The sequence below is a fragment of the Nipponia nippon genome, unplaced genomic scaffold, assembly GCF_047370975.1.
Source record: "Nipponia nippon isolate SJK-2023a ecotype South Korea unplaced genomic scaffold, ASM4737097v1 scaffold_14, whole genome shotgun sequence".
Lineage (NCBI taxonomy): Eukaryota > Metazoa > Chordata > Aves > Pelecaniformes > Threskiornithidae > Nipponia > Nipponia nippon.
In genome coordinates this window covers 12,268,616-12,338,278 of record NW_028262330.1, presented here as the reverse complement: position 1 = coordinate 12,338,278, position 69,663 = coordinate 12,268,616, and the positions used below count along the sequence as shown (strand labels likewise).

The following is a 69,663-nucleotide window of genomic DNA, read 5'->3' as shown; positions in this document are numbered from 1 at the left end:
GGCAAATGCGCTGTTAGCAGGACTTGTGCTAATGGATGGTCTATTGTGTTGTCCTTCAGGAGATCCCGTCTCATGGCCTGGGAGCATCCCCCACCATGGAAGTGCCCCCAGAGCTGCCGCATGCGGGAAGCCCCTGCATCTTCACCCCCCGGGTCCATCGTCCTGTCCCAGCAGCCCACCCCAGGGACACGGTGCTGGTGATGTGCTTGCGGGGGAAGGCGTACCATGAACCCGGGGGTGTGCAGACGAGTCCGGTGCTGGGCTGTGCTCCAGCCTTCTCCCTTCATGCCATCAAGCCCCAGGCACTCGCCCTACTTCACTGCCTGCTCCGCAGCTCTCTCCCAGACCCGCAGCCTTAGCTTTCCTCCCCCAGCAGCCCGGGCCGGATCATCCCGCAGGCGTCTTTCCTGTGGCTGCCCCATCCCCTGCACCCCCGAGAAAAGAATGCAGCTTTGCAAAAGCAAGGCAGGAACAAAGCAGAAAGGAGCAGTTTTTGTATTATTTTCTTTTCTGGGCCATTTTGAATTAATTAAGGAATGTGATCTAAACTATAAATATCCTCCTTCACGTATGATTTATGGCCTGTTTGTTCTGGATTGGTATGTGCTTAATCTCTAATTGTAAGCCCACCATCTGTTTTTATTGATCTGCTTGCCAGGAGAGTTATTGCTCTCCTTGGCCTTATATGGGAAAATTAGGTATGTGGTGAGCAAGCCAGCTCCAGGGCTGCTCTTACGTCAGCGTTGGAGCTGCTCGGGAGCGCACTTCCCAGCTCTGCTCCGGCCTCGCGCTTCTGCTACTCTCTATTTACCGTGTGAAACTTGAACTTCTGGGTCCCACAAAGCCCTGTTATTTGCAGGAGCATCTGCCCATTTCAGCCTCCCCCTGTGCCAATCCCCCTTCAGCCCCCAGTTTTGCTCTTAAAAAAAAAATAAATAAGGGGAGAAGAAGAGGCTGGCGTGGCCTTGGTGTTTTTGGCTATAAATCAGGCTGCCGCCAACTCAGCCCGGGTGCTTTCAATGGTGGGAGTGTCTCCATGAGAAAACAGGCTGGATTTATTCATTAAACCTAGGGGGATTCGGTTGCATTATTAACCAGCTAGATAATAGCACCCGAGCCCAGCCCGCGCGCTCTGCACGGCCGGAGCAGAGAGGGAAGGATAAAAGCTCCCAGGAACGTTTTGAGGCTTAAAGGAAGCCTGTGGATTTGAAGAAAGAAGTGCAATTTACTTGCAGAGCTGGGAAGCACAGAAAGGCAGCGACGGTGCTGTGGGAGAGCTGCCCCCAAAGGGAAGGGGGTCTCCGTCCCCCTCCACCAGCTGATCCCAGTGGGACCAGATAATCCCTCCGGCTCCCAGACCCAGCTGGACTGGAGGTGGGAGCCCTCAGTGAAGAGTGGGATGAGTCACCCTCACTTTGGAGGGCATTTTGGGCTTCAGGATGGGTAAAAAGGGAAGAGCAGGATGGAGAGTGACCGAGGCACCTGGGATTGCATGGTTGCTGAGGAAGGGAAGTCTTGAGCTTGGAGGTGGCTTGTTGAATAAAAAAATGGGGCTTAGTTTGGGGAAAGCAGGCCTGGCTTGGTGGCAGGGACTTTGCTGGGGAAGCTGTGGCACGGGGACATGTATCTGGGGAGATGTTGGCTACTGCGCTTTCTCATTTTTGTCGCAACGTTGGTGCTGGCTGCATGAGTTGAGGGCCAGGCAGGGTCCAGCCACTGGATCGCTACCTGGGCCACTGGGGGCACAAATAACCTTGACCCTGACCCTCTGCTGTGGGTGCTGCCTGGGGAAGCAATGCTCTCCGGACTGTCCCGGGGAGCTCTGCTGCCCAGTGGACTTTGGAGGCTGTGTCCCAAAAAAAGAAAACCAACCTCGCTGAGGTGTCAGCTGGTTGTGACGAGGAGTCTCAGTGGGCTGTAACCCTGCCAGCACCTGGTGGCACCCCCGTCTTTTCCAGTCCGGAGATGTGCCAGCACACCTTTGATTTTGCAGCTCCCCACCACAGTCCCTTCCCTGGCTGTTCCTGGGCACCTCACATAGCCGCGATGCTGCTGTGTCCCATCACCATCCAGCCCTGCCCATCACCCCGCCGGACCACTGCCTCCTCCTGCTGAGCTCCCGTCTTCTGCTGAGCTCCCAGCCTTGCCCATCATGGCAAAGTGGGTGCAATCCCCCTGGCACAGGGGCACAGCACTGCTGGGACCTGGCCCACCACTGCGCAGGCACTTTCTGAGTTGCAACCCGAGCCCTATCTGCCCCCGGCTGAGGCAGCTCCTCATGCCTGGGATGCTCCGTGTTGTCCTTCACTGCTGGCTCAGTGCCACAGCAAACAGCAGCCCTGTGATGGGGCTCCCTTCCCAGCCCTGCTCAGGGAACCCACTGCTGGGACCCAAGCCCATGTCATGTCTTCCCTTCCCTTCCCTTCCCTTCCCTTCCCTTCCCTTCCCTTCCCTTCCCTTCCCTTCCCTTCCCTTCCCTTCCCTTCCCTTCCCTTCCCTTCCCTTCCCTTCCCTTCCCTTCCCTTCCCTTCCCTTCCCTTCCCTTCCCTTCCCTTCCCTTCCCTTCCCTTCCCTTCCCTTCCCTTCCCTCTCAAAGGAAAAAACAGCAAGAATCCCCTTAAAATGTCCTGTTCATCCCCTGGGCTATTCCAGGCCCCCCGTGCCCCACTGCTCCCTCCACACAAACATACCCATCTGGGCAGCAAATGCCTCCACGTGACTTGGCAGCCGTTGCAGTCTGTCCAGGCTGCCAAAGTCCAACGAGGTGGCTCCGTGGCCATGGCTCAGCACCCCCCGGCTTGGACAGACTCCCTGGACGCGTGCGTCACCCCGTGGGGACCTGCTGGGAGCAGGGAGCAGGGCTGGAGAGCGGCAGATGCGTGCCCGCCAAGCTGGCATAGCCTCCCCGGCTCAGAGGGACACGGTCCCAGCAGCCTGTGGACCACTTTCCAGCCCCCAGCCTGGGGCGGGCGTGATGCTGGAGGTCCGAGGTGGTGCTGATGGGCTGGGGGATGCTCTCGCCCAGTGCTGCATGATATCTGCAGGGGGAGGGAAGTTTTAGGGCCAGCGTCATCCCAGCCCCAGCGAATGGCTGCCAGGCAGGGCGCCCACCAGAGCACCCCGCGGAGGTGAGGGCTTGGCTCCGCTTCTGCCTTGCACCCTTGGGACCACCAAGCACCCAGGGATGCACAGCTGGGCATCTCCCCGGGGCACTCCCTGGCACCCAGAGCTGCCGTGCCACAAGTGATGAAGATGCAGCGATGTCCAGGATCCAGACCACAGTCCCCTGCCCAGTTTCTGCCGCTGGGATGGGGGCAGCGTGGGGGCCGCCTTGGCTAGAGCGGTCCCTCCCCACCCCCCAGCGTGCGTGGGCTGAGCCCCTTCCTCCTCATGGGGGAGCCCACTGAGACAGGAGTTGTGCTGAGCCTCTGGCTCCGTATTTATATATCAACCATGAAATGCTCCCTAAATACATTTACAGTTGGGAAGGAGCTCTCATGATTTGCTCAGTCTCCCGCATCCTCCTGTGGTTATTATTTTAAGCCGTTCCCCTGATTTCAGGGCCCTGGTCTGGAGATCCCCATTCCCAGACTGACTGATGCGTGCAATGACAGAATTTCTGCTGTTGGGCAAATTAATTTCCCACGGGATTGCGGCCTAATATATAAATATAAAACTGACACATTTTTACTCAGCTGAAGATAAAATAGCTCCAGCTCTAGTTTGCATGAGATAACATTTCCAGGAGATAAGGCGGCAGCTGGAGCGCGAATTGCCATGTGATCCCATTTTTCCCACAGATCCCCAGCAATGTTTGTTGGCTGGGCTGTACAACATCAGCTTTTGATTAGCACCAGCCGGCATTAACGCAGTGTTTGTGCTCTGTTTCGTCTCAACCCACACCTGCCTTTTCCCGGGCAGAGCAAATGGCCAGGCGAGTGGGAGCAGGGAGTCTCACTGCCCGGCGTATTCAGGATTCGTGGAGCCGTGGTGGTGCTGGGAGAGGCTGGTTCAGACCCCAGCTCTGACGCCTTCAAGCTGGGATTGCAGCAGCTTGGCCTGGAGGAAGGCAGTGAGAGTCCTTCATGCAGGGGAGGTGATGGATAGCTGCTCCTTGCTGAATGGCCAAGACCCAACTGGGTCGAAGGCATGGCGGATCTCCTTTCCCCTCCTCTGGGAAGGGAACCATCAAGAAAATAATTTGGGGAATGGGATTTCCATCCCTGCAGGCAGAATCATGCCGGTGCTGAGAACAGGGCAGCTGGGGCCGAGGTCCTGGCTCCCGTCCCACTGCCCTGTGAGCTGGTCTAATCCAGCGCTGTCTCTAAGGCCCCTTTGTGTACGAGTCCTGGCGAGCAGGAGGTTGTGAGCCCGGGCTGGCGGGGTGGCTCTGTGCCTCTGGGGACCAGGATGTATTTGGAAGTTGATCTCAGGGCCCTGGAGCCCTGGATCCATTAGCGCATGCAGCAGAAATGAGTGTGTTCGATCCAGAGATCCTGACCTCAGACCTTATAAATAACCCAGCCAGGGCCATGCAGAGTACCTAAAACCGTTTGGCTCCTCTCCTCCCAGAGCAGTCATCTTCTTTTCTTTTCCCTTCCCCCTTCTCCTCTCCTCTCCTCCCGCTGCCCCGCTCCCTCCCTGCCCTGGGAACCTGCCCCCCCCCCCCCCCCCCCATCAGGGTGATTAAATCCCAAAGAATGTGCTTGGGGCTCTGCAGACACCAAGGCGGAGAGGGCTGATGGGGCACACATGGTGTGAGGGTTCGGCAGAGCCAGCATACCAGAGAGGGCTTATCTCCAGGCTGTGTAACCCAGGCACAACCAGAGCCCCTTGGCTTGTTCCTGTGTCCGGGCAGAGCCCATCCCATCCCCCTGTACTCGGCACTGGTGAGGCTGTACCTCGAATCCTAAAACCTCATGTTCAGTGTTGGGCCCCTCACCCCAAGGCGGCCATGGAGGGGCTGGAGCGTGGCCAGAGCAGGGCAGCGAGGCTGGGGCAGGGGCTGGAGCCCAAGGCTGGGGAGGAGCGGCTGGGGGAGCTGGGGGGGCTCAGCCTGGAGAAGAGGAGGCTGAGGGGAGCCCTCATCGCTCTCTGCAACTGCCTGAAAGGAGGCTGGAGCCAGGGGGGGTTGGTCTCTTCTCCCCAGGAACAAGCGATGGGAGGAGAGGGAACGGCCTCAAGCTGCGCCAGGGCAGGGTTAGGTTGGATATTAGGGAAAATTTCTTCACCAAAAGGGCTGTCAGGCCCTGGCCCAGGCTGCCCAGGGCAGGGGCTGAGTCCCCATCCCTGGGGGTATTTAAAAGCCGGGTAGATGTGGTGCTTAGGGACATGGTTTAGTGGTGGGCTGGGCAGTGTTAGGTTAATGGTTGGACTTGATGATCTTAAAGGTCTTTTCCAACCTAGATGATTCTATGATTTTACCCATCCCATCCTACCCCATCCTCTTTGCCTGGGACCTCTGTGGTGTCAGACATTACAGCAGCTCATTGTGAGCTTTCCCTTCTTCCAGATATGCCACTTGAAGCTCCCCCAGGGGTGCATTAATGGGTCACTGCAGCCCTGCAGCCCGGCACTGGTTTTCCAGAGTGACTTTCCCCGTGCTGCTCGGCTGCGGCTGTTAGAGCCATCACACCGCCAGGGCCCACGCTCACCATGGCCAGGAGGGCAGGCTGCATCCCATACCTGGTGGCAATGGAGACAGACAGGGACACTGGCCCTGGAGCTGGCTGTGGGCTGTTAGGGGTTACCCCCTTCCAGGCTTTCCTCTGTGTCTGGAGAGAAATCTGCTTCGGCAGAGCCTGGTGATGCTCACAGCCTCCCGAGCCCTGTGGGGAATTAAATGGCATATAATCCTTGTGCTGCCCCAGGACCAAAAGCTTTTCCTGGTTGCTGACCCTGTTTCCAGCCCCTCTGCTCTCCTCCTGGCCAGGTCTAAGGTATCCTTATCTGCAAGGAGCCAAGGACCTTCACAGCCCTGGTCCCTCCAGTGATATGGTCAGAGCAGGAGCCCACACTGGAAGGCAGGGACCTGGACCAGACAGACACACAACGCAGATCAGATCCTGATGGATCAGGCATGGGTGACCTTCAGAAGGGCAGAATGGGACCTGCAGTGAAGAGGGAGAAGCACATCCTGGAGCTGCCTGCCCCTGGGAGACCCCAGGGAGCACTGGGGGGACAAGGCGTCTCATGGACATCCAGGCTGCCTGGAGGCTTGGGGTCTATGTCTTTGGATATCAGGGCAAACTGACTTGTACTTATAGCTGGAGCTGTCTAGACTAGAGCAGGGTGTCTCAGGCACCTGAGTGAGGGGCCACCCCAACCAGAAATGCAGGTGGGAGAGCCTGGGGCAAAGTAAGAGAAAGAGCCTGTTCAGGAGTGATTCACACTAGATGGACGGAGCCGGCGGGTCTCTGGCACGGTGCAAATCTGCTGCGGTAGGAATTCACCCGAGATTCACCTCTAGGTCTCTCCGTTGTATCAGTCGAGGTGGTGCAAGCTCCTGAGTCACGAGGTGCTGCCAGGCAGGCAAGCACCCATCCCGGCTGGATGCTCCTCATAACTCCAGCTGGGCTGGACCCATGGCGGCCGAGGAGGGTGAAGGGGTGGGAGCAGTACCCAGAGGCAGCACTGTTGATGAGAAGCTCCGTGTCATTAAGGCTTGGGGCAGGTCTTGTCCCCGGGTCACGGGGCAGCAGGAGCCCTGGAGAAGGGCACCCCTGGGAGAAACAGGCCAAAGTGAAGCCCCGGTAGAAAGGGGACAGGGTTTGGGTGGCTAGAGCGAGGCACAGCCAGCTGGAGGAAGGACAGATGCTCCATCTCATGGTGTCCCCACCTGTGAATAACTTGCTGAGGGTGTGATTTAGCCATTAGAGAAGCTGCAAGGTCAATACAGGACCAAAATGATTATAGATAGGAGGTGAAACAAAGGGATTTATTGGCTTTTCCTGGTCCTAAACTCCCTGAATAGGAAACACGTTCTGCCTCAAGGAGCTTAGAGTCTAAATCATTAATAAATCCATGTTTATTGTCATAAAGGGCCCAAATAATAATAATAATAATAATAATAATAATAATAATAATAATAATAATAATAATAATAATAATAATAATAATAAATTAATAATAATAGATAATAGATAATAACAACAACAACTATTATTATCATTATCATTATTATTTTAATGGCATAAAGATACAAGATCCAGAAAAAAACTTGAGTAAGGGAGAATTGCTTTATAAACGTTTGCAAAAGACACTTTTATCACAGAGGCTTAAACTCTTCTGCTGTTTCTCTGCCTGCCTGTTTGCTGCCTCTAGTCAGCTAGAATATGCTGACCACTTCCTTCCTCTCAACAGAGACATTAAAATGTCAAAAATGTTTTATTCTTGCAAGAAAATCTGGGAAAGGAGAGAGAGATCCACACTTGGGCTGCCATCAAGAGAAAGTCTTGAGTGTGAGCTCAGCCCCATTGCCAGACATGGAAGAGCTGTAAAAAAAAAGAAAAAAATCACACAGCACAGGTTATCTGAGGTACAAGCACAGTCCTGAAATGCAGCACAGGAGGGCTCTTTGCAGGCATGGGGCCCTTGAGATCAGCAGGGCTGCGAGCGGTGCAGGAAAGGATCGGTTTTGAGGAGCCGTTCCTCATGCGTGTGCATGCATGAGCCGCTCAGCTGCCTCCCCAGCAGGTCTCCACCAGTCTAGGATCCTCCCTGGATTTAAGGCAAGTCAAAACTGCCGGGAAGATGTGCTGGACCAAGTCTCGATCAAGACTTGACTTGCTCATTTCCAGTCCAGGAGCACTTCAGGGCAGAAGGAGGAGACCTGTAGGTCTGGGGTTATCAAAGCACAGGGGCTGAGATGTCTCCAGGGCTTCGTGAGGGATAACAGTAATTTTCAGACCTGGGTGCTCCAGCCTTTGTGGCTTCCCCGTTGCATAGACAAATCCCTTTTGGGTTCAGCCATTGTGAGCGCCTGAGGTAGCACCAACCAAACAGGTATGTGCTGGGGAAGTGGTGTGATGGGCAAGCAACTCTTGAAAAGTAGATCTGAGCAAATAATGCCAAACCTAGAAGGATTTGTCCTTTTTCGGAGCACTCTGCTTGCAAAGCACGTGCATACTTAGAAAGAGCTCCAGGAAGCATTGCAAAATCTACCACATTTGGAGTAGGTTTCAAACACTTCAGTCCCTCTTTAATGATACTGTCCAGGAAATGAGAGAGCTTTTGAAAAACAAACGGGCTGGATTCTGGCTTGGTCCGTTTCAAATCGTTGCACAGATTTTTTTCATGCGGCTTGCTGAATCACAGCAAAAGCATACAACATCCTGCCACAGCTTTGCTTGTTTCTCTGACACTTCTGGCACGAAAATTGGACACTCCGGCAGATTCCAAGGCTCAATTACATCCAGGTTTGCCCCGCACTAGAGGAATCTGGTTTTGATGGCACTACTTCCAAGTTTATAGATGAGAGCTGCATGGTGATTTTAGACAAGCTCCCCCTGACACGTGGTACTTTCTCTCTGGGGCCATGTCCTCTGCTTCATCTGCAGTGACCTCCTGATACCTGTGGATGGACAGCACCAGGGAGGTTGCAGGATGAGGCCGTTTTCACTGTGAAAAGCTTTGTCTAAATACCTTAACCACATGCAGTACGCACTGTTTCTGGAGTGCCCGGTAGAAATAGATGGGGTTTGAGCATTCTGTATGCACCATTTTGGGTGTAAGTGCTGAGCAGGGACTTCTCAGAGCTAAGCAAACGGCACTAGGGAAAAGAAAATAAAACATTGGTGCTCTTCCAGTGGTTTGTGAGTAAATATTAATCTGTTTTGCGTTTTTGGTACAGGAGACTTTTTATGGGGTTATAACTTTTAAAACAGAAAATTGGGAGCCTTTGCGCTAAATCGGGGGCATACAAGAGAGGTTACACTTGAAAGAAATCCACATTAGATTTACTAGTATTTACTTTAAGCCACAGTGAGAAGGGAGACCCAGGGAAAGAATCAGAACCATCTCTTGAAATCACTTTTTTCTAACTTGGACCTGCAAACAACAAAATGCAAGGTTTGGGATTTTGCAGGGTTTTTGTGAAAGCAAATCTTGCAGCTCGGAGACACACATGGAGCCACGCTGGCACCTGACCAACATTGCTGCTGCACATTTGAGCCCAAAGCAAAACGCCGGGACTAGGGTCAGGGACAGGAGCCCTCCAGAGATGAGGCACGTTTGGATGTAGGATTTGATTCAGAGAAGCTCTGCCTCCAAGGGACGCAGTGGGAAATAGTGACTACCTTCAGGAGGGCGGCATGGGGCCCCTGATGGGCTGCAGAGATAGAGCAGGCAGGGAAGTGCAGCGTGGGAGCAATGAACTGCAGACCCGGGCAGGGGAAGATGAGCCAAACATCTGGTCCAGCATCCATTTAAGCTGCTCTGCAGCCTGCAAATGGATTTAGACTAACCACACAGCAATGCCAGGGGCTGCACGGTCTTGTGAATTCCTCGAAGCAAGGCGATGTTGCGGCAGCAGCTGCTCGCAGCCTGCTGATGTGATGTCCCATCTGGGAGGGTGGCAGGACAGCCTGGCATCCCCTAGCAATCCCAAACCATTGCAAGTCCCTAATGTACGCATGTGCTTTGCATTCCTCTTGCTGGGGCACAGCGGAGGCACAGGGATGGGAACAAGGGCAGCGAGTTAGGCGCATGTCTTCTGCAGGGCTCTCCATACAGAGCCAGCAATGCCTGGTATCTCTCCATACCTCCAGGATCAAGGCTGCTGCTCTGTTTCAGCAGCACAGGCTTGGCTGGATGGTGGAGAGGGATCTCCCAGCAGGGCAGAGACCCCAGGACAGCGTGGTATGGGATGCCCCAGGGAAGCTGATCCACCTGAGCAGGAGATAAGGGCCAAGAGCAGCTGGAGTGCACAGCAGCGCGGGGAGTCTGCTCCGAGCCAGCCCACACTGGGGCCCAGCAGGGCTACACTGCCCTTCCCCGGCAAAGTCCCTTGGAGGGTCGCAGCACCGGGTCCTGCAGGGCTGGGTCCTGGCTGGAGTGCCCGACCCTCCTCAGATGTGATCAGCGCAGCAGCAGAGCCGAGGGAGCTGTTGCACATTCCTGCATCAGACTGCAGCTCCAACTCTATTTCTTTGCTCTTTTCCTGCAGATTTGACACAAAAATGCTGTTATGCTTTGTTATTCACCAACATCTGGTAAAAAATTACTGTCTTTCCTGTTCTCCTGAAAATCAGTGGCACATCAGCAAAGCATTGGACTCGGGAGCCTTCATCTAAGCACTTGGGCTTATAAACCTGTGTGCAGAAAACTGGAGCCGCAAATGTGGGAATTCCTTACTGGGAAGCAGCTGGGAGCCAGCTGCCAGGTCCTATCAGCCAACGGTTGTCAGGGGCATGTGCGGTAGATACTGATTTCCTCCAGGACCTTCACACATCAGCCTGGGTGAAGCAGCTCATTAAAAGCAACTAATTGCTGCAGTCAGTTGTGACATGAATTTTTCAAGGTTAATTTAGTTTAGCACTGAGAGTCCTCCATTTATCTCCAAAGAGGGTGAACCGCACATGCAGCACAGCCACTCCTTTGCTGCATCTCTCCTCTGTGGGCAGACTGTCCGGGATCGGGAATTTAAATCTGGAGCATCCTCAGGGACAGCTAAGAGGGAGCGCACTGAGCTGTGATGGGGAAACCCAGCCCAGAGGATGCAAAGCGTTGGTACCACTCTGTCAGGGTGACCAACAGGCCAGCTCAGTTTGTGCTTGATGCAGGTATCAGCTTTGCTCTGTCTTGAGATGAGCAATTCCTTCAAAAGTCCCTTTAACCATTTACTTGAGCTTACAGAAATACTGAGGTAAGCAGAATCTGAAACATGACGTGTTCAGTAAAACATGCATGAGCAACCATGTTCCCCATGAAAGCCATCTGCTGCAGAGACCAACTTTGCTCAATTTTGGGTGTGCCATGGCTGAGAGTTGGGGCACGGGGAGCACCCTGAGCCCCAGCATCCCCACACTCTGCAGCAGCACAGTGGGGTGCTGGTCCCACCATGGGGCTGCCCCCCTGCCAGACCCCCTTGGCCGAGGTGTGCATGGCCCCAGGGTGCAACATCGGAGGGGAGCCTGCAGAGCTTTGCCCGTCCCACCTGAGCAAAGGCTGACTTGGCACCTACCGGCAGGCGGGGAAGGGAAATAGGCTGCTTAATGAATGTATCCTGTGTTTATGGAGGACCCGCCAGCTCTGACAATGCAGATGTTTCCTGTCTCCCTACATCTGCAAACAGCCATTTGCTGGCTGAAAGCAGTTCCTACCGTGAATCTGTGCATTCGGGCTTCGCTTCTGCAATCGCAGACAGTGGCTGACCTCCAGCGAGCGGGGACGTGTCCAGACAGTGACCATCTCACCCTCTTCAGGGGTAGTGCCTGTCTGCGGCCGGTCTGGTGCTGCACCTCCAGGGAGTAAAGCCGAGCTCAAAGGCCGGTGCAGGCTTGGCTGCCCTGTGGCATGCCGCAAGCCCTCCTGGGGAGGGACGGGGCCGTGCAGAGTGCGGCTGGCCCTGTGCAGGATGTGGTGCTCTGCAGGTGGGCAGGAAGATCCCATGTGTGAGCAGGTTGGGAGGATGTGACCGTATTTACCGCCCACCCTTGTTGAGTCTCTGTCCTTTCCTTGTCTGCCTGACAGCCCTCTGTCCCCCATGACCTGGACCGCTGGAGGCGAGTGTTACCATCTCTTCTGGCTAAAGGCTGCGATTAGGAAGCAGATAAAAGCCAGGTTCAACCCCTTTGCTGTCTTGAGGACAACCTCCTGGCAAGGCTGGGTGGAAGCCGTCTCCCATTCTTTGCCTGAACAAGCCAGTGTGCAGCAAAGACACCAAAGAGCAGCTGTAAACGCGCAAGGCAAAGCTGTTGGGAAACTGAGGCAGGGCTTGGCTGTAGCCCAGCATCAAGGACACTTTGCTAAATGGGACTCCTGGGCGCTGGTCCCTTTTCTCTCGGATGAGTCATGTGAAATGTTTTGCTAGTCTCAAGACCAGGATCTGGTCTGGGACTGTGGCTCTGACTAGCCAGATACACAACCAAGGAGTCACAGCGCAAATCTCAGGCAAGGTGGCATCAGTCTGGACTCTTCCACCCAAAGGGTCTTGGTGGGAAGCTCCCCAAGAGGACTCCCTGCCATGCGGCCTCTGGGAGGTTCACAGACCATGGAAGTCAGTAGGAAAGGCAAGTCCTTTTCGTGCTCCCCTGGACATGGCTGTTGTTCTCAAAACACAAGATCTGAGGTTCAGAGGCACCTCTGGAGGTCTCTGCTCCAACCCCTGCTCCGAGTGGGGCCAGCATAGATTGGTTAGCTGAGGACTGTCGTCAGGGTATCTCCAAGGATGGAGACCCCTCAGCCTCACTGGGTCCCGGTTCCAGGGTCCAGCCACCCTCATGCTGAAGGGGGTTTTTTGTTAAATCTCATCAGAATTTCCCTGATTGTGACTTGTGTCTGTTGCCGCTTGTCCTTTCGCTGTGCACCTCTGAAAACAGACCATCGCTGTTGTCTCTGTACCCCCCCGTTAGGGACAGCTGGCTACCAGACCCCCTCTTCACCTGCTCCAGGTTGGAGAAACCCAGCTTTCTCAACTTATCCTCATATTTCCTGTGCTCCAGGTCCCTAAACATCTCAGAGCCTCACCACTGGGCTCTCTCCAGTTTGGCAGTGTTTTTCTTGTACTGGGGGCCCCAAAATTGGACACAGTTAATTCAGAAGTGGCCCCAAAAGTGCCATGTAGAGGGGAACAATTGCTTCCCTCTCTTGATGCTCTCCAGTCTTCCTCAATTACATGTGTGGACTCTCTTGTGGAACCACGAGAGTGCAGAGCACCATGAAGTCCTATTTTCATCCCAGTTTGTGATGAAAAGCCAGGCCAAATGAGCAGGACACCAAGTGGAATGGAAACACTGACTGTTTTGCTTTGCTTTGCTATTTAATAGCAAAAAAATCCAGTACTCCTTATTCGCCTGCATCTCCTTTTCCTTTCCCATCTTGCCAGCTTTCCAAGAATCTGAAGCTGTTTAGGAGCCCGCGGTGGGTTTTCCCCTCTCTACTGAAGGGTCTCACCACCATGTCCACTAACTCATTGCACAGGTCCCCTCGTGTTGTGTCTCCTTCAAGGTGTCTGAGTTTCTTGGGCAGTTACCACACGGGCTTCATTCAAATTGCAGAGCTGCAGCAAGGGAGAGGCCCTGGGCAGGGTGAGGGGGGTCCTTTTTATGTCAGATACCTCAGAAATGCTGGCACCCTGCAGCCCCAGGGGAAGGGAAGGGGGTACCAGATCCACTCATGGGCGATGTCAACTGGTGTGGTGTGATCTGGGTCAGGCTGCCCAGGCTGAGTTGAACCACTGCGAGAGGAGAAGGCATGCAAGCCCAGGGCACATGCGAGCCACCTCCCCAGATGAGACATTAACGATTCATGGGATGGGAGAGCCAAATCCTCCCCTCTACTGAGCATGGTGCCTATTTGCTGGCGTGGAGCTGGGGCAGAGCGAGCAATGAGCCCGCTCCCACCCACCTGAGCAGGACACAGGACTGCTCTGGTTTCTATCACGCTGTGTCAGAGCCCTTCCCAAGGGACGAAAATGAAATGCAGTGCCAAGAGATGTCTCTCTCCCGTCCCTCACGTGGGAGGAACCTTGGACAGCAGATTGTTTTGCTTCTGTCGTGATTTCTTTGTCTCCTCTCATCACAAACCCAGGCAGATATTGGGAACGGCTCCTGGTCGGAGCAGAGCACAGCTGGCGGAGCCCTCACGGCCAGCCTTTGCTTTGCCAAGCTGCTATCCTCCAGAGAAACTGCTGGAGCCGACCATCTTTTCTTATCTGCATTGCTTCGCTGCTAACAAAGCTCGGCTTTTGAAGGGGCATGGTAAGCTCTGAGCTGATGGGGGACTTTCAGTTCCAACTTTTCCTCTTGTTCCCCCTAAGCCACAATGATCCCCTTCCTGACTCTTTGGTTTCTCCTCCGGAGCGGGGAGTGTCTGGGCATGACCAAGTCCTCACCCGGGCTGACCCTAATGCACTTTCCCTAATGCAATGTGCCAGGGGCAAATATTTCCTCTGACGTCTCGCACTGCAGTGCTGGAGCAGGTTCTGGGTAAGGATGCCACCCTCAGTGAGGATTTCTACCTGCACTATTTCAGATGAACTCTTCCTACCAGCATGGAAGCATGGAGGTAAATTCCCTCCCCGCAGACGGAACAAGTGAATCGGTCTGCATGGAGCAGAAGTGCTCTCTCAGCCCTGTCCAGCCCCAGTCAGGAGCAGCTAACCAGCAGGCCAGGCTGGTCTGGGGGCCACAGGGAAGGCTGGCTTGTCACCAGTGGACCCAGGTGCCGCCTGGGACAGCCCCTCCACTTCCCGATGCCTTCTCTAGACCCCAGGAGGACACAGGATTCAGAGCAGGCTGAATCCCCTCCAGCAGTCCCAGAGGAGGCATGTTGGGTACTTGGTGGACAGTTTCAAGCTGTGGTTGAACCCAGAGAAGCCTGTCCTTGTGTCCCTCTGTCTCTGCAGGGCATCCAGGACCCTGGCCGGGGATGCAGGACAGGCTGCAGCACGGACTGCTCTGTCCCTTAGTGTCCTGGGGTGACACTGGGGTCCTTCCCAACGTGGAGGGGACCTCTGGCTCCGGAGAGCTGTGGACCTGCGCTGTGCATCTGGAGCTGTAAACTGCTTGGATGCTGCATGGGTGAAGATGGAGGGGGGCAGAGATTTTACCCCAAATCGTTCATTTGCCTACCAAGCTGGGGGACAGCCTCAACGACCTCCAGCCCTCCCTGCCTGCCAGCCATCCTGCCTGGAGGAGCACTGCCTGGCAGAGCCCCGGCACCCTGCCCTCACAAAGCCTCAAAACCAGAGGAGGTGAAAAACTCATGGGGATTGAAGCCAAAACTGGACAATTTAGCCAGTGTTCCTGGAAATGCTTACTCGGAGCCAGGCCTCCATGCCGGTGGGCACAGCTTTGTCCCCCACCTGCATTTCCCACCCTCAGCCGTGCAAACCCACACGCAGTAATGGGAGATGTGGGGGCCAGGGCTCTGAGAGAGCACTGCGGACGCATCCCCGAGAAAGAGGGGGGTTAACTCCAGAGTAAATGCCACAGTGAAGCAAACAGGAGGGAAGTAATTGGGAATGAGAGACAAAAGTGCAAGCAAGAGCGCTGTGGTCTGGCAGCGGGAATGCTGTGCTGGGAAAATCCTCTGATTTATTGCAAAAGGTCTGGCAGCTCGAGGAAAGAGGGGAACAGGGCCCTGAACAGAGTTTCTAAGAAGCAGCCGGTCCCCGAGTCTTCTCCCCAGGAAGTTTTCTGAGTGGTGGGGCAGAGGGGGTGTGGGGACCCGTGGCACGGGAGCCTCGGGGTTGCCCTGCTCCCTGTCCTGAAGCCTGAGCAGGGAATCCAGCACCCTGCAGTGGGTGTCCCTCTGGAAAAGCCGGCTGCAAAAGCAAACCAGCCATTTGTGGTGGGGAGTTTCAGAGGCGGGCAGGTGGGACAGCAGCCACGCTGTTCCTCAGCTTGTTGGGGCTGTGGCAGCCAGCACGGCCTGACCATGCCTGGCTTTCCCAACCTGGGGAGCACGGTGGGTATGAATAGCCACCCATCTCCAAAACAGACAGGGAATTGTAGGCAGCTGAGTATCCCAGCAGAGGTAGGTGTCCTAGCCAGGTGGGTGTCTGTATCCAGGGTGGCTTGGCTAAAGCAGCTCCTGTGCAATAGGGAGTGACCCTGGAGACACCTTTGGAGAAATCCGTGATTCCCATTCCTGGGGAAGCCCCTGCCCTCTCCAGCTTTCAGAGCTCCTTGCAGCCATCCTTGGACTCACGGCTGCTGTGCAGGGAGGACCACAGGAGCCGCAGCCTGCACCTGGGTCATCTCCTTCCCGCTCCATCATGTCACACAGCCCCGCTGAGGCTGAGATGTGCTGTGATGAAGCCACGCCTGTATGGGAACTCCTCTGTGCCACACAGAGGTGCCTCTCAGCAGCAAAGGGAGGGTGGTTCGCTTCGGCTGTCCCACCAGGACACCAGCAATGGGACGGTGGTGCCACGTGCCCCTGACTGTGGGGCAGGGCGGCGGGACAAGGCTGGGCAGGGCTGTCCTCCTCCCCAGAGCCCTGTGGCACATGGCTGGGACCAGCCCAGCAGCCTGGCCTCCTTCCCACACAGGCCTTGCACTGGCTCCCATCCTCCCGGCTGCTTGGGCCGCTTCCAAAAAACATGCAGTGAAAATGTCACTACTGGGGTCCCCGGGGAAATGAGAGCGTTGATTCAGGCTTATAAGTGACATCCCCACTTAAAAACATATTAGCCTTCTGGCTCCGCCTGCTCCCGCTTGCCTGGGAGCAGTGGGGCTCTCGGTGCAGGATCCCAGCCCCAGCAGGGCTGGTTTTGCAGGTGTTTTGGCTCAGCACCCTCTGAAAATTGGGGAGGGAGTTCCCGTGCCTCCAGATGGGCTCCTAAAATCAGTGGGAGTTTGCTGGAAGTGTGATCTCAGGTGCTCAGGCTCCAGCGTGCTTCACCTCATCCCAGGGGCGATGTTGGGGAGATGTCTTGGGTAGGAATGGGCTCTGCTCCTGCTGTGGGTCTGTTCCCCAGCCTGCAAGGGGACCTGCTGCGACTGCATGCCCTGGGGCTCCTGGGTCCACCCCCAGCCCCACTACACATCCCTGGAGCAATTCCCTTCTGAGCTGGGGGAGCCAGTGCTGCAAGAGGCACAGAGCTGCCTGCCCAGGAGACACAGGAACGTGCTGTGGGTTTTCCCCTGCCTGCCCCCGCACGCAGGTTGCTCCCAGCTCTCACAACAGGCTCAGCACTTTGCAAACAGGATTTAGCCACAACCCAGAACGTATTACTGAAAAATCAAACAACAAACACATTCTTCTGAATTCCTGGGCTCCCAGATGCTTCTGACCTCCCAGATGGACCCTGGCAGCCCACGTGCTCAGGGAAGGGTTGGCTTGCTTTTCTGCAGCCCCTGTGCGTGCGAGGTCCCACCCTGGTATGTGCACAGCCTCCTCGGGTGGCCGAAGGTTGCTCTGCAGAGCTGCACGCCGGGTGACCTGCGAGCCCGGCCGTGCTGCCTGCAGGCAGGCAGGCAGCCCAGCACATGAATTGGCTGCCAGGAAACCACGGGCAGCAGCACCAGGCGGGTCTCGCTTCTCCATTGAAGGGCAGGGTGAGGCATGAACCGCATTCATCTGCCCTTCGTTCCTAGGCAAGTCCTTTCTTGGCCGGCTTTGCAGGCTTGCTTGAAGGATTCAGCGGGCTTGGGGGATCTCGTGCTGTGTTGCTAAGCCCTGGTGCCTATCCCTGCTCCTCAGCTTGGGAATAGGGGTCTGCCAAGCTCTTTCCACTGCCTCTTGCTCCTCATGAGAACCTTCATCCCGCAGAGGGGACACAGCCACAAACAGGAGGGCGGAGGGGACCCAATGGGCACAGCTGAGCCATGGATGTGCAGAGCTGTGCCTCCTGCTCCACCATGGGCCATCGTGATGTTCAGGCCGAGCTCTGGCTTCAAATGTGCCCCAGACCCTGGTGCCTGTGGCCAGGCGGGAGCCCTGGGAAGAGCTTTGCTCCACAGGGAGCAGTCAGCACCCATCCAGCCCAGGGCTCCCACAGCCAAGGCAGAGTCCTCTCCTGCTACAGGTGATCCAGGTGGCAAACAAGGGAGTGAATGAGCCTCGGAGAAACAGGCATTTGCCTCGCGGGCAGCCCATCGTGGCAGGTTTTCACATGCTTTTCCACTCCAAAAAGCTGCTGGAGGTTTCCATCTCGGGAAGCCCATTTGGAAGCAGCAGCTGTACATAAATAAGAAGGGGAATTGGTGGGTGGCAGGGAGTTCCCACGAGGATCAGGATCGCAGGCCCTGGGGAAGGGTCTGACACAGCATCGGGGCTCTGCCAGTGCCGCTCCACCCTGCTGCTGCGGGTTGCACACAACTGCACAGTTTTAGGGGAAGGTAGATTCCCCAAGCCCAGGGCAACCCCGAGCAGCTAGAAGGGATCTCAACAGCAAGAAAGGCAGAGGGGCAGGGAGAGGCAGGGCGGGCAGCAAACCACTCAGCAGGTGGCAGGACGGCGAGGAGCGTGGGGGTACCTCGTGCTGCCCATTCTCTGCACCGATGCTGGCTCCAGCCAGCCCCCGTGCTTGTGCTCTCCTAGACGCTTTCCCTGGGCAACGTCTGTCCCTGTATCCTGGGAATATATCCCCTGTAGCCCCTCCAACAACCCTGTGGATTGAAAGCCAAAGGGATATATGGGCAGCATCAGCTCAGGGCTCTTCATGTGTCCTGGTCTTGGTAAAGACTAGAGGGGAAAATGCTGGCTGTGTCTCAGTGTCTGGCTCTTCCAGAGATCAGCAGATCAGGCTCAGGCCCCAGCCCTTCCCTTGGCTCTATCCTAGCCTTGACCAGCTGGTGCTGTGGGGTGCAGGGGCATCTCAGCTGCCTGCACCACCCCAGAAGCTGAAGTTCCCATGCAGGACCCTATAGAGATCCATCATGCCCCCAAACTGCAGCTCGTCAGGGAAGCAGAAGTGAGCTGACACCATCTCCAAGAGTTGCTGTGCTCCTTGGGATCCATTGCTCGCCTGAATGTTTATTTTTTTGCGTTGCCTCATCTTGGCCAGACTTTTATGGCCAGCTGGGGACTTGGGCTTGTTCTGAACTCTAGTGCCCTGTGCATAGTTTGAATTTCCTTGTTGTGATTCAGGGGACATGCTGAACTCTGTGGAAGCTGGGGGCTGGCACCTCCTTGCACTCCTTGCTTCCCTGAGCAGCACAGACACCTCCATGGGTGCCTGAAAGGCTTCCCCAGGGCCCCTTGCAGTGGGAGGGTGGCACCATGGGCACCTGGCCCCACAGAAAAGCACCTGCATAAAGTGACCCAGGGCCATATATGGCCCCACACACCATGCAGCCTTCAGATGCCACCCCAGAGAGACCATAGCAAGACTCTGGGATGTTGCAGGCATATCTCTGCCTGCAGGGGGTGGCAGGGGGACAGCACCCCATTGCTACCCTCACCTACGCCTGGTGCAACCTGACCTATTTGCCCTTCCCTAGCACAGGCAGCAGTCAGGATACCACCTCACTCCTTGCTTTTCATGGGATGGGAGTCACAGACACCCTGAACCTGTGCCTGGGGAAGATGGGACACTGGACATGGACCAAGCACTGATTCCCCCTCCCAGCTTCTCCCTCCACCTGCAGCCACGTGGCCTCTGGCACGCCATCCAGGCTGGGTTTCTCCCCCAACCTTTCCTTTTCTGTTCGTCTCAGGACTAGCACTCAGAGCTGGCTGATCCCAGGACAGCACTGGCCATTTCACCTCTTTTGGCTCCCTCACATGGGAAGCATTTTGGTTTTGGGCAGGATTTCAAGTGTTCACATCTTACAGACACGTCCATCCTCCCAGCGGAGAGCTGCTGAGGAGGGAAGGAGACGAGGAGACATGGGGAGCCCCTGACCAGGGGCTTTGAGCATGGGCCCTGGTTTATTTATGTGTGTAGGGATCAGAAATGCAGAGGCAGCTGCCAGCAAAGGCCCTGCATCTTTGCAGCTCTAGCCCCATGGGACCCCAATCCCTAATCAAGCTGAGAAGAGTGTGAAACACAGAACAGAGCCCAGACAAGCTATACAAAGTCCTCCAGTGTCCCGAGATGATGGGCAGGGTGTTTCCCAGTCACCAGGGCAGTTGCCAAAGACTTGCTGCAGTTTCTTTCTCTGCCCAAGGGATGCTGAGCAGGGACAGGCACCCTTCCGGAGCATCCCTCCTTCCCTGCCCTCCTGTCCCCAGGATTCAGGCTTGGGCACCTTCGCCCCCTCCCTGGGAGCCTGGGGACTGCTCATTTCAGAAGCCCCAGGGCTTGGGGACTATGGGGAGGGAGAGTAAGGGGGGCTATGCACCAGCCAGCATCAGACATGCCACACTGCTTCTGGGGCTTTCTTAGCTTTTCTGTCATCTTTCCTTTCCAGAGGCAGCAGCACAAAACAGTTGCCCAAATGAAACTTGTCTTTTTTCCAGATATCTTTATGATGAGAAGGTGGCCCTTGGGGAGAAGTGGTGCTCTGATAACCAGAGGGCAACTGTGAATTCAGAGGCAAGAAAGGAGCAGCCTGCAAACCTCAGACCAGCGATGCTATTAAACCTAAAAGTCAGCCAGGTTTTTACCCCAGGAGCTGATGGTGTCCTTGGTCCCAGCCACGGAGACCTGGGCTGGAAATGGGGAGCAAATGAGATATGTGAAGTGCTTGGTGGCTGCCAGCTGTTTGGTGACACTGTCCCCAGCACCCGACCTTTAGGAAGAGCCACTGCTCTCTGTGGCCCGCAGGCTTGCCAGAGTGACATCCCTGTGTCACGAGCCCACAGTCCAGCACAGGCATAAGCAAACCAAGGGACAACAGCCACTCCCACAGCCCACAGCCAAGTCCTAGACCAGTTTGGACCATCCTGGAAATCCCTGATCTTGCTGGTGGCACCACAGGGCCAGCGAGCTAGGAAGGTCCTCCCAGACTATTTGAGGACTGGAGCTGCTTGCTGCAGGATCTCAGGGGATGGGTGGGATGAAGGAGAGACAAATAGGAGAGTCCTGACAGAGCCTGGGAGGGCCAGATACATCTGCAGCTCTCCAGGTGGAGGGAGCAGCTCTGTCTGTGCAAGGGGAGGCAGCCTGTCTGGAGAGGGACCGTGCCCTGCCGTCAGACCCGATTCTCTGAAGCCCTTGGAGCTGTGCATTTCCTAGTACAACTTATTGCAGCAGAGATCATTAGCAGTATTGCCAGCTAATTAATCTGAGCGCTCAGTGTGAGCTCCCATAAAACTGTCTTAATAGACTACCAGCTGTACACTTGCTCTCAGAAAAAGACTGGTCCACGTGTTTTTAAATAGGAGGAAAGCCCCACACCACCCTGGAGGTCCTTCCCCGTTTAATTGCTCCAGTGGGGTCTTTAACAGCTGATGAAGGGATATTGTAGTGGGAGTTATTGGCTGTACCTGCCAATAATTGGAGAAATCACCTGCCAATATGGGTACAGAACCTCAAGATAAAGGGGACTGAGATAAAGGATGCCTAAACCCCAGGAGAGGGATGAGACCCCCAGTACCTGTGGAGCACAGTCCTGTTCCCAGGCAACTTCCCAAATCCCAGGGGCAGCCTGGCCACCTCACTGCCAAGGTCCTTGGGTGGGCGCCGTAAAGCCTGGGGACTTCAGAAGTGGAGGAAGGGAAGGAAGGGGACAGGAGGGTAGGGGGGGGGGCTGCAGCCCTACATCAAACCAGCGTCCTCTGCCCATGGTTTCCTCAGCTCCATCAAAGGCAGGTGGAGACACTCGTGCTCAGTAACCCCCTCAGCTGAGCTCCAGCCATCAGGCTCAGAGCGCTGTTCACACCAGTTAAAAATGTCCAAATTGTCTAATCTGGGACACATTCTTCCCTGATGGGCTCTGAGACCCCAGATCTGTGTGCAAAACCCATCCTCTGGCTCAGCCTGGGCAGCCATGTTTCTCCTGGTCTCCATGGACCACACTGCATCAGCCCACCTTCCCTCTCCATCTTCAGGGCAGGACAAAGCCCTCCAGGTCACGCCTCAGCCTGCATCCTGGCAGCTTGAACTCAAGACCTGTCCTCAGAGGTTCCGCACAGTCTCACAGACCTATGGAGGGTTTTGGGGACTTCCAGTGACACATCAATGTCTGCTGGGAGGGTGTCATGATTTAACCCACGCACAAGCCTGGAGCAGCCAGTGGAAGAGGAGCTGCGTGTCCCTGCAGACCAGCCAGCCTTCCTGAAGGGCACTTGGCAGCTCTGCAGAGAGTATGTGAGATGCTGGGGGATGCTGAGACCCAGGGCTGTACGATGGAGAAGACAGCCTTGGAAACCAGTGCTGGTTCCTCACCCCCAGGTGCCCACCATCCCTGGGTGTGCGCATCTCTTTCTCACTGTTCAAACCCTCTGCTATTTTTCCCAGAGCCTGGGGATGGCATCACCTCCTCATTTTTCTGGATGTGTGGCGAGGAGCTGGAGGCACACAGCTTTCCCACATCCTCTGTACCAGACGTGCTTGTGCCCTGCAGAGAGCGAGAGCGTGTGGATGAGGCTGGTTTTGGTGGAAGACAAAGAGATGCCACATTTAAATCAGAGCTCTTCACTCATTTTCAGCTTCAAGTAAGGGCTGACCAGGGAAAAGGTACAAATGCAAATTTCAGGGGTAGTGCAGCTGGAACATGAGGATTCAAAACACAAGGACAAAAGCCATGGGATATGGACCTCAATGAAAAAAGCAGGCATTGGCTCACAGGGACCTTCCTGGCAGGGGATCTTTGAGGGCAAGGAGGGCAGGAAAGCCGGTAGCTCCCGAGCAGGACTCTATCTCAGCTCCACGGGAAATGTTTGCAGCACAAAGAAACACAGGACCTGCCAGGAGAGGGGCGGGAGGGCTGCACAAGTACTTGAACACCGGAGCGTCGAAGAGAAGAAGAGCACATGAGCAAGGCTGAACCTGGAGGGATAACACGAGTGAGCGGGATGTTGATGGGAAAGCGGAGGCTGCTGCATGCAGGGGCACCACAGGCAGAATGAAGAGCATCTTCAGGGAGGAAGATGAAGAAAAGCTTCAGCTCGCTGCTCAGTGGGAAAGAAGAACAAACAAAGGAGGATGCGGGGAATGAAAAGGAGTTTAGTAGTTTCTTTTTTTATCTTTAATCTTCATAAAAATCCAGACATGACCAGATAGTTAGTGAAAGGGGAGATAAGAAAACAGGCCAGAACAGGAGAGGTGGGATAAAGGAGCATGTAGATTCATGGGATGTGTTCAGGGTGGGGGATCTGGGAGAGCCCGTGGGGATGCTGGAGAGAACAGGAAGATGGGGCAGAGAGGATGAAACCCGACCAGAAAAAGGGGAGGGATTATCAACCCATCATCAGAGTGATATCGGACCAAATCGGGGTGAATTATTAAATGGTTTATAAATACTAATATGTTCAATTCACACCAAATAAGCCTCATGTCCTCTTTTCACAGGAGTGATGGTCCGATGGAAAGGAAGGAGTGATGCCATGAGGTGTATCAATGCTTTGGGCTGCCCTGCGTCTCCAAAGGGAACCGCAGCCCCAGCATCAGCCCTGCTCAGGGGAGATCTTGTTCAGGCTGGGGGGATCAGTGTAAAGCATTGCCACCAGGAGACAAGCCATGTCCTCCCCTTCCCCATGCACTGCCCCACTTCTCAAACACCCTCCCTTTCCTGGGCACAAGTTTTCACCCACACAAGTGCTCCCTGGGCTCTTGAATGGGTCTTTGATGTTGGCCATGTTTTCCAGGCAGTTGGTTTTCTGAACTGAGCCAGGGCAGGGCCACCCAAACACTTGTGCCAGCACGGGGGGTGTGAAGAGCTGGGAATGAGCAGCTGGGGACAAGGGACCAGGCTGCATCTCCAGGAGGCACGGATGGATTATGGCAGCTTAACACATTCATCAAAATCCAGCCCCCTCCGGCAACTGTCAGGCTGCAGGAGTGCTTCAGGGGAGGTTGTTGGGGCTCTCTCCTGGATTTTTGGACTGTATTTTCCCCCCTGATTAAGGTGGTGTGGCTCTAATGCACGAGTAACATCAGTGGATTTGGGCTTTATAGGGTTGCAAGCACTCAGGGTGAGAAATGTGGTCTGGAGGGGACATTGGCTGCATGAATACAGCGTGGGGACAGCGGCACAGCCAGAGCTATGTGCTCTGGGGTCCAGGCTGTGCATGTGTGTAGAGCCGTGCTGTGGGGGTCACAGGCTAAAGAGGAGTCTGCAGTGCCCAAAAGCAAAACTGGGCAAATCTAGACCTGAGCAGGTCTGATCCTGAAATCTTTCTGTTGTTCACTCATTTCAGCAGGATTTGTTAGTGTCTAGGAGTGAGGAAGGATCTGATGCACCACTATGGAGCAGTAGGAAAGGACTTGAGAGGGCTTCTGCACTGTTGCAGGGCTTCGTGGTGAAAAGCCTGGTCTCCCAGAGGGCAGCAAACACCGGAGCATCCCCTTCACAGAGGTGATCCCAGCCTGCAAGCAGTTCCCATCTCATTTCATCAGCCTTCCCCTGAGGTCATATCCTGCATGGTGGGATGGAGTCAGACCTATGCTGGGCTGCAAGTAAGGATGAGGCAATACCATGGAAATGGCATTGCTGGCTGATCATGGTGCCTGCTGTGTCAGCACTCAGAAAAACCCCAGCTGCATGCAAAAATGTTCCCTCCTCAGCAACTGGGAGCAGCAATGGAGCCTCTCAGCCTGTGGAAATATGCTGCCCAGCACATCTGTGATTAGGCGATGTGATTCAAGCCAAAGGCCAGAGCTGATCTCACTTCTGAGCCTTGTCCTTGCTGCAGCACTGACGGTTGGGAGGCTCTGCCCCATCTGCAGGCTGGGATGGCCACTGCCTGGTGCGAGGAACATGAGTGAGCAGTCTTGGACTTCATCCATGCTCTTTGGCCTCGTTGATTTGAGCCTCCTCACAGGGACCTCACATTTCTCAGGTCTGGTCCTTTTCAGGAGCCATAGTCACAGCTGAGTCATCCAGACATCCCTCTGTTATGGTCCCTGGGCTCTGACCACAGCAGGGTCCTGTTTCTCCTCCTACCCAGCAGCTCTGCCATCTGCCTGGTGTTCACCACCATGGTGCCACCTCTGCCCAGGTCTCCTCTGACGGGCTCAGTGAAGTCACATGTGGGGTCTGGTGCCACCAGGCCTGGCAGGAGGGTTTTCAAAGCCCTAGAGCAAGAACTAACCCAGGACTGAGTGCTTGGAAAAGGGCTTTGAGCTTCCCTTGGTTACCAGAGAGCTGAATCCAGCCCAAGAAATCTGAAGACCTCCAGCTTTGCAATTATCCTGCTGTGCATTTGAGCTCCTGTGGAGCTGAAATCAAACCTTTGATGGGGAATAAAAGGAGGGCAAGACCTTTCCAGCAGCTGTGGCAGATGAGGCAGCTTCAGCTGATGTCAGTGCAGGAAGCTCATTATCTCCAAAAAACTCTGGTGCTCTGGAAACCAGCTGAGTGCTGGAGCTGGGGTGCTGGATTTATTTAAGGCAGGTCTCTCTGGAGCTGCGACTCTGCCCAGACACACCTTGGGGATCAGGTCACCATCTCTGTGCCCAGGCTGGGCAGTATGAGAACAGCTTCAGACTGGTGCCACATCCCAGGGCTTGCCTCACCCCAGAAAAAAAAAATCTAAAGACGAGAAAGGAGGCACTTTCTTTTCACTGTGATGCCTTCAGTGCCCTCCTGACGTTGCCACAAGGCCAGCTGTGCTTGTCAGAGCTTCCCTGGGAAACAACCGTTCATTTGATGCTTCTGGGTTTGAGATCATTTGCACCACAAAAGATGAACTCAGGTGGTTTTGGGCTTATGGCACCCCTGGGTGTCCCTGTCAGATGAAAATCCAGAGCCTTGACAGAGCTATTGCTAAAATCCATCCAGGAGATTGGTCCTAGAGGTATGTGTACAGCAAACGTTGCATGACTGCCTGGGCTAGTGCCCCATCCCGAGCCCCATAGCCTGAATGCTCCCACCAATGACCAAGTCTCCATCGGCTTCTGAAGAGGACACTAAGCTGAAGGCAGGACAGCTTTAGGGCAGCTTGCAGGAATTCGCTGAGGGCTGTTCAGAGCTAGTGGGCTGGGTTAAACCACAGTGCCTGAACTGAGGGGCCGGTCGCCTCCAGCAGCCTGCTTCATGCACACAAGGTTTCAGATGGCTTCTTGGAAGGGGTCATTTTCTTAAGGCTGAGGAAATCCAACTGGAGCATGAAAATCTACTCTCACATCCTTAGCAGAGCTCATAGCCAAAATATGAGTCTCAGCATCTACTTCTGGCAAGGACTGATGTCTGGGCACGTGTAGTGAGTGACCTGCCTCCAGCAAGGCTGGCCATGAAGTCTACCCAGACCATTAGGGTATCCTTCCTCCCTGCAGCCCACAGCTCCAGCCAGGCAGACTTCCCCTCCTCATCCTTAGACCTCTCGTTTACAGGTCACACCCAGGGAGAGCTTGGGGGACCGGGCTCAAACCAGCAATTAGGCAGGTCCCAGGCCAAGTGAGGGGCTGCAGGGCCTGGCAAGGATGCTCAAGGTGGCCAAATTGGATGTGTCTATGTGAGCTGGTCATGGCAGATGCCCTGGATAGTCCATGGAGAGAAGCAGGAGCTTCCAGAAGTCCATTCAGCCTTAAGGGATCAGATGTGTTATGCCCTGGGAGTGCTTATCCCTCTCACCAGCTACAATGGGAGCTTGGGATGCCCTGACCCATGGAGATGCCTCTATTCAAGACATCTACCATGGAGATGCCTCCATTCAAGACATCTACCATGGAGTTGGATAATGATCCTTAAATGTGCTCTTTGCAGACACAATCCAGATCCCAACTTGAACTGAAACAGGGTAAGGGCAGTTTGGTGCCCTGAAATCCTTAGAAAGGGGTAGTTGCACCTGCCTTGGGGCAGACCTGTGCGCCTTCACTATCGTATGGTGAGAATGCATTTTTAAGCAGTTTAGGCCGTAAAAAAGGAGCAGCAAACTATTCCTGAGCAAAATAAATGTCTGCTGCTGCTTTGCTTTTGTGTCCAGATGTGTGGGCCTGGGGACCAGCTCTCAAAGCTGGAGAATAGGCAACATCTGAAGGCTGGAAGCAGACCCACTCTTCCTCCTCCGGCTACTGCATCCTCCCCATTGCACAGCAAATGAATGAGCCCGTTTTAACATGGTCCAATGATTGCTGCTGCCACGGGGAGGTCTGGACACTGAGTCACAGTTTACTTCTTATTCCTGCTGCGTCATCCTTATTTTTTGATTCATGGACCACTCTGTGCATGAAAGAGCAAACTGTCCTTTTTGATCGCTTTTACTTGCTATAAAGATTTGCTCAACAAATGAGGTCTTAAAATGGAAACATCCCTGGACACCTGTGTTGAACAGATCTTCTCCAATCAGAAAGCGTGTTCTCTTTTTCTTTTATTCACCCGAATAGCCAGGCTGCTGTTCTCTTGCACTGAGGGCTGGCAGCAAATACTCGCCATCTCCTTGCTTCACTGCCACGCACAGGCGCCCTTTTTCTAAACAGGCTGAACCACGCCAGCATAGGACCAAGCAGCTGAAGCACCAGGGATGGCAGGGAGGTGTGCAATAACCCTTTCCAATGAAGCCTACACACCTATTTCATTAGTGGGCTCCCCAGTCTATTTCCTTTTTGCAATCCAGCAAAGTGAGAACAGAGATAACTTATTGCAAGAAAGAAACCGGACAAGTTACTGCCCTGATAGTGGAGGCTGATGCACACAGAAACCCACCGTAGCAGCCAGGGAAGCCAAAACCAACCCCTCCCGTTGACACAGGTGGGAAGAGCAGGCAGCTCTGCTCAAAGCCACATGGTAAAGTGGGATTTCAGGAGGCATCGCAAAACTGATGGCGTAACCATAGCATTTGGGGATGGCTAACCCCTAAGCTTGTGTGATTTGGGTCTTACAGGATGAAAAAACTAGGCAAAAAGTCAAACACAAAATACTGCATCCTGACTACCTATGCACTTGCCTTTGGGGTTATGAGTTTTCAGGGGGTTGGTCTTTAACTGGAAACTTCTGTGTTGTGGAGATTGAAGAGGTCGCATAATCCCATGACTCCAGGAGGTCAGGCTTTAGAACACACAGGCACTGACAGTGAAACCTTCACATACCAGGGAAATTTCCTGAAATGACCCCACCATGCTGGTAAGGTTGGTGCTCCCAACTCACTCTCATCTTCAGCGTGTCACCTGCCCTTGGAGAAAGCAATAGTCAGTGCCTGCCCTGCAGGAGCCCCAAGGGCAGGTCTGGGGCCAGGGCTAATGCTGGAAACTGAGGCCACATGGCAAAAAGGTTCACCCTGACCCGAATGGCAGAGCAGAGCTGCCCTGTGCTTTCCCATTAGCCCATGCTGTCTCTCGGGTGCCTGGAAATGACTAAGTGAATTTAAGGGTGTGCTAGTTTGCAAATAGGTGCAGAGTCTGGTGTTTGGAAACCACTTCTTAGCTCCTTCTCCTGCTGCTTCTTGCTTCAGCCCCCAAGCCTGAGCCTCCTCCTCCCCCAAGCCATAATGTGGGAGGTGCACCCTTAGATAAGGATGCAGGTACGGATGTTGGGACAAATCCATGTCAGGGAATGCCAGGAGAGGGAAAACATCTGCTCCACAGAGCAAAGTCCAGCCTGCCCAAGAGGCCCTGAGGTTCTCAGAGGAGATGGGCATCTCCGACAGCCTTGGCTTTCTGGGAGTTAAGCTGAAATCCTGTTGTGGTGGGTGACTCAGAGAGAAGGTACCAGGGGAGCGCAGTGGCGTGGGGGGAGAGGAACCGAGCAGTGACTCAGGGTCCCCCAGCCCTTCCCCCTTACACATCAGCACATTTGTCCTGCACTGCCATCAGCATCAACTGCATTCACATCGAAGGGGCAGGTTGGGATGGGAACAGGGCAGAGGAAGCGTATGCTGTAAGGAAGGGCCAGACCCTTGCCCACCACCAGAAAGGCTGCCTGGAGTTATCTCAGGGCAAGGAAACAGGGCAGGACTGGGACTGCCTCTGGGACTGCACACTTGTTTAGTAAGTGCTCCCTCTCCTGGGCCGTGGCCACACTGTCCCAGAGAAAACTTGAGTGCTTTGGTAAATTGGGAGGTATCTCAGGCTGGACAGACTCCTGGAGCAGTGCAGGGACCTTCCCTCAGCTCCAGACAGCCCCAGTTCCACACGAGAACTGCTCCCCAACTCCAAAAAGCCCTGGGCACTCAGTAAGATGCCATGTTCGAACGTCCCCATGCAGTCTGTGCCCACCAAGATACAGCGTCATGCTCTCCCTGGGTGGAAGCTCATCTTCTTCCTTAAGCCTCTCCCTTGGGGACCTAAAAACTGGGGAAAGATGCTGGGAAGAGATTTGGTCATTCAAAATCATGCCAATACAGAGTCCAATGTGATTTAGAGGAATCGGCTCTCACCAAGGGTGTTTCGTACTGCACTGGGAGCTTCTGAAGGCCAGAAGGGAAAGCCTGTGTCAGCTTTCCATCAGCTTCAACTCCAGGGGCTTCAAGAGCAAAGGAGATTTAAAAGAAAAAAAAGTGCAGTTTCCTTCGAAGAGTACAAAGGTGGGGGATGTACCTAAGGGATGAACAGAAAAGGTTTCTCCTGGGTAGCTATGACTCAGAAATGGCATTTTCTATATTCTAATAAGGGATGTCAAGTCAGAGGTAATTTATTCATGGCAAGCTGATGCAGTTGCTATGGAGAGCATAATAGGAAGAAACTCTTTTTTAATGCATAGTGCATTGAGGAGGTAAGTGTTTGTCGAAGAGAAAACCTTGGTGTGAGGATAAAAGCGGCAAATAGTGATTAGGAACATTAAAAAAAAAAAAAAAAAAAAGCTGTCTGCAGGCACTTCCATCACAGCTGTGAAATGCAGGGTCTGATCTCATCCTGCTCAGCTTCCCTCCAGGTGGGCAGAGGACTGATCCCAGCTCCAGGTTTCCCATTCACTGGACACCAGCCCAGGAGGGTCCAGCACTCCGGGAAGCAGGTCCGCTGGTGGGGTCTGTTGGTTTCGGAGCAGGCAAGAGCGAGGAGAGCATGTGGTTTTGCATGATTCATGGGCTGGCTTCGCTCGTCCTGCAGGGATGAGGGTGCTACAAGACAGAGGAGGGAGTCAGTGCAGATGCCCAGAGCACCGTGGTGCTGCATGGTGGTGATGCATGCGTATCACTGGGTACTTAAAATTCAGTTCTCTCTGTGTTAGGCCAGCCAGCAGCCTTTTCACTTGCAGGGGAAAATACACACAAGGTGTATTTTCAGACCCACTTGGTCACCCATGTCTTTTCCTCCCCAGCCATCACAGCATCTCCTCTCCCTCCACCTCAAACCTTCCTCCTCCAAGCACTGCTTTCTCCTCCTCCTCCCCTCCCAACCACGAGGCCTGAGATCACCGTTCCTAGCTTAGGTTGTCCCTCTGTCCCCAGGATAGCAGCTGTTTGGCTTTAGTCCCCCTTTTGATTCCTTACTGATCTCTCTGATACAGGCGCTGGACCCAAGTGTCCTCTCCACAGCAGACCGCTGTTCTGGGCAGAGCTGTGGCTGGGCAATGCAAGTACCAAGGGCTCCATCAGAGCCTGGATGCGCTGGAGATGACCGTTGGGTAATATGTGAAAGGAATCATCCTTGCAAACATGAAAGAGCCCAGAGAAACACTGGCAGGGGGGATCCCTGAGTGATACCCTGGCCCAGCCATGCTGGGGACCACCACAGAAGGCCATGAGCACATGCAAGCTTCATCAGTGCAAACATGGAGGAACTCAGAAAACAACAGCAGATCGGGGATCCCCAGTTACGTAGCCAGACAGACCCAGCCACCCTGTCCAGGCTTCTTCTGGGGTTGTCCCAGGAGAGGCTCAGCCCCATGTGCCACATGGGAAACCCATCAAGGTGATTCCATGGTAGCCACTCTCCAGAGCACCTTCCCAACACCCTAGCAGACATCACTGGCACCTTAGTAACGATAGGGCATCTCACACCACATCTTCTGGAATTAACAGTCCTGTCCTCAGCCAGCTCACTGTCTCACACAGAAGATGACCCCCCTGAGTAAAGTTTTGGGGGCTCCTGGCCTCAGACAATGGCATCAGCCCTGTTTGCTGCAGTGCACGTATTTTATGCCAGTCATTATGGCATTGCGGTGATGAAAAGGAGCGAATGTTACAAGGTCCTGTACAGATGGGGCACACAAAGATCTCCAATCCAAGCAGCTCTGCTGTCTGCCAAAACAGGGGAGGTGGAGGCAGGAGCAGAGGGAATCCATGAGCTAACGTTGGTGATGGCTCATCTGTGGGAAGCCACACAAGAAAGGCTGAGAATAACACAAGGGATTTGAGCTTGGGTCTCTGCTGTGCTAAGCCAGTGGGCACCGTGCCTCCCCATTGCTAACACATGGCGAAAAGGGTGCACAGGAAGGGGCTTTCCCTGGGCACAAGAGTGCTGGGAGATCCTCAACCCCTGCCAAGCCCTTTACCATTTGATTGACCCTCCTTGGACTCAGCCGCAATTTCTACTGATCAATAAGAATAAAACCTGCTGGTGACTTCTCCATCATTCATAAGCCTGCAGGCAGCAGTAGCTTCGCTCAGAGCATTCAGCGTGGAAAGTGAGAATCCCACAGCTATCTACAGGGGAAGGTAAAACCCCAGGGATTTCGCTATGGGCTGCGATTTCCATCCTTGCTGTGGAAGGGCAGCACCTCCTCAGGAACAACGAAATACCGTGAAGCCAACAGGACAGGGGCAGCCCCTCGGTGTTATACGTGCCTAACAAGCAGGAAGGTGCCTGATGACATCACTTGCTCCCTGGAGCCCGTCTGTCATTTGTGTGACAAAATGTCATATAATGGGGAATTCTCAGTCAGACTGGGAAGTCAGCCAGTGCTTCCCCTTGGAAATGTCTGTCTCCAATTATTGATAATGATAATGAACTTTAATTGTTTGAAGTGCTGAACCTGGTGCCCAGCACCTGCCTCAGATTGTGCTCCCCAAAATCGTAGGTTTTTTCATTTCAGACAGCTCACTTCAGCCACTGGAGGACAAGGACACATACGGCTCCACAGCCCTGCTCGTGTGGGAGAGCAGGCCGCTGTCGCTTCCCAGACGGACTGTGCCCCAGCTCCTGGCTCTGCAGCAAGTACTTGAAATTCAGATGCACTGAGACCTTCCTGGTGGGTTTCCATGCTCTGCAGCTCCTCCAGCTCAGGAGATGCAAGGGTGGGCAGGACTTTTCCAGAGAGGATCCCTGCCTGCTGGGGGAAGGGCTGAGCCCCCTCACCTTGCAGGCAGGCACAAACCCTGCTCCCAGCCAAGACTTGTGCCACTCCCAGGCAAGACTTGTCCCTGCCAAGGTCCAGAAACTGCTCCAGAAGACCAGGTTTAATCTGCCTGACCCGGCGGGATGGGAACAGCCCTATGATGACCTGGAGATGGACAGAGGGGAAGTCACCTGTCCGTGACGGGACCGATTTGAACCTCAGTAAAAAAAGCCAGGCATATTCACTGCTTTGCCTTGGGTCATTTGTCTCTAAATGAGGCATCTCTCATATAACAAATGGTCCCTCCCTGGGCCATACATCTTCTTGCTGTTTAAAGTGCCAGATGGATCTGGCAGACTTTCCCCAGCTCCTGCTGGTTTATAATGAGCAAGGGGTGACGTTTGCCTGAAAACAATTTCCCTGATGCAAGTCAGGGTTGTAACAGACATGAAGACTTCTCTCCCCAGAGAGTCATACCCTTTTCCATCAAGCCAGGGGTGTTTCAGCTTCAGTAGCTCATAGAAATGTTCTGGTATGTTAAGGCAGTGAGGAAGCCAGAGACTGACAGAAGCAAACATCAGAGGGTGAAATCTCCTGTGGAAGGAGCAGACCCCAAGGTCACCATCCTCTGTAGGTTTTCCCCCACCTGGCCTATGAACACCACCCCTTTACTGTGAGCAATGGACCTTGTTCAAATGCCTTGTTCTGGGGAAAAAATAAAATAAATTAAAAAAAAAATCAGTTCATTTTTAGCGAATGGTAGACCTCCGTCCCACACAGAGAGAGAACCATGGGCAGTACAGTGATCAAGCATCCCTGACGATGTGCCTCAGTTTAACTGTCTTTCCATCTGGTGTTTTGGGAGAGAAGGAGCAAGCTCCTGCCCTGAGCTCTGAGACAGCGGGATGTGGATGTTGAGGATGCTGAAATACCTGCCCAAGACAGCAGAGGTCACAGGACACAGGGCTGATTTTTAGCAGAGGAAGAAACAGAGAAAATGAGAGGAGGGAAAAGAAATCTGCATGTGTTCAGATTTCCTTCAGTGCTGGAGAGTCCTGATCCTGGACACAGTGGTCAGCCCCCCTTGCTGGCGTTGCCCCCCGCCCTGGCTTCGGTTGCCAAGTAACTGCCCGAGCATCTTCCAGCTGCCCCCAGCAACTGTTCCATGCCAACTGGCCACTAACAGCTGGTGGCCACAGGCACGACCAGGGCAAGGAAGGTCCTGGGAAAGTGGATGTAAGAGGCATCCAGGGGCTCATCGCCTGCCCAGCTGCCTCTCCCATGCACTGCCAAGCCCTCAGGCTTGCAGGGCAGCTCCCATGCTGACTTGGGAGAAGAGCAGTGCCAGAAGGACCTGGCGTCTCTGGGTCCTGCTGGTGGCTGCAGCGATGGCCACCATGGGCGATGAAGACCTGTCAGCCTATTTCCACATGCACTACAGGCAGAACCTCCTGGCCTTGCTCAGGTGAGGGGGCTTCTCCACCTGCCTCCATTCCCTCCATCCTCTGTCTCCTCCATCCCTCCTTCCCCCATCATGGCAAACTCCCATCCCTTCTGTCCACCACTTCAGTCTCCTCTTGTACCTTCTTTCCCCAGCCCTGTTCCTCCCTGTAACACCCCTTTGCTCTCTCAGTGGGATCCCTGCTGGGGAGAGGTGGGATACCGTGCTGCCAGATGGGATCTGTGACAGTGTTGGGTTGCTCTGCCCCGTCACCCCACCCAGTACTGTGTCCACCGGTGATGGGGCAGAGCAACCCAACACCCTGCCAAGGTACCAGACCCAGCGTGTAACCTCAAGGAAAACTTCTGTGGCAGGAAACTCAGACTGACGGAGGAGGACTCCTTGTCTCCATTTATTCGCCTCCAGGAGAAGAAGAAACAAGCCCGACTGATGCAAAAGACTCTGGAGGTGAAGGAAGAGGTGAGAAAGACAGGAGGGTGCTGCGGCATGGTTGGGAGGGCTTATGGTTTTTTGGAGGGCAGCATCGGGCAGGTGACTGGCTCTGGGTGCAAGCAGCCATGTCACACTTGCTCTGGTGCTGCCAGGCCTTCAGAGAGAGGATGAAAGTCATAACCTGCCAGTGGAGGGACCTCCAGGCCAAGGAGGCTCAGCTGAAAACCTACATGGAGAAATCTGGGAAAATTTTAAAGGTACACCTGCCCCTGATAGGCTCGGCTGACATGACCCTGAGCAGCACCACCACATCCTCCCCTCCCTTGGGGGATACAGTCTTGGGCCACCACATCTGTCCAAGCCTCCCTTGAGCCTGGAGGTGTGAGGAATAGGACTGGCAGGGCACGGGGTTTTGTACCACAGATGTGGAAAGCCCTGGTAGAGCTTGGGCGGGAGAGAGCTTGTCCTGTACCAGTGTGATCTCCTGAGGACCCCATACATCCCCCAAGAAGGGTCTCAGCCTGTCCCCACTGTTGACACTCAGGTGTCTTCTAGGGACAGATACCAGTAGGTTTGAAAATCAGAGTGCCATCCCAGGTGGCTGTCTCCAAGACTGAAGGGTCAATGCAAGAGGGACAGCCCTGTTAAACAGGGAGTGAAAATGCTCCCAGGGATGCTCCAGTACTGGTCTCTCCTCTGTGAAGGTATCTCCTCCCGGTGCTGTTGAGTGACCCAGCTCCATCTTCCCTTGCCTTCTTTTCCCTGTGTGTGTGTGTGTGTGTATGTACGTGTGTGTGTATTGGTGGGGGAAACATCACCAGGAAAATGATAAGATGCGAATCCAAGCTCTGAAGAAAGCCAGCAAAGAGAGAGAGAGGAAGATGCAAAAGGAGAGCGAGCTTTTGATAGCTAAGAGGGAACTGGAGGCCCTGAAAATTAAGCACCAGAAATTCTGCAACAAAGTGCAGAAGTACTCCATCTTCAACAAATACCTGGAGGATGTGGTGAAGATCTCACAGGTGAGTTTGGACATGAGAGAGACAGATCATGGCCTCAAGGAAAGCCTTACATGGGTGTTAAACCTAGAGAAGATAAGGCAAGTCCAGGGAAATCATAACACTTGGTCAAACCCAGAGACCTCAGATGGGATGGGAGGAGGTTCCCTGCAACCAGGGTGAGCCAAGGGGACCAGAGTTAGGGGAGGAGAACCAGAAAAGGAGGTGAAGGCTTGAGAAAACCAAAGAAAAACTGTTACAAGGGGGAAAAGCCCAGGGCTGAGGGGAATGGAGACCCCTTTGTGTCACTGTTTCGTGTCACATTGATGGTTTGGGAGAAGTGAAAACCTGCCTAGGAATGGGAACCCAGGCAGTTGTCAAAAAAGCTGTGCCCTCTCTCAAGGATGCCTGGGCATCACTCCATGCATCACTCATACTCCTGCAGTCCCAGCTGCCCCCCTCCCATGTCTAGGTGACTCAGCGCTGGCAGTTGCAGTTGTGCTTTGTGTTTTATCAGAGCACTGCTCACCTGGGGAAGAGGTGCAATATCTCCCCTTGCTTATAGCAGTGACAGCTCTGGGTCTGGCACAGTGGGATGTCATCACACAGGGAATGTGGTGATGCTCACAAACCAACTGGAGCAATAGTCTTCTCAAGAAGGGATGATCTTTCAGCTGGCGGAGGTGGTGTCCCTGGTCAGGGCACAGTGCCAAACAGCATGAGACTTGCAATCGTGATGAGGGGAGGGCAGGGGGATTACTAACACCAGGAGCCCTCTGCTGCAGTTTGAGGAGATCCAGGAAGTCATTTGGCGCTACAAGACACTGGTGAGGATGCACAAGGACCTGCTGCAGTCACAACAGGGGCACAAGGAAATGTCTGAGCAAGCCAAGGTGCTCCTGGACCAGTACATGGCAGAGAAAGAAGCTGAGATCCTGCAGTACAAAAATGAGCTGGTGCAGCTCCAACAACGTTTTGACAAGGCTCAAAGTGACATCCTCCCCTGGGTGAGAAAACGTGAGGTGGGCAGGGGATGAGCTCCAAGGCCTGGCTGTGTCAAGACCAGCTTATGGCTCATCCCTAAGCTACGGGGTCATAGCAAGGCCCAGTAGCAGCCTTTGTGATTGGAGGAGATGCCTAATTTTGTCCCTCCCAGGGGTTGTAGAATGACAGACCAGGTCTGGAGCAGGTTACATCAGGGATTAAGACAAGGCCCTCACAAAGCCATCATGATCTTTCAATTCTTGCTTGAACTCATAGTCAAAAGAGATCAGCTAACCAGGCTTTGGGGAGGTCTGCCTTGGCACAAAACCCCTGCATACTCCACCACGTGCCCGTTGGGTTTGGCTAGCCTGATCATACTCATTTCCGTTCACCATTCCTTGCAGCAGCATCCCTGTAATGGGGCTTCAGTGTCATGTCTTGTGGTCTCTGTTCATGGCTCAGGCCTCAGAGTGAAGTGGGTTTTGCTGATTTTTATTATTTGTTTTCATGCTTTGCACAGCATCTGCCCACCAGGGCTCACCCCTTCTCCTCCCTCCTTACCAGTCTAAAAGCGACCAGACTGGTGGTAAACTGGGCTGTAGTGAGGCACACCAATGTACACATTGCCAGCTCTCTGGCCTCTGCTCCCTTTGCATCACCCCGAGGGGGCCTTGCCAAATTCCCTTATTGGATACTCCAGGCTCCAGGAGTTGGGTCCCATCAGGCAAAGCTGGAAAGCACCTGGTCTAGGAGGGTGGCAGTGGGATGCGCTGCTCCCAGGGTATCAGCTAGCCCTGCTGTGGGGAGTGCAACTGGGGCCTGCAGGGAGGACCCACCAGAGTGAGGATTGCAGGAGCTGGCAGAGAGATGCGGAAGTTCCTGCGGCAAGGGGCAGCTGTGGTGGTTCCTGGATCTGCTTCCACCACACCAAGCTGAACCACCTCCAGCACAGCCCTGGGCAAGGACAGGTTCTTCCTAACAAAACAGATGAGTGTGGAAGTTAGGGTCTGCAAGCCAGGGTCTCCAGTGCTGAAGCAGCATCTTTTCTGGGGCATGTCCCCATGCTGCATGTCTCCTCTCCTCTCAGGAGGCTCGCTGGGCCAACATCCAGAACACGAATACCGAGAAAACACTGAAGCTGGGGACCATCAAGATGGCCATCCTCAACCTCTTCCAGTGCATGAGCATGCAGCTGAAAGCAAACGTGAATGTGCCGGTGGATGACAGCCACAGACAGCTGAACATGGTAGAGCTAACCAGATCCCTTCTCCCTGCCCAGAAAGAGGAGCAGTAATGACCCTCAGCTGCCCAAACGGAGGGGAGAGCCCAGGGAAATCAATGTGCCCAACAGACACCTTCCTTTTCACCTGAGCTCTCTTTTGGGCAGAGGGAATGGGCAGAGGACACCAGGCAAACCTGTCTTGTCCAAGGAGGTGGAGCAGGGTGTGCAGGCAGAAGGAGTGGGAGACAGGCAGGCTGGGGCAGGGGATGGAGATCAACCCATGGCCAAGGTTTGGTTTCTTTCGCCCTTGCCCTGAACTCAGACTCACCCACAAAAGCCCGTTCTGCTGGTGCAGATCCAGCAAGGCAAATGCCTTATCCTCCTGCTCAGTTTGGTTGGTGAAATTTGCCCTCCAAAAGGGCCAAGAAGCCGCCCTCTGCCTCCTGTTCCCATCCCTGCTCTGAGCTCTGCCACCTCTCTTCCCCACCCTAGATTCAGCAGTTTATCCAAGACCTCACAGACATCTCTATGGAGGTGAAACAGAAGGACATGCAGAACCGTCAGCGAGCATCTATACCGACGGAGCTATAAGGGACATGCCACCATGACCTTCTCTGCCAGCAAAGGCTCAGCGGGGTGGGAAGGCAAAGAGGAGGACAGAGGGCCCTACAGATATTGTAGACTCCACCGTAGGTTACACCAGTGGTTTCATACCTTTCTGGCTCTTCTGTCCTGCACAGTTGCTGACTATTTTTATACAATTAAAAATAACCAAATATTTTAAGGTGACTCTTAATTTCCTGGGAGGATGGGAAACATCAGAGCAGCTCCATCCCACAGCTTCACCCCAGATGCCATTGGGGTGCCTTCTCTGGCAGGTGGAATTCTGGTTGCACGAGACAGTGTCGCAGCAAAGCGTGCAAGACAGGGAGAGCAGGCTGGGACAGGAATATAGTCTCAAATAGGGATTAGTACTAGTGTTCACATTTGGACATCCCACTCAGCCTAAGCTCTGAGATTTTTTGAAAGGGATGTCACAACGGGGTGGGGGGACTGTGCTTCAGGAGAGCTTCAGAGCTTTTCCACCACCATACCCAGCACATCTGTGGATGTGGATTTCTCTGCACAGCCATGTGCTATGTACTAAAACTCACCTTCCCCCTCAAGCTGTCAGGGAAAGTGTGGAGAATGGATATAGGTGAGGGATGACCCAGCCAAAGCTATTGCAGCGAGCATTTAGTTGTTCATTGTGAGTGCTAACATGATGAATACAAAACAAGAGGACTAAAAATGGCTCTGGAGACGCGCTGGGGAGTTCAGGCCAGGCTCAGAGTCTTTTGGGGAGGACCTTTCAATGGACCAAGGACCCAATGACATAAGCTTACAGGTTTTGAGGCAAGAGACCATTGATCACATGCTCTTGCTTCTGTCTCTCCAGTAGTTACTCCTGTCCTGAGCCAGTGGATTCAGCTAATGCATCCTCCAGAAAAGTCTGAGTCCGGTTGGTCCATGTTTATAACACCTGGGGGTTGCTCAGGCACCTGACCCCTTCCTTCGAGAGTGAGGAAGGCAGAGATTAACCCCCTCCCTTCCCCAAATCTGTGCTTTCATGAGCGACAAGGAAAAGAGATGCACCCCAGAGCTGGCGCTGGCTGCTTGTTTGGACAGCAGAGGAAGGACGAGTTCAGGGCGGGAACACTTGGTGCAGAGGCTGAACAGAGGAGGCTCCCTCTGTCTTTGCTGTTGCTTTCTCTGCAAGCTTGAATTCATAGGAATAAACTCAATTAGAATCACAGTACCTTAGGAGAGGGCTCAGGAAGAACTCATCCAGGAAACCCAATTTCCCTCAAGTCTCTGAGCTCAGACCCATGTTGGGCCATTGAAGCTTAGTGAGTTACCATCCATCAGCAGAAAATGACCCCTTGCAGTGTCCTCACTGTGATGCTAGTGCAGAAGAAAACACAATAGTGGAAGCCGCCGTTGCAGAGGCAAGGGCAGTAATTGCTTCTCAGCTGCTCTATGTGGAAGAAGAGCTCATTTCTTTCTGAAACCTTGACATGCAAATGCAGTGTGGGCCATGACATGCCCCGTGTTCTTCTGAATAGATCCCCAGAGCAGTGGGAGGTGAGTGGCAGTTTGCATTTCAGCTGGCAAGGAAAAGAAAAAGCTGTTGCAACTTTATGCAGCCACCATGTGCCTACACTTTAATGATTATATTATCTTCATTTTGTAAAGCAGGGATAATAACTGTCAGGGACGGGCAAGAGTGGGCTGCTCCTCAAGGGAAGGAGCTAAGGTGGCAGCACAGCAGGCAGGAGATCCTCACCGACAGGACGCAGCCCCGTGGTATGTGAGCGAGAGCAGAGAGGTTCCTGGCTGTGTCCGGTGATTCCCACGCGAGTCTGCAGTGATGAGACAGGTCCAAGGTGAAGCCAGAAAGTCAAGTCAGCAAGGCAAGGTGAGAATCAGCCAGGTACGAGGCTGGGCACAGGCTTAGCTGCAAGGCAAGGACCAAGGGCAAGGATCTAAGCATAAATGCAGCTCCTGAGCAAAGCCGGGGAAGCTCCAGTGAAGGCTCCACACAGATCCTTCTCACGCCTTATCTGTTTTTCCAGCAGTCTGATCCCAGGTTACATGGCTGTTCCACATCAGGGCTGGCCTTGAGCACAGGGAACCAGGCCCCTGGCAGGTGGGGAAGGGGTCGCAGAGCCCGTGGGTGCACTGAGAGCCCTGGCATTAACACCTCCTTGCAGTGGGCTGGGAGCCCCACGGTGCTGACATTTGCCAAGAGCCATATTGCTTCTTGTGGCAGGAGCCCAGATTCATGTCCTATTGAAGTCACGATGAAACCAGTACTGTGGTCTGGGCTCTGCTCTGCTTGGTGTGTGCGTACACAGTCTGCTCCAAGGACCGCAGGGTGCAAGGAAGAAAGAGATGCCCAGTCTGGGAGCAGAAACAGCGTAGAGGAGCCCAGGGTCACCCAGAGGGTGAATGACAGAGTTGGGAAGAGGTTGGTTTCTTACCCATTGGCCATCCAGAAGGAAGGGTATTTAGTTGCCACATCAACAGAGTGGACCATGGCTTAAGGACGGGAGCTGAGGGTTGTAGGAGGATGCTCAGGGGAATAAAAGGGATGAAGAAGAGATGGTGCCTTTGGTAAAGACCCTACATGGGGGCTGTGGGTCTGCAGTGATTCCTTGCATGGGAAGAACTTCCCACAAATCCCAAAAGGCATACCCTTCCTGCTGCCATGCCTGGGCCTCCTTCCCCAGCAAGCAGACACCTTCAGCCTGGCTGCGCTCTCTGCCATGGCTGGGACCAGGGAGGTGGCCTTGAGAGGCAGGTGGTGCAGAGCACTTCAGGCCAGTGCAAATCAGTTTCTCAATGGGAAGCAAATATATTTCTTTTTGTTTATATGGAGTTATCCAGTGGTCAGCCCCGGGACTGGGCCTCGTGAGGAGCATGTCACTTCCTCAGAGACAGCAGGTCTCTGTGCCGGGGCTGGATCCAAGAGCATTCGCCCCACAGTCAGCAGCATCCTCAGATGCTGGCCTTCCTTCTTATTCTGTGAGACCAAATACACAGCAGCAGAAGAGAGAGAAAAAAACAAGCAGGAGTCAGTGAACCTTACCAAGGCCCTCAGGGGTCCCAGAGGTTGGTAAATGTCTCATAGAGGCACTGGTGATGATACCAAGAGCTGCTGCCTGCACTGGAAAAGTCAACTTATGACTCATCCGAGCAGAGACGATGTTGCGCATTTGTGCCCTTGCATCTCGTCTTGGCAGTGACATCCAAAGGGACCCGGAGCATTTACACCCATCCCGAGAGGTGACTCAGCTGTCCCCTCTCCTTCCACCCACGGCCACCCCCCTCACCCACTTTGATGCATCTCACTGGTGACAGCTGATGGGAGCTAATGGGAGCTAATGGGAGAGGAGCAGCTCTGCTCAGCCGCTGAGGAAGACGGGGGGCTGCAGCTCTGAGCCTGCCACTCTGCGAGTGATGGTCTGAGGGCACGGTTGTCTCCAGGCTGGGCTTATGGAGAGGACAGACTGATGGGCCAGGTTTCCTGAAGTCCTTTGGACACTGAGAGCTGGCCAGTTCGGAGACTTGTCTCTTATCTAGATGTCTGAGTTGAGCTCTTCTGAGGAACCTTCAGCATGGGACAGAAAGACAGTGGGACACATTGGTCCAACCAGGCACTTTCTGATCTGTTTCAATGTATTTTCTTCCTTTCATTCAGTGTCCCTCTGTCAGCCAGTACATCACACTCAGCCCATCCCTTACAGCTCTACTCAAAGGCCAAGCTGAAGACCTGTGCTCTTGACTGGTCCTGATGTCCCGCTCAGCCCCAGCAGCCCTCACCATCCTGAACATGAGGCACAGCATATGTGGATGCTGCTCTGCAGCATCATTTGCTGGAACCGCTTGCTTTTGTGGCCCTATCTATGCCCCCACACAGTGAAATGTCTGGTTTTAGAAAGTCAGAGACCAGAAATTGAAATTTGAGGGCAAATTTTGCCTTTTCTTATGCACCATTTGTGCTGCACCAGCAGAGCAAAGATAGCAGATCCCCCCAAAGCAAATTCCTTACCTAGGCATGAGTAAGCCATACTCAAGTCCCAGATGGCAACCAACTCTTCTTCCTCCATAGAGCTGGACAGATGGCATTGCTCCTCAGATGCAGCACTGTGACCTTCTGACCAGCTGAGCAAGCTTTTGAAAAGAGACAATGTCAGGCTGTCCACCTGAGGGATCGCAGAGAAGCTAGTGGAGGGAGAAACCAGGAGCCCAGGGTTCTCTATCTGTGGGCACATCAGGGGAAGGGAGTTATCCCCAGAGACCTGCCAGATGTCTTTGTCAAGAGCAGGGTGGTGGGACGAAGCTGTGTCTAACACCAGCCTGGATTAGACCCAGCCAAGCTGCTGGAAGGACAGAGGGGGGTGACACAGAAGAGATGCTGTCTCTGGCCTTCTGCCAGGTGGGAAGGCATGACAAGAAGGTATTTCCCTGACTGCTCCAGGGGAGATTTGATTCCTGTCTGAGCCTTGTCTAGTGGTCTTCATAGCCAGCAGCACATTCAGAGAGATGTGACCACCACAGCAGCACTTTTTGACTTTCCAGCCCAAATGATTCAGTGTCCTTATACAGATGAGTCTACTGGAGAGGCTCTGGCCAGCTTATGGAGTACAGGTTGTGCCCTGGATGGCTACAAGATGTCCAAATAACCCGAGTTCCTCACCTCTCTTCACATGACTAGGAGCCCCTAAAGATGCCTCTTCAAGAACCCTTGGCAAGAGATGGTGCCCATGGGGTAAAGGGGACAAGGTGGAACCCCAAGTGTGCACTGACACTGTCATGGCTGGGGTGAAGGGATCCTTGGTCAGGCTTGCCTGGAAGGGGAACCAGGGGTTATAGCGGGGTGGGGGACAGACACTGCCTACTGCAGCCTATGAAACTCATCTCATCCTTCCTCTTCCCTTTCCCTGGGGAGCTGCGAAGGAAGGAAACCCTCTCATCTAAGCTAAGGCAAAGCCAGCCAAGGCGTCCCCAGCCTAGCAGAAAGACAAGCTCTGCTCTCATCACTTGTGAGATGCCAGAAGATGCCAAGCTGGAGCTGTGCTGGTCCTGGAGTCCTGCTCCAGAGAAGGGACTGTCAGGGTTGCCAGGCTTTCCTGGACCATCCACCATACTCCCCTTCTCCTGCCTGCTGGAGCCATCCTGCTGGCTCAGGGACCTCAGCACCAGCAGAGGAGATGGCAGGACCCACTGACTGAGCACAGTGTGCTGAGCATCACAAAGATGCAGTGCCTACCAGGTCTATTCACTTTCTTTCAAAGCGAAACCGATGTGACTCATGATGCTGTGGGATATGGAAGCAAAGACTAAAATTACCTAATCAGATATCAGGGTTTCAGTTCTGTGATGCTGCGTATAATAAACAAGGGGTTTTGTGTTAATAGCCTGCCTTCTCCTTGGAGAATTGCAGCATTTGGATTTGTTTGCATTGTGTTTTTTGAGTTTGGGTGGGGGTTTTTTGTAAGATTTCTTTCTCTTGGCACAGAGGAGAGATAATTAAAGTATTGGCTAAATCTGCAGTCTGTTTTGCCTCTTGTTGATGGAAAATCCCCAGCACATTGAGATGTTGTTATTGGTTTAATCTGGACTCTGCTAACATTTCCTCCGGAGCAGCCTGCCATTCCATCAGAGTAGGCATGAGCTAGCAACGTCGGTACTCACTGCTGCGCTTTCTGCTCTGCAGGACGGCTCTGCCCCAGCACCGATGGTGGGATTCCCACTGGAGGGTCTTGTGCCCCAGGGCGGCCAGATGCTGAGTGGCCACCGTGCAGTCCAAGTAATAGGGACATGCTCTGACACACAGCACGGCTGTATGGAAAGGCACTGTCAGCTCCAGATCCCTTAGGATGCTCCTACCTGGAGACCTGCTGCTGCCTCTCTTAGGCACTCTGCAAGGTGGCACGGGGACAATCATGTGCTAGCACTGACCACTGTCTTCAGCAGTGACTTCAGAAGACATTGCTGGCTTGTTAACCCCATGATTAGTACTTATCCGGGACTTGGCTTGCCAAGCGCCATCGGATGCCAGATGGCAAAGAGATGGAAGTCATTACATCCAAATTAGCGCATTGATTTTATACATGCAGTTTCCAGCCACCTGATCCAAGAGAAGATGCATGTGCCAGAGCTGCCCGGTCCCCTCTCAGCAGTCGCTGGCATAAAAGCACGTCGCATCTGTGAGTGACTGCAAGCTTCCCTGGTCCTACACTGCTGATGAGACCCAGCGAAACACAGACTCTGTCTTGCCTCTCTGCTCCCACTCAGCCCATCTCCCACCTCCTTGTCTTCTCCAGCGTGTCCACCATGAGGTGCTTCTCATATGTTCTTTAATCACCCATCCCGAGGACAGGAAACACCAAAAATCATGAGACCCTATAGTTTGCAGGCCCGCCAGTCCTGCGCCTCCTCCTGAGAGCACCTGGGGGTGCAATACGGGAGGGGGAGAGAAGAGATGGTGCATCCAGACCCCCTTCAGTGCTCCATTAAGCAAAGTGCCACATATAGAAGACATTTGATGTTCTACAGTCCTTCTATAAACACTACCATTGAGGCTTGGTGAGGGCAGGAGACTGTTATCAGTGAACAAATATATCAAAAGAGTTCAGGGCTCTCAGCATTAAAGGATATTAACCCAGGGAGGCAGTTTCTTGCCTTTCCAAAGATTTTTCAGTCTGTCCTGAAAGTGAAGTGTTAGGTCAAGAGCCAGAAATGGAAGGGTTGGATATCTTGCTGCAGCAGCAGGAGCTACTCTGTAGTCGTGCAATACCAGGGAAATCCAAAGTCCAGCCTGACTTTTAGGATCTTGTTTCTGTTCCACTGTGACACAGCCTGAGACATCTCTCTGCACAGGTCCCAGGTGGGGAAGATATCTACAAACCAGGCTTCCAACAGACATTTATTTGTTTGGGTTGAAATCAATGCACATGAAACAGTGTCGCTCCCGTGTGCTGCACACCTTTGCCATCAGTTAAAATACAGGCCAAATAGCATCGTATGACCAGGACAGCAGCCTGTCTCCTTCTCCATGACCAGCCACACAAACACAGCCAGCAAACACAGAACAAAACAGGACAGGACCTTGCCCATCTCTCCGCGGCCATCGTCCCTGCCTGCCCAAGCACTGCTCAGCAGCTGAAGTCTGGGCCTAGGGGCCTTGTGGGGTGGAGGTAGGGATGAATTAGCGGAAAAAGTTTTGAATCAAGGGCTCTTCCTTGCCTTTGGCTCACTCTTGGTCCAATCAAACAAGCTGGCTCAGTTATTCACCCTTCCCAAGAAGACCTTGGGAAGGCAAGAACAGTGAGGGGGGCCTTCTAGGTCTTGAGCCTTTGGTCTGTGTGGATCAAAACAAACACCAGTATTGTACCACGTGCGTGACGGCAGAGTGACCAAGCAAAGCAGCCACTGGACAGTTTCTGGAAAAGCAGGGAGTGAGTGGCCCAGTCTGTCCCATCAGCTCCAGGATGGATGCTACTGATGATGGCCTGTCACCCCTGCTTGGACAAGAGCCCCAACTGTGTACTGCACCTCACTCCATTACACAGGGTTGGCAAAGCAGAGAGGAGCTCTCTGTGACTTAATTTGCCCCTGTGATCTACAGGGTGCTCCCTCCAGCTCACAGTGAAGCCTCCCCCAACCAAGGACAGCACCAAGAACTGGCAGGTGGTGTTTGTAGGATGCTGTAGGTCATTAACAATAAGCAGCACAAAATGTAAGCAGGCTTCAGACTGAGACCATTGAAGTCAACACAGAGTTGACATGAACCAAAGCAGGGCCAATTTTGCTAGAGATGACCAGGTGCCCATTCGGGCCTTGCACCCTGGTTTGTGAATGTGCAGAGGGACTGGTTTAGTTTGTGGACTTTTCTGGCTGCTGGTAAGATCCATATGAGGGAGATTGCTCAGGAAAGACAAGTGAGTGGAGACCCCCTAGCAAAGGTTAGAGAACAGGTTCCCACACACTGGGTTTTCTGGCAGTGCTGATAAAGAAATGCAGGAGGAACTTGGACCTGCTTATGGCATTGCATTAGGAAGGATCCCACCTGCATTGTGTATGATAAGGATGAATGTGTTATCAGGTGCAATGGAAAGAGCCAGATGCCTTGTGACCATCTCACTGGCACAGGCATGCTGGACAGTGACCCAGGCAGGGACACCATCTCAAGAGCCTACAGAAAGATGCAGCAGGACTGAGCCGGAGGAATCAGCATTTTGGCCAGAGGGCAAAGAGAGCTCTTGAGCAGCCACCCAAATGGGAGGGCACCCCAGGACACCCAGTAAAGCCATAGCAGCCTACAGGGAAGAAGTGCAGGGCAGGAGATGTGAGAGGCCTTCACACCCAACAAGAAAGACAGCCCCTGTCCTGCTGCGATGGGCACCAGCAGCTCTGGCTGTGCTACCTTGACACAGGTGGATGCTTAGAAGGGACAACAGGAACTGAGACACTGGGTGACCTCAGGGTGCTGTGAGTCTTTTGCACAGGACTTTATGTCCAGCTTATGGTGTCAAGCCCAGAGGCACTGGCTGGGGCACTGGAGGGCAGGACTGAATGCCCTCTTGGCAGTGAGAGTGTCTCTCACCTGCTGTCTCCACCTTCCCCTTCCACTTTTCCAGACTCCTGTTTGGTTTTCATTTCCTTCTGCATGTGGCCCTGTTCTTCTGAATTTTTCTCCTTTTCTCTTTGCTCTAATTTCCTCCTTTTTCTTGGAGCTGAAAGCTGAATCCAGTAATAGTGAGGTGGGGAAAGCAACTCATCTGCCCTTAGTTCAACACACCAGGTCTGTGCTTGGGTGATAACTTCACAAGAATTAGCCCTTCATTCAGCCGGCTCTGGGGATTGCCCTTCACGCTTTGCTCAGCTCTACCCAGAGCCATAGAGCACCTTGCAATAAAACCAATACGAACACAACAAAACCCAGACCAGAGACATTCCCCACGAAGAGTCCTCAGGAATCATCCCACAGAGACTCACAAGGTGGTACAAGGCTAAGGATGAGACATCATCTGTGGCCACAGCATGTCTTGGATCGTGGAGCACAATGTTCTCCAAACATTAGCTCCCAGTGCTTTTTTTATTACTCTGTCCAGGTGAAGGACTGCACCGGTGCTCTTTGTCATGGACTCGCTTGCCGCTGCTGCACACACCTCTTCCAAGCTGAGCTTGGGTGGAATTCGGTGTTTGTTGATGTCATGGAGGAGACAACCGTTGATGTGGCACCAAAGACACATGCCATCATTCAAGTTTGCACCAGCCTGCTTGGGAAGTCTCTTCGGTGGTGGTGCTGCAGTGGGAAGCATGAACAATGACGGGAAGTTGAAACTCTCGGAGGAGAGCAGATTGTGGACTCTGGCTGGAGACCTGGGAAGGAAAGGCAAGAGATAGGAAACCATGGGTTGCAACCATGGGATCCCCTTGGTGCCGCCCTTCTCCAATGGCTGGAGAGCCAACCTTGCTTTATAGAGTGCCTAATGCCAGTGAGACTAACTCCTGGGTGTCAGGGCATCTGCCACAATGGAAGTCTCCAGGAATATTAAGGATGAGATGTATCCTCCCACAGACACTACAACCCACTGGACTTCCATTACCATCATCTTCCTCTCACACAGTGCTTGTCACACATGCTGTCAGTCGGGACCTAGCACTCAGCTTTGGCCATGTTCATCAGCTACTGAGTGAAGCCCAGGCATGGAGGAAGGTGGGAGCTCAGTGGGTGGGTGGTTTCATCTCCTTGCAGCTGCCCTGTGATTACCTATAAGGTCTGGACTCAGATTTGTGGTGCTGGAGCCCAGAATTTCACTTCAACTGTATTAAAGCACATCCTCATAGAAATAACTTCATCTCAGACATGACTTGCTTCACGTGTGTCCTCATCACACTCTGGCAGGAGTGAGCTCAGCTCATCAGCTATCACCAGTTCAGCCTTTGCTCCATCCTACACCAAGCTGTTTAGGCCTTGCTTGACTTGTCTGCACCCCACAGACATCAATTTTGGCAGCATGTGCTGTGGAGAAGTGTCATGCATAGGCATAAGAGTAGGGAGGCAGCTTGGGCCAGGCAGAGCTGGTCTAGTGGGGATCCAACCACCCACCTCTGTGAGCCTGGTCACTTCAGCCTTCTCCTGGGATAAGTTGGGGAAGTCCACACTAGGCTGCCCTGGCAAGAAGCACCTCTCTATGGGTCTGCCACTCCTTGAGACTTCTACAAAGTGACAATGTTTGGAATGGGTTTATGTCCTGAACCACTGGCAAATGGACAGGGACATGTCTGGTTGCCCCTCAGCAGCCAGAGGACAGTCCTGCACAACTGACACAGCCTGGCCCTTAGTAAACTCTGTTTTAAAGATAATGGGCACATCACTTTACAGCTGGGCACCTGTGGCTGTCAGCAGATGCCAGTGATTTAACTGCAACCTGCTGAAAAGGAGCGGGCAGGAGGGTAAGCGAGAAGGCACGTGAGGACCCTCAAGGACAGAAAGGCCTGATGGCTTCTTAGGTTTTCAGAGAAGATGCTACGAGAAGACAAAGGCATTGGCGGTGTAACTCCATGAGCACCAGGTGTGCACAGCAGTGGTACATCTGACCGACAGCTCCCTCCTGTACGTGCTTACAAGGAGATGCCTTGGTGCCTGGGGTACACTACGTGCTGTGTGCCTGGCCCCGCTCCTCCCTGCCCTCCACCTCTCTTCCCCCTCCACCCCCTCATCCTCCTCCCAGCCAGAAGCACTGCTGCTTCCCTTCCAGACCCTCTCTCAGGACTCGGTCGAGCTCCAGCACTTTTCCCCGATGGCAGCCCCCCGGAGCAGGGCTGCAGCCTGGTGGTCCCTCACACCCCACACCTGCAGCACCAGGAGCTGTGTGTTTCCCAGACATCAGCATTCACCCACCCCACACAGGCACTTGGCTGTTTCAGCACGCCAAGGAAGCCCCTCTTGCCCGGCCCAGCTTCCCGGGACGTGTACGCTACCATGGTCATGTCCTGTGCAGAGGAGCTGGGGGCTGGCCTACATGATGGAGCAGGTGAAGCCACAGCACTCCTTGAGCAGGGTGAGGCCCGTTTTGGTCATGTACGGTGCAGAGGTTTGCTGCCCCCTGGAAGTCATTTTCTTTTCTTTGACAGGAGCTACGGAAAGAGGAATCAGTGTCTGCCTGGTGACAAGAGCACAGGCCCATCACTTCTTCTCAGAGCTCCTTTCAGGGCTAAGATGCTGACCCTCTTCAGACCCACAGCTGGGCATGTGCTCCTGCATCCCGGAGGCACATCACCATGTGTGCTACAGGCACAGGCACAGGGACTCTGGGCTGGAAATGCCTCCTACCACACTGGCGAGGTGTTCCTCCAGCAATAATGGAGGCACAGGGAAGAGGGTAGCCATCAGAGGCCATGAAAAAAGGAGGACTGGATGGATACCACAACTTGTGACCTTATCTAATGGTGTGATGAAGTATAAGGAGCTGGTTGGAAAGGGTCAGACAAAGTACAGCAGCCATAAAAGGACACCTACCCATCCCCATTTCTCATAGGACATGCTGGCTGGGAAATGCCAGGAGGGAAATGGAAGCATGGCATCTGAACTGGTTCGGGATGTTTCCACAATGTGATCTCAAGCACCAGCATCCCCCAGTTGCCGTTTCCCCACATCCTCCTCCAGCAACAGATGGCCTCCAGGTAAGCTAGCCCATGCAGAGCAATGAAATCTTGGGGAGAGAGTGCTTGGGAAAGGGGAGAAACTGCCAGGGTGGTTCAATGCAAGGAATAAAACTCATCAACCACCTACTTGCTTTCTGGAGGTAGCTTTTGGAGAGCTTACTTTGCAGGAACTCTGCCATTTCCTTGTCTTCTTCCCTTTCCCTGTGGCAAAGAGATTGGTTAGCACTCAGGAAAGGAGCAGCAAGGCATTCAGGCCCATCTGCCAAGGCATGATACAGATCAGAGGACAGACTGCACAGATTGCACCCAGCTACCTGAGCCTCTCAAACTCCACATCGTCCACCAGGAAATCCCGGGTTTCCACCAGCTTGTGTATCTGCTGTACCAGCTCCTCTTCCCTCTGCTTCTCCTCGTTGGACTTCTCGTTCTCTGCAGCACAGGGAACACATTTAACACACCAACAGGGACCATCCTGCCCATGCCAAGGCCAAGCTTGCTCTGCTTCTGCTTGACCCAGGAGCAGATGTGAGAGTAGGGGTAAAAGCCAACCCAAAGTAAGCACCTGGACCCCAATACTGGCTGCTAAATAAGCAACAGCCTCATTCCAAACCACCCTGGCTGGTAGAACATAGGCCTAGTGTCATCAAACTTCGAATTTTTAGCTTCTCCCTAAAATTTTCATGGGCCTGAGCACAGCAAGATGCAACTGTGAGCTTTGCAGAGCAGAGGAAGGGCCCCTCAACCAGGTGATCTCTCTGGTGGAAGATGACCATGGCTCACCTGGGTTCTTCATGCTGCACTGCTGAAGAGGCTGGGTACCAAGCTCAGAAATGTCAGACTTGGATGTCATCCTTCATCCAGGATGTGCTTAACCTGCATTTCCCATGCCAGCACACCCAACCAGTCTCAGCTCGGCCCTGAGCTGGGTAGGGGTCCAGAGACCTCTGAGCCAGGTCCTCCATGTGGCTGAGAAACCAGCCAGGGATTCAGGTGCAGAGGGAATTATCAGCAACACCCAGATGCCTTGGGAACACCTCACACCACCATTTATCCCATACATACAGAGACATGAAAACCAATATGATCCAGTGGTTTTGTAGCCTTATTCCCTTGCTGAACACGGTCCCTGGGATCTCATCCTCTACGTCTGACCTTTCAAACCACTGTCAGCCCCATTCCCACCCCAGCGGCAAGGATGACCACAAGTGTTTGCCAGGCTATTTTGGTTGTCACCTGAACTCCGAGACGGCCCTACCTTAAGCATGGTGGGACCCACTTGTGCCGCATATCTTTGGACAGTGAGTTAGTGAAGGCCTGAAAACTCACATCATTATGAAGTCCTATATAAATTGGTACATAAAGCTAAGTGGGATACGTGAAGATGATAGAGATAGGGCTAAGGAGTGTTAAATATAAATGGAGAGCTACCTTAGGTGGAAACTATGACTGTCTGTGCTGCTGATATTTAATACCATTTCTGAATTCAGTAGCCAGCTCCAAAATCAATCCAGCACAGGATGGATCAATCTCCAGTCTTCCTTCAGCTAAATAAAAATGCAGCAAAATTCACAGTATGGAGCAAACCCTGTAGGCTGGATCTCAGCAGTTACCTAAACTATGTATTGATTTGTAGTTTAAAGTGTGCTATATATCGATCGGAGGTGCTGCTGCAGGGGACTGAGTAGGAGGAACTTCTCATAATCATCATGTTAGAAACATCCCCAGAAAACAAAGGTTTCTCCTACAATTGTGGTCTTGTGCAGGGAGTGAGCTCAAGCTTCCTGGCAGAGAAAGCTGATCTGGGCTGAGGTCTGGGCCACAGCGGCTGGTCTTCTACCATGAAGAGTTAATGCAAAGTCCCCTGGCCGTGGGCACTCTCTGTGCAGCAGCTCCCACCTGTCTGGTGGGAATAGGAGCACTTTACAGTGTCATTGGGATGCCATACAAATCGGAAACATCAGGCTGTGCACAAACATATCAGCTATTTGGAGTTAATTAACAATCTGCATTCCTGAGTTAGAGCATGTCAGAGTTAAGATACCCGCTGTATAAACACTGCACCTTTTTTTTCCGACTTGCTGATGTCAGAGTCCATCATGACCACAATATCTCCCTGAATTATTAAAGGCACCTTGGTCTGATGAGATTTCAAGCCACAGGTCTGGCTGAGCTCTGAGCAAGCACTGACGTGTTTGAATCTTTATCCGAACCAAAGTTCAATGCCCATTTTTATGAATGATCTGCTTCTGTCATCTCACAAGACCAATGATTTGAAGGATTTCTCCAGCACAGTCTGATTTTAGCCAAGTTATAAAGAAAATAAAAAGAGCATCCCTGATGCAAGCAGCATTTCTGCTCTCAGTTGAATCTGGGAATGCTGAAAAGGCTAGAAATGAAAGACCAAAGCAAATGAAGGAAAGCCAGCCCCATTTCTCAAGCTTCAGAAAAGGCTAAGTTTATCTCTAGTCCTGAGCCATCATTTAGGTCAAGCCTTGTTTTATAAACTAGGTATTTGAATTAAAAGCCCACATGAGATTTGGGTCTACGTTTTGCAAGCAGCTCACATCTTTATGGCAGAACCCTCCCCTCCCCTGTCTGAACCTCCCTCTGGATGCAGCCAGGTTGTATTAAACTGATCAAGACCTGCATATGAAGCAGCAGCTGGGCGCTAACTGCATGCTGAAGATTCACAAGCACACACAGCACAGCGAAACTACGGCATTAGAAAGCGTCAAGGTTTCTTGCCACCCTTAGCTTTGAGATAACCTTGGGTGCAGAACCGATGAGCTGAGCTGCCGCTCTGGGAAACAGATGTGCACAGCTGGTCCCTTGTCTGCATCCAGGCATCCCCCCCGCTACACGCTCATTGGTCTCGGTGAGGGCAGCATCTTCAGAGAGATACTTGTGGTGGTCCAGATCTTAATGCTTGGATGGGTACAAACAAGCAGGGATATGTCTCCCACTTGTTCTGAAAACACACAAAATCCTTATGGGGGCTGAATGAAGATGTCCTAGGAGGAGGCACAGCCTTATGAACAGTGATGGACACAGCTTGTGGGGAAGCCTTTCTTGCTTGTTCTCATTCAAACCCTGAGCTGTTTGGCGTGTGCTTTCATTTGAATGTTTTGGCTGAGGGGGATCTTTTAGTGAACCAAGGTTTGGCCTTTCCTGGGCTGTGAAGGGTCAAGGGTGGCTCTGGCTGCGACAGGGACATGGAGGGTCACTGGTCATGGTAAAGGGAGGACAAAAGCAGCGTTTCCTTCCTTTTCATATATGTTGCCCTGGACTGTTTGCTGCTTTTCAACATCCTGAACAATGAATTCACCTAAATCAGGGACATCACTGACCCCCTTTGGCATGACATCCCCTAGCACCTGTCCTGACCTGGCTGCAACCAGGAATCCTTCCCTGGCAGCTGCTGCCATCTGCCCCATCACTGACACACATTTCTGACATGGCCACAGCAAGAATTCATTGCTTTTCACGTACTTGAGGCCTTTGAAGGCATCTCCTCTCCTGCTACCTCCAAAGGGGCCCCTTCACGGTGTGGGCTGACAATGTCCCCTTCTTGTCCTCTCAGGTCATTTGGGGATCCTCCTCAGCGTACGTGGCAGATCCCACCGTGTCAGCATTCATCACTGCCACCTCACTCAGCTCCTGTCCTCCTCCTGTACCAGACCCATGCTCTTCCTCAAAGGACTCATGTTTTTTTTCCTTTTCTCTTTCCTCTGCCCTTCAGCCCAGGCCTGGACAAGGACTCTCTGCAGTACTGCAAGCAGCAAAGCTCTCAAGAAAGAGCTCAGGTCAGACCCAAGGAGCCATATTTCTTGATGCTCGTGCACTGCAGCAGCAGTGTCTCTGGGAGCATCCTGGGGTGGGAGCTGTTCAAGAGCTTCTTGTATTTCATGGAAACCTTTCTGCTGATTGCAGCGGCAGGGTGCAGCTCTCTGAAGCTTTACAAAGCCTTACCTGGAAGGGCTATGAGTTTCTGAAGCTCCTTTTTCAGCCGGCTGATTTCTTTACAAAGCTGAATGTCATCCATCCTGCAAAGACACAAATGAAACCACGGTGGGAAAGACTGGGAGAGGAAAGGTTCACAACCTCCAGAGCAACACCCAGCCAACACTGGAAGGCAATGCACTCAGTGCCCGTGGCGGGGAGCACAGATTTACCTGCCTTCCCCCAGGAAACAGCAGCCCACTTCATCTCAGAGCTTTTGTTGGAGCTACACGGGTTGTGTCACTGGTTGTTGGCAAAGAAAAAGTTTCATCACTCTAATGACAATGAAGCCTTATTAAAACCTGGCACATCCACCATGCAATAGCAGCTGTGTTTCTCCTTCTCCCAAAAAATAATCCCCAAACAGCAAAATCAAAAAAAATGGAAGCTGCTGCCACATAAAAAGATCTGACTTCTTTTGTACTGCCTTTCTGCAGAGTTAAAAAAAGGTCGAAAAATGAAACACAACAGAGAGGGGAAATGTGCAAACTTTGCAGGTGTCCGCTGAGAAACAAGGTCATTTCAACAGGAGAAAAGAAGCCTGCCGAAGCCGCGGGCGATGAAATCATCTCTGGCTCAAACCAGACGACAGCAGCAAGATACGGATCAGGATGGGCTCAACTCAAATGTCAGTGCCAGCTGCTGATGGAGCGAATGGGGGATGCGTGGCCCTGTCCATGCTGGAGACACTTTGATCATGTCTCGGAAGCACCACAGACACTCAGTCCCCTCCATGGGTGTACCAGCTCAAGTGCTGCTCGCTGCTCACTAGGGCTGGCAGAGAAGACTTAACCCAATTTATTTATTAATTTATTTTTAAAACATCACGTGCCTATGCCCTCGCTAAAGCCCTGCTTGGACAAGTCCAAGGAACAATGATGTCTGGCCATGATGAGCATCAGTGCTTCAGTTTGAAGAGCTTTATGCACTCACCCGTGGTGAGGGAAACCCCAGTGCTCATGGATGAGACCTCTCTCCACCACGAACCAAGCCATCCTTGAGGATCTCCCCTGGCTAGGTAACACCACAGAAGATGAGACGAGTCACGACTCCAATAACCCCCAGAGCTGTCTCTGGTCTGCCTGCCGTGCTCCACACCTCCTGACCTCTTTCATGCCAGCAGCCTCTGGCTTTAGAGACTTCCTTGCTTTGCCCTTTAGGGTCCTTTCCTCAAAGTCCTCCTACTTTCTGCCAGCAACTCATACACACAGTGAGCAGTGACCCAAGGGCTGCCCAGCACCATCTGCCCTTCCAGCAGTCTCCAAGGTTGCATCAGCCTAGGGCCAGCCACATCTCCAACCAAAGCATGATGAGACCAACCCATCTGACACTTTTGCTCCTGCTCTGAGCCCTCCCTGGGCTCCTCACACATTATCCCTCACTGAGAAGATTAGGAAAAGCCAATGTTCTGATGTGGCATCCCGAGCCTCATTTGAAAAGAGTTTTTTAAAGCCCCCACACCCTATGGCAAGGCGCTGAATCTCCTGATCAGGGTTGGACTGCTGAGCTGGGATTTGGAATGCTTCCCTTCTTTCTCCAGGCTTACCTTGGCATGGCTGAGCCACTCTGGCCAGGCCATCTGGCATCTCCCCACCCCTTTTTACCTGCCTGAAGCTAAAAGAAAGTGTCTCCATCCAAAATCCAGCTCCAGATTTTCCAGGTGTAACAGGCTCTCACACCCCCAGGACCAGAAATTGCTCAGTTGCTGCATTCATGAAGCAACCCCTTCATTGACACATCAGTCCTCATGCTCTCAGTACACATCTTCCAGGAGCTTGGAGCCAGCAAAGGCACCAGAAGCCCCATGGCAGAGGGTCTGGGGTCAGGCAGCACATTCAAATGGTGCTGAGCAGCTCCACCAGCAAAAGAGGAGGTTCCAGTCATCACTTTGAGGTAGATGTGGACACTCTGACCAGAAGCATTTCCTTATGACAGTGCAGCTAATCCACTGATACCTCAGGAACACCTGTATCTAAGGGCTCCCTAGACCTCAGAGACTTGTGACTGCAGCCCTGGATGTTTTAGAGAACAGACGCGGGCACTGAACCATGAGTGTTCTGTGCTGAGAAAATATCTGGTGGCACAAACCTCTCAGCTGGAGACCAGACGTGTCCATACAGGATTTGCCCCTGCGCTGCCCTGTGCACAGTGCCTTGCCTATATGGGATGGGATGGGAAGCATTTGCCCCCATTAAACATCATATTCAGTGACCAGTTTCATGAAGAAGCTGATAAGCACCAATGCTACAGGACACAGTGGCTGGCCCATCTGGACTGAGCCTCCAAGAGGAGCAGCATATCCAGATGTTGACTACAAGGAATCAGCCAATGCGTTTTCCACACAGACAGAGGCACCATACATCCTCCTAAGCCCTACCAAGCACCCCAGCATCTTAGCACAAGCTTCCCAAGGTCGTCCAAGCCTTTGATGCAGAAGGACTCCTTGGATGCTTTGCAGGGCACGTGGGAAATCATCCAACCTGGAAGAGCACAGCTGAGATTTGTAGCAAGCTGTATGGCTGTGAGTGACGAGAAACCCTAATACATAGTCTGTGTCTACAGATAATACATGATTGACTCATGAGCTGGTGCCACCTCGAGCAGATGTGCCTTTGGTTCCCTTTGAAGTGTGCGTTACTAAAAGCCCTGTCTGCATCTTCAGTAATCCTGCTGGCCCTTCCACTGAGTCATGCCGTCCACCCCTTCTGGGATGAGTCATATTTGCTGGAGCTACTGGAAGATGCAGCTTTGTCAGCTGAGCCGAGGACACCAGGAATATTTATTAGGGAAGGGAAAAATAAACAGACCGACGAAGAGGGAACCTGTGAGATATTGCTGTAGGAGAAGAACATCCTAGGCAGAGGAGAAGACCTCCTCTTGGCTCTGTCAGATTTTTGCTCTGGCAGTGTCTTCATTTGTTTGCATACCGCACCGAGCGGGTCCACCAATGCCGATGTCTGGGACATGCACGTGGAGAACAGGGAGGTCTGTTTGTCCTTTTATTGCCTGTCCTACGGGGGCTGAGCCCTGAGCTTGTACACAGAGCACCAGTGGGGGGGTCTGCATGGGACACAGGGGCAACAGGCTGATCGCTAGTGATACACTTAGTAAAATTAAAATAAACAGTCAAATGATAACTGAAATATTATTTAAATGAAATTAGAATTTAATTCTGTAAAAACTGATAATGAGACTAATAAATGGGCAATAATAAAAATTCTCATTTCAATAAAACTTGGGCGAGATTGAAAAGACAAGCATCCAGAAGGCTCCTGCTGGAGCTGAGATGATTTCTACCACTGGTGATAAAGCTTATTGCAGCATCAGCCGTAGCCGTGCTACCCCTGTCTGGCCCCGGGAGCAGATCAGAGCACTGAGCCGGCGAGGTGCAGAGCTGAATCTCCCACAGGAATTTCAGACCTTTCTTTTTGCCCTATAAAAGGAGAAATATTGGGAGCGTCATCATTTTCCACAGCACAGACACCTCCGAAATGTTGGAACGTTTTAGCTTGACATTTCCAACAAGAAGAAAACACTGATCGCTATCGCCTGACCAGACAGGTCACCCTTCTGTTTGGCAGCACGTCACTGGAGATGTCCATCACCCTGAGCCCCACAGTCCAATCGATCCTAAATATTACATTTTTTTTACCTATTGGGAAAAAAGCCCCTTTCCGCCCCAGGTCCCCAACTTTTTTAACCCTGTCCTGCCGACCCCAGGTCTGGGGATCCCTCTTCTCCAGCAGCGATGCTCAGGGAAGCCCTCAGCTTTCCCTGCCTTGCAGAGCCGTGCTCCTCCCTGCTGCTGCGCTTTGCAGAGCCGATGCTCAAGTTCCCCACAGCACCTCCAAACCACTCAGACACCTAATCCTGGCGTTTCCAACTTCCAAGTGATTGCTTTTGCATCCGTATCCACCCCAGTATCTGGCTTCTGTAGGTGAGTTCCTTTTGTTTTCCAAGTGCGAGCCAAGGAAGAAAACAAACAAAAGGATAAGAAAAAGCAAGAGATGTGAGTTTTGACAGCACCTGTGAGATTTAGGTACCGGTTGCCATGGAAAGCATTTAAGAACTACATTCTTTATGACTTCCAAAAATCCTTTTCAACAATATATTCAGGGGGAACCATGACTCAAAGAGGTCATCACCCCAAATCTGAGCCTCTAAACCACAGTCCAGCTCACCGCTCCCCCAGACAGCGGATTTACACAGGCATCTCCAGGCTTTGGTGATCCCTGTAGCGCAGGTACCAGTGGGGACCCAGACACACTAAAAAAGCAGCATATCAAATGCTGCAGCCCAGTAAATGTGATTTTTGCCATTACCAGTAAAAGATCCCAGGCTTTGTGTTGACCTGACAGCATGGGATCTCAGGACTGGGCTGACTACAGCAATTTAGGGGTATTAAAAAGCTTAATCAACAGGCTATGAATGCTAGTCCATCCTTTTCCTCCCAGATATACCCAGGGAAAATGTTCTTTATCACCTTGAGTGCTGGCTAGTACCACTGCAACACAGTGACTATTTGATTGCCTTAAATGTGAAAGGCCTCCGGATTTTTACTCAAAAACTGCTTTGATTATTGAAATGGGCCCTGGAGAATTTGCTCTGCATCTGGCTGCAAAGGCTGTGCTGGGAGGGGAGAGCAGGGCGCAGTGGGGAGACGGGCATCGGGCGCCAATGCTGGGCCAGCCCCGATGTGTCCTGGTGTCCCCCGGCAGCCAGGGGATGGGTGAGCGAAGGAGGAGCTGGGAGGACGTGTAATACTGCAACGTGGAGAGAGTAAACTGTGGTCGTGTGATCAACGGCCAGAGACCTGCGTGCTGGGGCAAAGCGCTGTCTCCAGAGAGCCACCAAACCTCAGGTCCCTTCCCAAGGGCAGCCCAAGAGCCGTGCGCTGAGGAAGAGTAAAGAGTATGGACCCGCTGGAAAGATGGGGTGCTTGTGGCTGAATATGGAAACATTTTAGTGTAGTTAAACCCGTGCCATAAGCTCTGTTTGCATAGCTCAGGTTATCCCAGCGTCAGTGGCAGCTTCGTAACAGGGACCCGTTCAAGCCCCTTCCGAGAGCAAGGCCAGAGCAGTGGAAGAGGCTGCGCTTCCAGGTGAAAAACGAGGTGGAAAGTGGCCACAGCTTTGCTCATCCGCAGGGAAGATCCGTGTTTGATCGGGCAGGCAGAAAGCGCTGGGGTGACCCTGGGAAGCGGGGACAGCGTGGGAGGAGGCAGGTACTCACATGTACCGCAGCTCTGACTCCCTCCTCACCAGGATCTCCCTGATCCTCTCGATCTTGAAGAGCTCCCCTTCAATGTCGTCAATGGTGGTGGTCGAGTCAGCCATGGAAACAATCTCGTCCTCTGCAAACGAAACGGGAGCCATGTTAGCCAGCAGATGTTAAACACGTGCTGAGGACAACAGGGACCATGGGGCTGTCACGGGGGACCCCCCCGCAAATACCAGACCAGCAAAACAGCAAAACCACTAAGCATGTGCAGTTTTAAACTCGTTTTCGGGCTTCTTGCTATGCTGCTGGGTGCTGCAAGAGGAGACAGCCCAACAGGCACATGGAAAGTCACCAACATATGCAAGGGCAGTGAGCTGCTGATGTGTGCTTTGCCTTTATTTTTGCTTTGTGTGAGGCTGGGCACTGGAACGGGTCTGCTCGTTGCTGCGTGAGCATCAAAGCCGGTTCGGCTTGCTGAGCACAGCTCCAAACCCACATGCAATATGCATGAAGTGTCTGCGTGAAAGAAGCCCTCGGAGGCCAGCAGGCCACCTCATCTGAGCTTGCAGCTCTCTGAGCCTTAGAAACAAGCATCATTTCGCCTGCTTGTGCTGGCTTTGCAGCACACCCTGCTCACACCAGCGTTGTGGCAGGCTCTGCACTGCTGAGAAAGCCCCAAATTTCCAGGGGTCTTCCCCTTTGCTGAACAGCAGGAGGCCAAGGGACCTAAAAACTGCTGGAGGGAAGGACAGGAATCTCTCTCTCTTTTTCCAGAACCACATAAGCCTCAGGCGTCTCCAGCATATGGACAGACACCCAGAAACATGACCCTATCCTCCAGTATGTGCCAGGACCAAACTCTGGGCCCATATAGCACGGAGGGGCCTCCTAAGGAGTTGCGGAGGCGAAGCTCCCATAGCTGGTCCCTTTCCATCACAGGCTGGATGAAGATCCCCCCATCCTTCCCAGCTCCCCAGGGAAAAAGCCCCCATGGTACCCAGCAGGCCAGTTTGGCTTCCCCATCCTCTGGAGCGGTGAGCATCACCTCTATAACCCATTTGGGGAAACTGAGGCAGGGAAAGGGGATGTCATTTGCTCAGGGCAAGAGGCAAGACCCACACAGCAAAATGCAGGAAAGAGGAGCTGTAATTTATATTTTAGAAGAGTGCAGTGGCAATACTGGGGACGGACAGGACAAGAGCCCAGCAACCTCGATCCATTGCTCTGACCACCAGCTCTGCCCCCGCCCTGCTTTGCACACAGCTGTCCCTCTGACATCCCACTGGCTTACACCAGACTGTAGCACTCATTTCCACAAGGATGCTGTGCTGATTCACACAGTGCCGGCGAGCCCGCGCGTCCCACAGCAGCTCCCAGCCCGTTTCATGGGGATAGCTGCCGTTTGGCTCCCACCCCAGCTCCCACCCCCCAGCCTGGTCTGGCTCGCAGAGACACATCCCTGAGCTTGTTATCAGTGACCTGCAGCAGCACATTTATCACAGCCGGGCTAATCTGGCTCTCCTGCGCAGTGCACACAGCCCAGCCTGGGGAGGGGGGGCTCAGCAGCTACAGCAAAGCCAGGCTATGAGAAAACATTAAAAATCACAAACTTCAGGGGCAAATTTTGCTTCCTTTGAATCTTCACAGGACACATCTTCTCTCCAAGACTTTGCCTTCCTGCAGCCCTGGACTTTCCCTGTGTAGGGAGAAAGGAGAGCACAGCCAAGGAGCACCAGCTCTGGAAGCAGGATTTTCTGAGCAGCCGAGGTCTGGGAACGGGAGGTGTCAGAAATGGAGCATGTGGCTTGGGGATCCCAAACAGGACGCAGGCCAGTGCTGAGCGTTACAGGTCAGGAAGGCATTAAGGGACAAGACAAACCACTCTGCACTCACTGGTCCTCTACCCATCACGTAAAACTGCTTGAGAAGTCATTCTCAGAGTGAGGCATGATTCCAAGGCTGCTGGCAGAGAAGGTTTAGTAGTGGAAATACGAGTGGTTTGGGTTAGCGTGACTCGTTTGAAGAATAGTTTTCCACTGCTTCTGGCTTAGAAACTCATGAGGACCATTTGGAGATTCTCTCTCTCTTCCCCCAGCTACAAAGACCACATTCAGCCAACGCCAGCCTGCTGAATCCTCGACCGTTCCCTATTCTAAGCTATTAGGATGCTCTCAGGAACCAGTGCCTGTTCAGGACAGACCAACAAATACAGGGGCTGGACGAGGCGTGGGGCTGGATGCACCACCCTCCATCAGCGCTTGCTCAATGCCTCTGCTGCAAATGTGCACGGAGCCCCTCCCTGAGCCCTGTTTCTAGGGGCCTGAAGGGGGTTGCTAGGGGACTGGACTGTGGTTGCTACAGGACCAGGATGCGGTTGCTAGGGGACCGCACTGCGGTTGCTAGGGGACCATGATGCTGTGGTCCCTCATCCCAAGCATCCTGCTTCTCTGCCACCCCAGAGCTCCTCTTGCCCAGGATATTTTGTTTCACCCACCCCAGCGCTGCCGAGCAGCTGGGGCCACGCACCGGGGACAGGCAGGATCCCCCTGCAGCTGACAGCGGGCACACAGGTAATGACACACGTGAAGGTACAGCTGGCGTGTGCTTGTAGGCAGCCACTCCCTGGGGTTCGGCTGTACTTCAGTGCAGCTCTAGACCTGTCAGAAAAAAGCTGCATTGCTCTAAGTGTCGCTTCTGTGACCAGACTAGGCTGATTATTTTACAGATGCTCCAGTAAACAAAGATACGAGATTACTGCAGCTTTCATTAGCCAAGGACAAATCTAATCACTCCCAGGAGCACAGGGGTGGGCCTGGGGGAGGGGGACTGCCACTCCTGGCCTGGGCGGGTGGGCGAATAACCCAGAATGTCTTTGATCACTGGTGGCAGAAGTATTTGGCTGAGGTTATCAGCCAGCTGTTTCCCAGTGGGTGAGCACAAGGGCTTGAAACAGATGTCAGCATCGCTTCTTCTCCCTTCTCATCCCAGAACCTCATTAGCAGAAGCCATCCCGGACGGGAGAGGTGAAGCCTTGCCTGTGTACATGAAGGGAGGAGGTGGCAATGCTGGGTTGCTCTCCCCTGCCTGCGGCAGGAGGCTGGGATGCGATTTCAGCCTGTAGGCAGCTGCCCACAAGAGTGAGAAACCTCCTGGCTCAACTATGGGTGGGTTCCCATCAGAGATGGGGAATACAGCATGGCTGGGACAACCCTGCTCAGAAGGAGCTGCCCTCACGCACCCCTCCTGCCTGGTCACCTTCTGTAGGACACCTCCCAGCAGCCTCCCACTGCAGGTCGGGAGCATCCTGTGAAATGGGCACAGCGGACAGAACTACACCACGCAGCAGAGCAATGGTTGCAGGACTCGAGCTGGAAGCTCCTCAGCCCTTGGATGTGCCTTCAGGGTGGTGTGGCCGGGGTCATGGCACTCTGGGTCCCTCAGGCAAGACGTGTCCTCAGGCACACCAGGGCACTGCTCACCAAAGCAGTATGTCCTGGACAAGAAGCTCTAAGAGGACATTCATGTGCCTGGCGCTGCTTAATTCAGGGCAGAAGCAGAGGAAGGGCAGTCCCGGGCGAGTGCTCCTGCAAAGCGAAGCCCATGAACCCTGGGAGGGAGCACCTGGGCAAGGGGACACAGAGCTACGCCTCTGCACCAAAACCATCCGCTAAACCTCAGAAGAAACCCAGGAATCCATATAGGTGACTAATGTGCAGCTGATGGGATGGTAAGATGAACTTGCTGATGGAGACTCCTTCCATCTGCCAGCATCTGCTCAGGACTAAGAACTGCACATCTGAGTGAGGGCAGGGGCTGGAGCACGGGTGGATGAGGGGAGGCTGAGAGAAGCAGGTTTGTTCAGCCCAAAGAAGAGAAGGTGAAGGGGGATCTCATGGCTGTACTCACTTGCCTCATGGGATGATGCAGAGAAGACGGAGCCAGACTCCTTTCGGAGGTGCATAAAGATCGGACAAGAGGTGATGGACACAACTGAAACATGGGAAATCCTGGTGAGATATTAGGAAAATGTTTTTCCTCAGGTTGTTCAGACATCGGAACAGGGATCAGAGAGGTTGTGGGATCTCCATCCTTGGTCCAAAATACCTCCTGGACAAGGCTGTGAGCAACCTGATTTAACTACTAAGCGTGCTTTGAGCAGGGGGTTGGACTCGATATCTCCAGACATCCTTCTCAATACAAATTCCTCTCATGTAATGAGATCAGTCTGTGAAGAGCGATTGGGATGCGCATGGATCTTCCCTGCTAGCTCAGGAGATGCTTTCTCCAGGCAGACAGGGGGTGACACTGGGCTCCCGAACCCCAGCAGCTACAGGCAAGGGCCAGATCACAGCTTTCCTGAGAGGGTGGTGAGACCCAAGGGCACCGTGCACCCATGAACCTGTGCGATGGCAGCGACACCATGCAGCATCACAAATGGCAGGGACAGACACTTGGAGCCCACGAGGGATTAAAACTCGGCACGTCCTGCAAGCAGACAGCTGGGCAAGAGATCTCACTGGAGATGGTTTTGCCAAAGCACAGAATGGGTTTCTTCCACCCCGCCTAAGTGCCTGGCACCACCAAGGGCCTAAGGCAGGAGGTTTATTAAAGCTGTGATCAAGCTCACAGTCCTGGGTCTCCCTTCGGGGATGGAGCGGGATGACGCCCATGTGTGGCCACGCTGCCCAGGGGTCCCTTCGCTGCCACAGCTGTGCACACGACAGCGGAGCCAGAGATCAACCCCGCGCTGCCCGAGCAAAAGGACCCCCGACTGGCACGATCTCAACCCAGCAAAGCAAGGAAAGGGAGAAAGCTTCGATTTAAACTTGGAGATGCTCTAATCATCACACATGGCCCAGGGGAAGCAGGTATCGTTAATGAGGAGTATAATAGCCAGAGACTTCCACTCCGTATGGCTTTGGTGAAAACATTTAGACAGCCAGCAGCAAGCCTGAGATGAGTCACAGCAGCAACCAGCGCAGGGTTGAGTTTCAAGTGATTTACTTCATGATTAAAGTTGGGCGATTGATTGACAGCCCCCTGGGGAGGGGGTCAGAGCTTTTTACTTGGGCTCCATCCCTAGAGGCCTTTAACTCAGCCGTGTGCTTTTCTCTGCCATGGAAAGCAGCACGGGCAGGGGGCATTCAGCCTGTCAAAATCAGCCCTTGCTCCAGAAGCTGGATAACGAGAGCAATGGTAGCCCGCTGCCCGGCTCTGGGGCAGCCTTGTCAGAGGCGATGAGGTCCCCGCCACCCGCACTGCCTGCCAGGAGGGACGTGAGCCTCCAGGACCGCCAGTGCAGGGCTGAGCACGCTGGGCCCAGAGGACAGCATCATACTCAGATGGGTATCACAGCTACAGGCAGCCTGCAAACCACGGCACCGTATCCCTGCCACTGCCCCAGCTGCCCCCTCTGGCAAACCAGGGGGAAACGTGCAGCCTTGGCCCCTTGCAGCCGGGCGGATCTCTCCGGCTGTGTTTTTGCAGCCCTTGGCACAGTCAGCACCACTGGGACCATGTTAGACAACCATAAAGACGACCAGAGTTCATGGGTGAGGTCCCCCAGGGTGACTTACGGGGGGTACCACCGGGGGGTAGCCCCTCTGCAACACCCCACTCCCCAGGGTGTGCACTCCCCTGGTCACCTCCTGAGCACAAGCGGGGCAAGAGGCTGCCTGTGCTGGGCGCTTCACAGGGTCAGCCTGAGATTTCTTGGGATGGTAGCAAACAGCAGAGCAGCGTTCAGAAACCAGATACTGACCATTGCCACATTCGTGCCCAGCCTGAGGGTCCCCTAGGAGCTGGGAGTTTACAGAACTGCATTGAACCAGCAAACATCACAGCCACCACAACCCCGCTTGCAAGCACCCAAGGGGGGATGCCCAGGCCATATCCAGTACCCTGAGTCCAGCGAGTGTTTGACCCTTCCCTGGACCACCCTGGTGTCACCCGGCTGCTGGGAGCAGGGGATCCCAGTGATGGAGGTGCTCAGCCCCCCACCAAGGGCAGGGTCTCCACATAGATGCTCTTCCCAGGCAGGGAACATATTGCCCTGCTGAAAGGCACAAAGGAGAAGGACTAAAACTTCAGGCAGCTCGGCAAGGAGCTGAGCAGCTTCACGGGCAGCACCCCCCACAGCAGTGCCAAGCAGGATGCTGGAGTTCGCTCCATCCCTCCTTCCCTGCCTTCCCATCTGCCTGTCCCTATCCCGCTGGGTGCGAGGGGCTGAGGGGGAGCAGAAAGCGATGGGGAAGGGGAGAGGTCGGGGGGATGTCACGGCAGAGGGGCTGCAGGGGCTTCCCCTCCCCAGGACGTTGCCCACAGCCCAGCACTGGGCCCCTTCCTCCCACCCCACGGCTGGGGACTCTGCCCTGGACAATGGTCCGCGTCCCCCCGTCTGCCCACCCTGTTTCATACTGGAGGAACTGGTCAGAGAGGGGAAAAGGCAGCGAAGGACAGGGTGGGCACCCCGGTCTCCCAGTCACAGCCGTGCCCACAGCCGGGCGTGACAGCACAGCGGCTCCGTGCCTCTCCGGGCAGCATCAGCCGCAGGCGGGCTGCATCCCTCCTTCCACCGCTTCCTCCCCTCCAGCCATCCCTCCTTCCCTCCAGCCTTCCTCCCCTCCAGCCATCCCTCCTCCCCTCCAGCCTTCCTCCCCTCCAGCCATCCCTCCTTCCCTCCAGCCTTCCTCCCCTCCAGCCATCCCTCCTCCGCTCCAGCCTTCCTCCCCTCCAGCCATCCCTCCTCCCCTCCAGTCCCTGCTCCGTCCTTGCTCTCCTCCATCCAGCCCTTCCCTCCTTCCATTCACTCCTGTCCCCCATCCAGCCCTTCCCTCCCTCCCTTATTCCGTTCTTCCCCCCCCTCCGTCCCCCCATCCCTGCCCCGCTCCCCATGCCCGCGGCGCGGGGGCTCCGGCGGTACCGGTACCGGGAGCACCCGCGGGGCTGCCTTTGGTGGGTGCAGCCGCCGGTTCCCCGCCGGCTCCCGGGGCTCGGGTGCCGGGGGAGTCCCAGAGCCACCGGGGGAGCAGGGGGGGGGGAAAGTTTGGGTCCGGCAGCAGCCCTGCCCGTCCCGCTCCCGCCGCTCACCTGGCCCCGCGCCGGCGGGCGGCCACCGGGTGGACTCCAGCGATCCGTACCGGGGGGGGCTCCGGCTGCCCTCCATGCCGCAGCCCTGCCCGCTCCGCTCCTCCGCTCCGCCGGGGCGGGCGGGGGCTCCCGCGGCTCCGCTCCCGCGGCTCCGCTCCGCTCCCGCGGCTCCGCTCCCGCCGCCCCGCGCCCTCTGCCGGCCGCCGCCCCCGCGCCGCGCCCCGCTCCCCCCGCTCCCCCCCGGGGCTCGGGCCCCGGCGGCACGGCCCCCCTTTAGCCCAGACCGGCTGCTCCGCAGCTCCGCACCCCGCAAGTCTCCCGAAACCCGCAGCGATAAAAGCGAAAAAAGTAAAAGCACCGATGGCGGGGGGACGGGACGCTGGCCGGGGGTGTGCGCGGGGGGCACGGGCGTCGCTCCTGTGGGAAACGGCAAGCAGGGCTTGCAGAGCCTGTGTGGACGTGGGGCCTGCCGCGGGGTGAGGCGTGGCGTTGAACAGCCCCCCCCAAAGACATCGCCAGGAGGTAAGCAAGGGCAGCTGCGCTTGCCAGCAGAATCACGGAATCATCGGATCACGGAATCATCGAATCAATCACAGAAAGGTTTGGGTTGGAAGGGACCTTAAAGCTCATCTGGCTCCAACCCCCTGCCACGGGCAGGGACACCTTCCACCAGGCTGCTCAAAGCCCCATCCGACCTGGCCTTGAGCACTTCCAGGGAGGGGGCATCCACAGCTTCTCTGGGCAGCCTGTTCCAGTGCCTCACCACCCTCATGGTGAAGAAAGCAACCCTCCCCTATGAAGTAACTCTTCCCTATGGAAAAACACAACAGCAAGTATTTAAAAAATGTCCAAAGGTGTGTGTTGGTCTGAAATTCCAAGGTTTGTTGGTAGCACCTTGGCAGCACCCACAGCAGCGGGGATCTCGGTGGTGAGCACTGCCCCTCTCCTCCCTCCGGCCGGGCTCTCCTGTGGGACACAGCAATGACCAGTCCCACCAGCTTGAAGGCTTGTCCCAGCAAACTGGTACGGGGAAGGTGAGGACAGGGTGTGGATCATAAACCCTCCCGCTTGCACGGTTTTACACTTCTCACTCACTGATGCCAGAAGCGCTTACTCCACTAAGGATTCATAGAATCACAGAATCGTTTAGGTTGGAAAAGACCTTTAAGATCATCGAGTCCAACCACTAACCCAGCACTGCCACGGCCACCACTAAACCATGTCCTCAAGCACCACATCTACCCGGCTTTTAAATACCTCCAGGGATGGGGACTCAGCCCCTGCCCTGGGCAGCCTGGGCCAGGGCCTGACAGCCCTTTGGGGGAAGAATTTTCCCTAATACCCAACCTAACCCTGCCCTGGCGCAGCTTGAGGCCGTTCCCTCTCGTTCCATTGCTTGTTCCTGGGGAGAAGAGACCGACCCCCCCGGCTCCAGCCTCCTTTCAGGCAGTTGCAGAGAGCGATGAGGGCTCCCCTCAGCCTCCTCTTCCCCAGGCTGAGCCCCCCCAGCTCCCCCAGCCGCTCCTCCCCAGCCTTGTGCTCCAGATTCACAACCTGCTGTCCTGCGTGGAGGCACGCGCCTCCGCACCACCTCCTCCAAAACGCACGGAGGGTCCCCACGCTGGCTTTGTGCAAGAGCAGGGGCCCAAGGCGAGGGTGAGGCCGGGCTCAGGGACACACCGCCTTGGCGAGGGGACTCAGGGACAGCTCCCAGCACATTTTGGGAAGTTCCACACCAAGTCACTGGGCTGGAGAGCAGCAGGGGCGACGGCAGCGGAGAGGTGAGGGCCAGGCCTGGGGAGCAGCTGCCGGGTTCTGCCCTCTCGTCCTGCCCCCCAGCTGCCCTCCCTCTGGCTGGCAGGGACACAGCTAGAAGTCGATAGTCAAGGCAATAAAAGAAGCTATCGGGGAGCAAAACAGGCGTGGCAACATAAGGGATGGGTCCGGAGGATCACCCCCTGCAGAGAAACACCAGAGTGTAGCATCTGCTATCAGTACCTTGCAGCATCCTCGCCTCGAGCTGCTCCCCTCCCCAGTGAAACAGGCCGCTGAGCTAATCCGTATGAAACGTCCTTACTGGAACCGACACAAATCTGAGCAAGATCTTGGAATTCTCATATCCAAAAACCAGAGAGGAGCTGCTGATTTGTGATCTGGTCCAGTGTTTTAAACCAGAACCCGTGTAAGGGTAGACGGTGCTGCACTCATTGAGGATAACTGTGGCACAGAAACAAAACGAGGAGACAAAAATTAAGAGTCTGTGCATGATAGAAGGGGGCAAAAAAGGACACGGGAGCTGCTGCTCTGGGTTAGAAATGCAGCAGCAGTGTCTGAGACCTGGTGAACTGTGAGCAGCCGCAGCAGCACTTTGCTCCGGCAACGCTCTGAAAACGCAGCGGCACCTCTGGGACAGCAGCACCGCAAAGCCACAAGGCCACGGCCGCGTGCGACCCACCCCGGAGCCGAATCGGTGTTTCTTGAAAAATGTAAAGTTTCCCTATTTGAATGAATTGGTCAGGAACGCCCTGAGTTTTGTAAGGCAGCTGCACTGCAGTTTTAACTCCCAGGCTCCCAGGTAGAGAGGCAAAGCCCAGCTGAGGGACAGAGTCGCTTCAGGATTTTGTGGTTTGGTTGTTTTAATGTGCAAGGCAAGAACAGCCACCAACTGGCTGTTCCTCAGCTCGTTAAATGATGAGCATCCACCATCACGGTAATTATGAACTCAGGTCTGAAGTGACTCACCTTGTTTTGATTGCTCCACAATGCAGAGAAAATGAACGTGTAAATATTTTAATCAGTTCTTCAGTCGAATACTCTACAGACTTACTTTTGCCATGAGTAGCCAGATCTGCTGTGGGCTGCGACTTGAATTCAACACATTCTATACGCTCACTTTATTCTTCATAAAAACAGGGGATTAAATCAAACAGTCCAGAGTCATACACAGAGTTATGACCCAATTAACGCACGCAATTTGGTCTGCCGTAGTGAACGTAATCATTATGTGCAAGTCCATTTTGCACAGGTAAATGCAAACCCAGCGCACCACTCGGTACAGAAGCGGTCGGTGTGCCCCACGGGAACGGGCCACGGGCGAACCCCGTGGTTCTTCCCTCACCCGGGAATGCTCTACGCCCTCGAATCCAGGGCTGAGAAGTTTTAACGCGTCCTGAGGTGACTTTCACATTGGTCTACGTGAGAGGAGAGTCACCAGCAGCAACGCTTTCAGGGCACTAGCAGAATATCTCTTAAAAGCACTAATATTTCCCTGTATACAGTCACTTCTGTAGAAATCAAGCACCTACACAACAGAAAGTGCCCATACATTATAAGCTTATAAACAGAACATCACCCAGCACCAAGCAACAGTAATACAATCTCCCAGGCACTTGAAAGGCGCTGACAAACACAAAGAGAATGAAAACACGGCGTGGAGAACATTAGGATGGACACAGTCACTTGGAGCTCTTTAAAGAAACAACCTGAGAAGGCAACAGCAAACAACGGATACGGCGAAGGCATGTCCAACAAACTCAGAGTCTTCAAAACGCTTCCAAGCGATGCTCGCAGGGCCTTGCTGCCAGCTCAGTGAGGCGCATCTTGACGACAGAAGGAAGCCAAGTATTTTAATTTCTCACTTGTTGAGAAAGGACTGCGGTCCCAAGGACCTGAATGCCTGTTCCTGTGGAGGGGTATACATGTCAGAATAACTGGTTTGGAGTTATTTAGTAAGTTTATTTTCCTTAGGATTTGTCAAAAAAAGAAGGTTCATGTTTCTCAATTCATGCTTTGAATATTAAAGTTATTTCAGCACGTGATTGTGTTTCCTCATTCAAATTCCTTTTACGAACAATAAAACCCGTGTTAACACAAGCTGACTATTTTCGGTGTTGTAACTACCTCCATAGTTCCGACCTTGCAACCTGATTAGAGGTAGAAATGTTCTTAAAGTTTCAAAAAGGAAGCCATGTTACCAACAACTTCCCAGTCTGCTGTACTGGCGCAGTCGTGATAAGATATCTACGTTTTCTGGTCCTTGATTCCTTTAGGCAAGATTTCTAAATGTCGAAGGTGAAGCAAAGGTTAATGTTAAAGTTGCCTCGTACTCAGCTCTACATTTGGGTTCAGAGTTTTATGGTCTCAACATACCCAACTGAAAGTAAAAA

At 53.7% G+C, this 69,663-nt stretch overlaps 2 protein-coding genes across 3 annotated transcripts; one reads left to right on the top strand and one right to left on the bottom strand.

Annotated features, from left to right (window-relative positions):
* The first annotated feature begins 33,259 nt into the window (after nucleotides 1-33,259).
* CCDC42 (coiled-coil domain containing 42) lies at nucleotides 33,260-37,557 on the top strand. The gene is made up of 7 exons (XM_009463387.2): nucleotides 33,260-33,336; nucleotides 33,687-33,792; nucleotides 33,918-34,022; nucleotides 34,587-34,784; nucleotides 35,546-35,767; nucleotides 36,832-36,990; nucleotides 37,459-37,557. Exons 1-7 carry the CDS (start codon nucleotides 33,260-33,262, stop codon nucleotides 37,555-37,557), a joined length of 966 nt encoding a protein of 321 aa, XP_009461662.1.
* A 9,204-nt stretch (nucleotides 37,558-46,761) lies between these two features.
* On the bottom strand, nucleotides 46,762-65,670 carry LOC104011160 (bMERB domain-containing protein 1). Of its 2 annotated transcripts, none has more exons than XM_087750842.1 (7): nucleotides 65,498-65,670; nucleotides 58,421-58,541; nucleotides 53,158-53,231; nucleotides 49,503-49,617; nucleotides 49,316-49,389; nucleotides 48,505-48,660; nucleotides 46,762-46,899 (listed from the first exon to the last, which is right to left on the bottom strand). In XM_087750842.1, exons 1-6 carry the CDS (start codon nucleotides 65,571-65,573, stop codon nucleotides 48,542-48,544), a joined length of 579 nt encoding a protein of 192 aa, XP_087606968.1. In that variant the 5' UTR covers nucleotides 65,574-65,670; the 3' UTR covers nucleotides 46,762-46,899; nucleotides 48,505-48,541. The 2 variants fall into 2 exon arrangements, with proteins under 2 accessions (XP_087606968.1, XP_087606969.1); XM_087750843.1 differs by having other exon boundaries at nucleotides 49,349-49,389.
* Between the last annotated feature and the right edge of the window lie 3,993 nt (nucleotides 65,671-69,663).

Bases quoted from the DNA above. Each gene is read 5' to 3' on its own strand.
- CCDC42 (XM_009463387.2), top strand. From the start codon at position 33,260: ATGGCCACCATGGGCGATGAAGACCTGTCAGCCTATTTCCACATGCAC. The intron at 35,768-36,831 runs GTGAGAAAACGT...CTCTCCTCTCAG, and splicing joins AAAGTGACATCCTCCCCTGG to GAGGCTCGCTGGGCCAACAT. The intron at 36,991-37,458 runs GTAGAGCTAACC...TCCCCACCCTAG, and splicing joins GCCACAGACAGCTGAACATG to ATTCAGCAGTTTATCCAAGA.
- LOC104011160 (XM_087750842.1), bottom strand. From the start codon at position 65,573: ATGGAGGGCAGCCGGAGCCCCCCCCGGTACGGATCGCTGGAGTCCACC. The intron at 49,618-53,157 runs GTAAGGCTTTGT...CCTGTGCTGCAG, and splicing joins GAAACTCATAGCCCTTCCAG to AGAACGAGAAGTCCAACGAG. The intron at 49,390-49,502 runs GTAGCTGGGTGC...TCTTTGCCACAG, and splicing joins GTGGAGTTTGAGAGGCTCAG to GGAAAGGGAAGAAGACAAGG.